We start from the raw sequence: 72,089 nt of genomic DNA, 5'->3' as shown, positions 1-72,089 counted from the left end.
AAACACCAAGTAGTTTACAGAACAAATACAGCTCCTCATCTTAAGCTGAATATTTTTAAACAAGGTTGTCATAACGTCACATTTGCCAGCACTTTGTGGCTAAGGCAGCACTGGGGAAAAATGGCTATAATGCTGTCCCAATAATGAGAACAGCTTAATGTAAACAGAGTTTTTCATCAGTGTTACACCAAGAACTGGAATAATAAATAGAGCTCGGGGGTAGCCCCACACTTCAAATAATTTGTGGAAACCAACTTCCACAAAGTCAGCCCATTTCATATTTGTGCAGTTGCTGACCATAAGGATGGCAATAACCCTTGCTGTGTCTTGGACAAGTGCCGTGCTAATCACTCCTCACATCATCTCCAGCCTCAGGAACTGAGATCACTTGACACTGCACAAGTGTCCAAACTAATGAATTTCTTCAGCTCTTAGGACAGCCCATTCAGTTTGACTGGCAGGTCAGCACAGCAACTGGCTGCCTGGGTGGCAGAGAGGAGCTTATTTCTATACCTTCTGGAAGTACCCTTACTAGGATAAAATATGGTCATTTAAGACTTTTATTTAAAGATAAAAATAATAAAAATAGATCAAACTGGGGTTCCATTCAGCAGCACTTTGAAGGTTTATAATTGAACATACAGAACTAAAGAACAGAAAGTCAACACTACTATAAAAATCAGGCTGCTAAAATTATGAATGCTTTCTCTGAAGATGTCTTATTACTAATTTATTTTCTCATGTTGACAACAGGATTCACCAGGATTAACTCTGAAATTACAGACATGACTATGGTATTTAAAACCAAAACCCCCACAAATAATAGTGCTTAGTGTAGGAAGAATCAGCAAATTCAGTAAATTTCTCTAATTTACTTACGATTTTCGCACTGGATATTGTTTCACAAGGATGTGTGTGAATTTCCTCTCCACTTAACTGCCATTCTCTAAAATAGCATAAGACAAATAATTTTCTGGTGAAATTTGGCTTCCTTTGACTGCAGCAAGGAATAGCTGCTTTGCTAGCTTTGGAATCAGTCACAGAATAACAAAAAGTCCTGTTGCAAAATCCACAGGAAGGATTTTTTTCAAGTTTTCACTCCAAGAGGATTTCCTCGTTAAGATTTCTCATCTTTGACTAGGGTAATACATTTATTCCCTGCTTGTACTGCCCAGAAAAGTATGCACAAGTATGGCAGATTTCAGGGATTTCTTGCAAAGTCATGTCCATACACATGGAGGTCATCTGTGGTTTTGCAAGAACCCACACTCCTGGTTCTTGGCAGTGCCCTACATGTTCCCAAAAGCATCATCTCTGAGAATCTCGTGTTGTTTCACAGAGAATTTGGGCAGCAAAAGTGAGACACATTTTACAAAGAAACTATATAAGTTATATTCAAAGGGAAAAAGTCCACATGACAGATGTTGTCCAAGGTTCATATTTATTCCTGACCCCACATCTAGTCTGTCTTTTCCTCCTAGTTTGCTTCTATTATGTGCTAATGACCAATTTAAACAGTGGCAATAAGTAGCAGCATCTAATAGAAACAACAGTGAGTTACAGGCTTTTGGCACATTCCAGAGACAGCTCTCAAAAGTTTGGAGAATGCAGACCCATTTGAGACCCTAGCCCAAGCACAGAAAATCCAGGAAAGTAATCCTGCCATGTGTCACTTAGGAACTAAAAATGAATATCTCAAAGAGTTTGATTCCTGGCACTTAGTAGATGGTAAATATTATTATTATTTTTAAACCAATGTTATTATTGGAAAGACATTAATAATTTGAAAATAAGATTAGTGTTGAAAAGACTTCTTTGGCTTTGGCATTTTGTAACTTTTAAATCTGGGTAGACTATTCCTGGACAAAAATTTCAGCTGGAATTTTATTTTCATTTTTTCTTTATTTACTCTGTGATCTATTCCAGTATACACAGTACAGCCTTGACTTTGCCTTGGGATATCATCTATTTTTTTTTTTAATTTAAATGGTTTCAAAGAAATAAATTTATAAAGCTTTAACCACAGAAATAAACTAGGCTCATATACCATTCTTTGAGAAGCTTATACATATTCCAGTGGCCGTGGCCATCATATTCAACAGACCCGTGGAAAGGGTGTAATAAATACCTGAATAATTCCATGGATTACCCTGTTTTGTTTACTCTGACTTCTTGGAAGTAAATGGTTTTGAAACATTTTTGTTTTGTTTTGTTTTGTTTTGTTTTGTTTTGTTTTGTTTTGCTTTGCTTTGCTTTGCTTTGATTTTTGTTTTTTAACTAAGGTGAGTTTAAGATACCAGATCAACACTTCATAGAACATGCCTATGCAGCTTTATGGTCAGTTCCTAGTTTTTACTTGAGAAGTAGCTCATTCTTGATGAGCTACACAAATAGCAATAAACTACAGAGAAACCAGAGGTAATATCAATGTGTTTCACTGGCTTTTATTCAATTTTTTAAAAATTTTTCACACAATAACTTATAAGATGTAATGGATCTGCATGGCAAAAGTAGATCAGACACTTGCAACAAAACCAAGCAGAATAGAATGTGCTATGTACATACAGGCTCACATATTATCTTTATGTAGTCTGGAATTACATAAAGAACACACAGATCTGCCATTGCCAGGATGTTCAGAAGGAAGAATTACCAGGAAGAAGCCAGTGATCCCTTTTTCTTCCAATCTTAAGGAGAGAGGAGCAGATAAACACTCTAATGAAGTGTCACAGGTCTGAAATCATGCAGAAGGTATCTTCAGTGGAGGGGCCATTCTCCCACCAACTGGAATGAGAAGAAGGCATTTGGAGAGGAGGAAGCAAATCCACTGTGTACTATCCAGCAGTCCCCACAGCCAGCTTGGCAAACTCAGAAGTGCATTGCCCTTAACAACCTTTTTCCAATACTGACTTACAATAACATACTTGGCTTGCATCAGGCCTATAATGTGCTGGGTGTGTTCTAAAAATATGACCACATGGGCCTTGCCCCAAGCAGCTCAATATCTAAGATGTCAACCCCTAGATTAAGGGAGGGGAAGAGGGATAAAACCTTTTAAAAAATAGTATCAGCTACTTTGGCATGTTATCTAACCACTATTATCTGGGAATTTCTTGCTCAGAGGCATGTTCAGTGAGAGAGAGAGCCAAGCTCCAAGCACCCAGAGGGCAGCACAATCACAGTTTGAACAGCTGCACAATCTACTGCTAGCAGCAATTCATCCTGACATCTCACAGGGACAGAAGTAATTTTGTGGGAGGCCCCTGAAGAGCTGCACTGTCTGTCCTTCTTGCCCCAATCTGACTCCAGATACTCAAGCAACATCCCCATACGGCCAGCCATGTGCACAGGCCCTTGCTGGGGAGGGGACTCTGGGTTCATCTCTCCCCTCTCCTTCAAAGATTTATGAATTGCAGCCAATGCCAAGCAGATTAAGGTCCAAAATCTCCATTCCTGTCATTCAGAAGCTGTTCACATTTATACAGCACCTCCCTATTTGTGATTAAGATGCTTTCCTGAGAAATGGAAATTTGAGCTCATCAAGACTGAGCAAGGCACTGATACCTCCCATTCAATTCTCTGCTTCATGGCCAAGGGTTGTAATACTGGAACACTACCAAAAGATAGGCAGGGCTGGCAGATGCTGTCTTTTTTCTCAGGTGCTGGGTTTGGGGAACTGTCTGTGTAGGTGGATGCCAGGTGTGCAGGTGGTCATTGGTGACTCCTTGCAGCCCCCAGGCAGGTGTCTACTTATTACTGAAGGGAGGGACTTGTAACCACTGAGCATTGCAACCTCTCTCTCCCACTGGACAATGCTGGAAATTTCTCTACCTGAATATGAAGACTGGGTTCCTCTCTAAAGTCTGACACGGAGTTCATAAGCATAAGAATACTTTATCTCGTCTATTTCTTAAATAGAGTCACAGAATCATAGATGGACTTGGATCTGAAGGGACCTTTAAAGGTCATCCAGTCCAACACCCCTCCAACGAGCAGGACCCTCTTCAACCTGATCAAGATGATCAGAGCCCTATCCAATCAAATGGAATAGAGGCTTTTTGGGATTGACTGAAGTTATTGCAAAGTGCAAGCATATACTGCAAAAAGAAAATTTCCATTCCGTTTATCCCTCAAATATATTGAGAAGTTCCTTTCCTTCTCCTGACCAACTTACAGAAAGTTTTATTGCTTTTCTCTCACAAATTATACTCTCCAGATGATGTCTCTCAAATGCTGCTCCCAGCAGTGTCTTGCAGTGGAAGGTAAGAAGTGCCCAGTGCTGACTCTCGCTGTGCAGCACTCAGGGTGGGCATCTGGTACCACGCAATGGAGCACACGCTGCTAAGTCTCTCATGATCAGAAGTTTCGTAGGCATGGGGGATGCAGTCCAAACCTGACAATTTCAGAGGCACCTGCACGATATAGCCAACTTCATAACTTCTGAATATATCTATCTAACTCACTTTTCTTCAGATCTCTCTTGATGGGAAAATCTTATTCTGCAAAGTAAATCTTGCTCAACTGTTTTTAAGGCTAGTCATTTCCAGTCTGAAGCACATGGGGAACATTTTGAGAGTTTAAAGTGTTACTTTTTTAAAGAGAACAATTTTTTAAAAACCCTCTTTTGGCCAAGAATACATGGAAATAATCTGTGGGTAGCTAGAAACGTTTTTGTTCTTACTATTGTTATTATTATTATTATTACTGAAAATCTGAGAAAATAAAACAGAAAATTAAAACAGGCCTATGCAGTAGAGAATGGTATAATATACTATATGTGGAGTTTTCAAATTTCTGGAGTCTTCTTGTCTTCAGAAACAGCAGATGAACTCCAAATATAAAACTTCAGCTTTTTAAGGAGAAAGATTAATAGAACTAAAAAAGTGATGCCTTGTAAACATGGCATAGGATGAAGTCTGTCAGTCTCCAAGTAAGTTTTTTTTTGCTTGGCCGGTAGCATGGATGACAATGAAATGCATTGTGAATATATGACCTGTAGATTTAGCTGATAGACATTCCTGAGTCTTTTTTTTCCTTACACTTTCCTAGGTTTCCATCCTCATGGGTATGGGTGTTAAATGTTCCCAATGTTATGAAATTTTACACACACTGCTGGTTAATGAATTTTAGAAGTTGTGAAGCTCAACAGTGTTGTATTCCTAGGTTCTCTTAAAAGCCTCATCTACCCCCTACAGTCAGTGATGTTGTGGTAGGGACCCAAAGGAAAACAATATGATCTCTGATGTGTGCTACTTAAAAAGAGTGTATCCATACTGGCATATTAACATGCAAATTCTATATGTGGGCCTGCCAAAAAATATAAGTGTTCCATCCAATATATATAAATACAATCTACTTCTCTGAAGAGGCATCATTTTAATCAAATGTACATTTGAAGCTTTGCTCACTAAGAATTTATACTCCTCTTTTCAGTGTTTATCTTAATATGAAACAGATTGCCAAGTTTTAATAAAAAGGCAGTTATCTTCTTTTGCTAATGGATTAAATACAGGCCATTTGAATTTCAGTGTTGCATCCAAGAGCATAGGTGGCCCAAGTGCTTTCATCCTATTTCAATGTCGAATTATAACACCACAGACAGAAACATACATTTCTGTCCATACATAAAACTCTTAGTGTTCACAGAGGGGATCAGGAGAAGGTAAAGAGTTTGTTGTTAACTTCTGTCCACATCACAGTGCAGCACCTCTTCAGAGTACCTATCAAAGAATATGTCTGCCTCTCAGAGCTGACAGTTCCTCATTATTTCAACGTCTGAAGGTTTAACAGCAAAGCAAAACGTAACTTGATGCTTGTGCTTATCAAATTTGTATTTTGACTCATACAGAACAAACCAATTTTGTGTCTGAATATCCCTACTTTGCCAGTACAGAAGAGGTGATATTATTCAATTATTTGGTGCTTTGAACATCCTAATTTGTCCATGCAGCTTGCTTTGCTGACTAAAGCAATCACGTGGCTTTAAGTGAGGTGGAAGGCTGACATGTGGAAAAAACCTGGGATGAATATGACGTGCAGGGCTTACCTTTGTTTTCATGGTGGGATTTGTGCAGATTTAAGAATCTTCCCAAAATCTGCTGTAAGAGTTTCAAGAGAAGGCTTCTGTTGAGCTGTTGTTACTTACTTTTATTTAGCACTGGAAAACTGATGAAGATTCTTTAGATACAGAAAAAAAATCCCAAACAACTGGGAGAAGGTGTCAGGCAAAAACCTGGGCTTCTGGCTGCTCTGTGGATTTGCTAATTACACATATCCCCCCCTGCACCTCTTATCTTGTCTTTTATCTGTGCTCTTCTGGGGTTCAGGTGGCAGGGTTTTGTCCCTTAATTGGGCAGGACAGTGCACTAAGCCTTCCTCACATGATTTGAGAAGCTTGCTTTCTTCCTTCCAACTTTTCCAAGCCTAGTATAAGCAGGAAAAATGCATGACCCTCCTTAAAGGTGCTGGACCTGCCATCTGGGCTGACACAAATGCACAGCCATCCATCACAGAGTGTTGTTGGGGAAAGCTTAGCTCCCTGCTGATGCACAAGAAAGCCCATATTGTTTGTGGGTTTAAATAGCTGTTTAATACATTCAAGCTTGGTTTTGCTGATGTTATTGGGATCTGTTTGTTCTTTTCAAAAAAGTTAGGGCTAACTTTCAGAAGAGTGAACTCTAACTTTGTGAAGAGCTGCAGACAAGCACATTGGGACTGTGCTGGGATCGTGTCTGGAAGCATGTTCAGGCAGTTTTCCTTGTCCGCGGGACCATGCTGTACTTTGAAAACAATTCTTTGCATGCATGTGAAAACATATTTATATGTATCAAAGGCTTTTATGACATAAGGCAAACTGAAACACTAGAAATGGAAACCTGATGGCAATTCCTTTCTATATTTCTTCTTCAAAAGCTGAAAATTTGGCAAATGGACTAAACCCCACACTTAGTAATGAGGGAACTACAGCAAATAATTACATGTGAAAATGATCCCCTGGTCATGCATGTCCATACACAATGAAAGCTGGGATTTATGTATATGTGTAGCCACTAAATGATAACACCATAAGAACTGGGGAATCACAGTGAGGGTTATTAAATAATTTTAATTTCTGGTAGAAAGTAGCAAAGTAATGCTACCATATTGTATAACTTTTTAGGACAACAACTGATGACCTAAAGAAGATTAAAACTGAATGGCTTACAGGACAAATTATTCTACACACATAGCTAACTGTAAATAGCAGATTTTTATTATCTGACCTTTGAGTTTAATACCTATGAAGTAAAACCGATTCTCAGAATAGATCACTATCCAGAAGCTCTTTTAGCAAATGAGGCTAAAAAAGAAAAAGGGTTAATTGTATCCCTTTGTTCCCCAGCTGGTGTTCACAAAGGGTTCCCATCCCGATCCATCCTCTGATGGTCTCAGGCTACTCTGAGCTGCTTTTCTCCTCTTCATCAATAGATGTCAATAGCAAGCTTCCTACTCCCAGAGACTTCAGCCATTTCAGGGCTCTCACCACAACATTAAGGAGGAAATAGTGACTCCCTCCCCAGCAAGAGTTCTGCTGTTGTGTACTTTCAGTTTGTCCTTAGAGACTCGTTCCTGATAGGATCAGGCATACTTCTATATTTCATGCTCTGAGACTCTGAAGCTGAGCCAATGTTTGTGAGCTTCTGTCATCCTATGGCACATAGAATCCCAAAATTTGATGCAGATTCAGTGAATTCAACAACATTTTGTAGATTTCCGGGAACATGACTCAGTCAGCCCTTACGTTGATGAGTGCTAAAGAAAGCACAAGCAAAGAAGATGGGCAGGGCACATGTTAATATCTTTTTTTGTTTCTCCTCTCTTTCTTTGGTTTTGGTTTTTGATTTCCACATATGCAAAGTTCTGTTCAAGAATACCAATCACATGCAAAATAACCTTGTAAACAAATTATTCCAAACATTCCCCAGCCACGTACATTGAATGTGAATGAAATTTAAATGCATTTTGCTTATCCATTCGTGTAACACCGTGGAGAATCAAAACCTGGTCATGATGCTTCTAATATCCTCTAACCAACCTTCCTTCCTTCCTTCCTTCCTTCCTTCCTTCCTTCCTTCCTTCCTTCCTTCCTTCCTTCCTTCCTTCCTTCCTTCCTTCCTTCCTTCCTTCCTTCCTTCCTTCCTTCCTTCCTTCCTTCCTTCCTTCCTTCCTTCCTTCCTTCCTTCCTTCCTTCCTTCCTTCCTTCCTTCCTTCCTTCCTTCCTTCCTTCCTTCCTTCCTTCCTTCCTTCCTTCCTTCCTTCCTTCCTTCCTTCCTTCCTTCCTTCCTTCCTTCCTTCCTTCCTTCCTTCCTTCCTTCCTTCCTTCCTTCCTTCCTTCCTCTGCAAGACAGCAATCCACAAGTGATATTGAGCATGACAAACTCCAAGAAACAGTCTGGTAGCAAACTATATCTGAATCTACTGTGTAACTTTCTTTGCCACTTTCCTCTCAGTCCCAGCTAAAAATAAAAAAACTAAGAAGGTGGTGGCAGCAGCCAAGAGGGCAGAAATGGCAGTATGCCGTGTCTCTTATATCAGCCAGGGATTTGGGTTGCGAGGACAGGCGCCTACCAGCTAAGTGCACTGCCTACATTTTCCTGCCATTCACCTGCCCAAAGAGCAGATCACAAACCATGCCAGTTGTTCACAGAGCCACCAGCAAATGTCAGCGTGCTTTGAGTGCAACAGCCAGCAGCTCTGCTGAAGCTAGCACATAGCTGTGATGGCAGGAAGTCTGTGTCATCAACTTCTTCTGAACAGCTTCTTTTTTGTTATTATGTTTTGGATGGTAAGTAGAAGAGGGGACTCCTAAGAGTTATAGAGGATTCAGCTACTGATAAACACTGAAGTAAAAAGAGTTAATGTCTGGAGATCCAAGGACCTTACATCAGAAAAACTCTGTGGCATCTCCCAGTTTCCTCAGATAAATTTGCTTTCAATGTTTTGCCTTTCAAGCCAAGAACTTTCCAAAATATTCCTGGTTTCCTTATCTTCAAGATTTCTTTACAAAGAGGCAAGGAGATGAGGTATGTAAAAGCAGTTGCAGGGGTTTATTCTAATCAGGTACTTAGAACCATACATAAATTGCTATTGTTCCCTCATTTGGTCTTGCAATGCAAAATTTGAAATTATTATCATGGTAAATCTATTACATATAATTTTCTGATGTTTCTATGTGGCAAAACAGAGCACTTCTAGAAGCCAAAGTGGGTTCTTGGAAACTGTAAACCAGAAGCTTTTATGGAAAAAAAAAAAATAAAACAAAATAAATAAAACCCACATTGGTATCTTGCCAAATGCATCCTTTCATGCAAGACACTGTCATTTCTCTGCTAGATTAGGAACTTACTAAAAGCATCAACAATTGGAACATAAGAAAGCACCTAAGAACGTGCTGGTGGTGGAATAAGAAGAAACCCTCAAGGAGAACAAGCTCAGACATGTTACAAATCCCATCTCAACACCTTGATTGTCTTATGGTGACCCTGCCTCCTTCAGGAAGGAGGATCAGAACTTCCATTTCCTATGACTTCAGGAAGTTCTTCATTTCAGTTTGATTAAGCTGATGTCTGGGTGTGCAGAGAAGGCTGCATTTGTGGTGTCTGAACAAGAGGAGATCAGGCACTGTCAGGGTGAGCTGTTCTCTGAAATGGGAAAGAATTGCCATCAAACTGGAATTCTTTATTTGCAATGAGAGTACTCAAGCTGCCACCAAGGGCTTTTGAAAGCGTGAGCTTCAGATTTCTGTTCACAGCCTGAGATCACTGAGCATCAGCTCAAAGCAATCCCTCCCCAAAAAGCCATGCAATAGCTGATTCTGCCAGACTGGCTGCCAGTCCTCAGTCACAGGTCTGATTCACTTTTGGGGGTCTACCTTGCTTTATCTGTAAAGGGGACACATTGCTCTTTAGACCCTCAATAATATAGGACTTTCCTGACTGAACTCTTGCTTGCAACTCAAAACCTGGCATTGAATCAGATGTGTTCTATATAAATACCCAGCCTTCAATTAAAATTTCCTGGAAGAAAAACTTAATCACTTCAGTTATTTCAATTGCCAATTAGGTTCCTGTCTTCCAGATTGTTTTTTTTTTTTTGAGTCATTGAAGGGTATTGTATATTTATATCTTTCTCTTGCCAGAGTTATATTCCCTGTAAGTTGCAATTAAGTGGCCCTGTAAATTCTTTCTGACAAGCTAGAGGGACAAAGCTGTAGGGAGGTCTGAGTTGACACATTTTCTGGATCTTAAATAATTATTGTTAGAACTGAGGAAGAAGTAATTACCGCAGGTAAAGTCTTTCCTTCTCTCTGTCTCTTTCCTTCTTATAATGAAAATACTAAAATCTTCACATTAGTTTGTCTACTTAAGCCAGAATGAAAAAGCAAAATAAGTTTTTCCTGCAATTGACAGCACATTCAGAAATGTTGGACAGAGAGTCTGCTGCCACAGGCAGCTTTGACGAGGAAAAGTTCAAGTACAGGTGTCACAGTGGCACAAGGTTGTGTTGTTTTTAAAACTTCCATCCCTGACTCACATGAATTCTGTCTGTCACTCCTGTTTTGCATCACACTCTTCCTTTGCAGGCACTCTGGCCAATATGTGCCCCCTGACTCGGAGATGCTCTGTAGGAATATGTTCTGCCTGCCTGCCAGCTGAGGACTCCTTATCATCACAGCCTGTCAAAGATCCCCTTGTGTTTAGCAACAGTTGCTCTTGCTGCTCTTCTTTCTGGTTGGTAGCATTGTTATCTCCTTTGCAAGAACAGCATTCATGTCTGTCATTTCAACGACTCTGAATTTCTTACTTTTGTTGGGATTGATGGCAGTGCTGCTATTCCTGTTTGTGTACACTCTCTGAGACTGACATAATGAGCCATTCTTCTGTGCTCTGTGATTGCCAGGTCAAGCTCTTTTCATACAGGGGAGAGGCTTGTAGAAAGATTGGATAAGGAATATTGCCCAATTAATGCCCTAATGTAGTTTTCCATGACGTGACTAAACAGTACATCTCAAATGTTTGACATATAAGATGATTTTATTTGAGTAAAAAATAGCAAAAGGAAAGCAGCAGGAGTTTTTACAGTGGCCCATGGAAGCATTCCTGTGGCTTTTCCAACAGCAGCATTGGAAATACTGTAGTGATTTGATGCAGAAGAAAAATCCGAAGGTGAGTTTGTTGAGCATGGAGGGAAGGATTCACACCAGTCACCCTTGGTTTTCTATGTAAAATTCAAATGGCCAAGGAAACATTTGTGAGCATCAAACTATTTTCTGATTGTAAATGATTATTCATCTAAACTTATACAAGAATTAACCAGAAACACTTGGAGAGTTTTTGGCTTGGGGAGGCGGGGAGCATTTTTACTTTTTCTAATTAAAGGTTCATTTTTCCACTGAAGTGTAAACAAGCTGACACAGATCTTGAGTCATAAATACAGGAATCTAAGTGTAGTTTGGCTAGTCCATACCAGAGGTTCATCCAGATGGGTCCTGTCTCTAAGAACATCTGTAGAAGATGTCCAGGTAAGACAGCAAGAAGAGCTGCCTTCCTTAGACCCTAGCAGGTCTTCAATAATATTTCCTCAAAATACAACCTCAGCCTCACAGTAGTTGGAGGTTAGGGAGTATTCTAATCTGGAACTGCTCTTTTGTCTACTGCTTTCAACTCAGCCACAGTTAGCATCCAGATTATTCAGTCACAAGGTGTTCCACAGCTTACCATTGACTTATGGAAGAAATAGCCCTTTTTTTCTTTCACACCCATTAGTTCCATAGAAGGTCTCATTGCTCTCTTTTGACTGTTTTTGTGTTGGGAGAGACAGTGGATATCTATTTCCTATCTATTTCTACTTGTCTTCTATAGCAGAAGCATGATTTCAGAGACCAGTACTGTATATCTTGTTAGGTGTCTCATGCTCTCCTCAGTCACTCCCTACAGAATCTGTGCCCAGCTCTTCTTTGCCAGCCTTTCCCCAGCTCTGTTACACCCTTGTGGATGCAGAGGCCAGAACTGTATGCACTGCTCCACACAGCACCCCTACAGGCTCTTTGGCAGCATGATCATAAGTAGTTTCTGCCCTCTGTTTTCAGCCAGTGCCCAACAAATATTTGTTTTTTTCACTGTTTCTGCAAATTGAGATGGTGTCTCCATGGATGTGTGTATTGTAACACAAAGATCTCATTTGTGAGAGACCGTGGCAACAGACCTTGAGACCCACCACTGGACAGGTAAAACTAGAATTGCTTTTTCTTTACTGCATTATTTTACATTTGCCTACATCAAAATATCTTCTGTTTACTCAGTTACTTTATCTTGTCAGGTCCTTCTTCAACCATGAAGAGGCCCTTGTCCTTACCACCCTAAATAACATACTATCATCAGTGTACCTTGTCACCTCATTATTCACTCCTTTTTCCATATCACTTATGAACATGTTGAACAGCACAGGCCAGAACACAGATCCTGCAGGATTTCACTCCTGACTTCTCTCCACCTTTCATTCCTAACCTTTTCTTTCCTATCTTTTAATCAGATAGAGTCATGTCAGAGTTTTGGTTCTCATCCCATCACAGCTTAGTTTTTGTAGCAGGCATTGGTGAGGAAACCTTGCTGAAAGCTTTCTGGATTTTCAAGAAGGAGAATACAGCTTCACCTTCCTAATCTGTGTGCTTCAAAGAACTAATGAAAGCTTGTAACTGCAAGCACTGAATAAGTTGAACAAAACCTCAGATTTTTTTTTAAATTGAGATCACTCTACACAAAATTCTTGCAGCAATGCCTGCTTGCTCTGCCATGCCTGCTGTGTCTACTTAGCTGACAGTGATGCTTATTCAGCCTCAGCAATATCCTTTCTACTAATCCAAACAGCATCACGAAACTGACTGTTGTTTTAAGCTGTGACATTTTTTGCTTCAGAGTTTGTTTGATTTTGTATAAGGCAATTGATAGCACAATTGACCTAAGGCCAAGAAGTGTGCGGTTTGGTTGTTTGAATGATACCTCCTGGCAAATAATCATCTTTTCTGCTCATTATTTTGGATGTAAAATACACCCTGAATAAAAATCCTCACTGAAGTCTGCTTTGAAAACGCACATACCACATTGTGAGCATGTACTAGGCTAAAATATTTTTGACATGTATATACACTCAGAAGGTTATTAAAAAATATTCAGCTTGATATTATTTGAAATGAGGGAAACATTGAGGTATGGATATCAGGAGTTTTAATCAAAATTCCATTGGGACTTCAATTTGAGATTGAAGCTATACAAAATATTTGCATCTGAAGCAAAATCCACAAATATTTGGATTTTCATCAGTTCTGCTTGGATGAAAAACTGTCAGGCACTGCAGTTTTGGCAGTCAAAAATTGCTTTTCCTAAATGTTAACTGTGTTTCCCACCCATTGCAAAAATTGCAGAAGACCCGGGGGGCTTCTAGCTCATATAAAGCTAAGTGCCAAAAAAAAGAACTTCCTCAGGGGTTCCTTGTTTCTCCTCAGGGGTAGTCTGTCACCTCCAAATCTATGCTTCGTTTTCATGGAGGAATAATTCCTTATGGCAACTTTCCATGATTCTGCCTTGGAACAGGGCAATTCCTAGCAGCCACGGATGCTGCAACTTTGTTTAAACATCTGCTTAGATTAAGAAAATATTAGCACAATACTGGGCACAATGGTCTTTCCATAAAAGGGCCTTAAAATGTCTGTGCTCACAAAGTATTGTTTTCCCTAATATGCAAGGGAGGAAACCAATGGCAGGTGTAAAATTTGAGTGTGTGTATATATATTTTTCCAAAATCCTTTGAGGAAAATGTCACGGCTTGTGTCATAGCTTCAGAGATGCAAGAACCTAATTCCTGATGATGAATGTTCTGAAACCTTATTGCATGACGGAAATACTGACTCATTCTCCTTTCTCAACTTAGAATTCTCACATATAAATCTACCAGCAAAGTCATCAACTTTTATGTTGTTTTATTAGCTCAAGATATCTTTTTTTTAATAACAATAAATTCTTTAGCAAAGAGTGTTAAGCAATTAGCAGGGGAAAATCAGCCACTTTTCCTCTTTCTGTTTTTAATCTTTCTAAGACCAACTTTGTTAATGCACACTTTATGTTTTTAGATATTTAGAAAGTACATCCAAATTATAAGTAAAGTTTAGAAATTAATTTTTAATTCTGCTGATCCCTTCAGCAAATATAAATGAACAATGATGTGAGATGTGCCCATGCTGACCATGTGCTGTGACCACTATTGCAAGATCTTTTTTCTCTTCATTGACACCTTGGGGTCTGTGACCAACTAAAATAGGAAGCATTGCTGCCTCCTGCCTGAGGAGATGACTCCTGAAAGTGCAGAGCTGTTTCCAAGATAACTATTAAGGAACTTGGAGCAGCTATGTGTGCATTAGCACCCCTCCTTCTCTGAAAACCTTCTCATTGGCACTCACATGGGAAAGGAGGGAGGGAGGGCACTGAAGGAAACCACGCCAACCTCTGTATCTGAAGAAACTTCTGGCTAGTGCATGGATGAGTTATTCTACACCAGTCTTTGCCCTGCAAATTCAGTAGAAGAATAAAGTTGTGGGGTTGTGCAGTGGATGAAAACACACAAAGAAACAAACATATAGATCCTTCCCAGATACACAGATCAAGGTAAATCCAAAGTTGTTACACTGAATTGAGCAAGATTTCATTGTTGCCAATATACAGACCTAATTCCTTTTTTTTTTTTTTTTTTTTTTCATTTAGGAGCTATTTAGCAATGTGAAGTTCTTGTGTGTGGAAATTCAAACCTCATTCTCCCTCATATTTTAACTATAAGACTATCCCGCCTACTAAAAATAAGTTGACCCCGGCCTGAGCAAAGTATTGGACTGAGTTTTGTGCTAGTAATGAAATCTTATAGCCAGTAAAGTTTTAAGTTTCATTATGAACCTTTCACTCTGTTCTAACTTCATAATTCTTTGAAAGCCTAATGCTGAATTTTTTTTTCCGTATCAGTTTATGTGTCCATGTATGTAGGTACTTATTTAAGTACTTATATAAAATAACAAGTTATATATGTAAACTTTATATATATATATAGAATATGAGGGCAAGATTGTGTGCTATTGGTATGAAATAGAAATGATGACATTACTCATGACTGATAAAGCCATGAATGCTTTTCTCAAATGAGTATGAATACAATGTTTCAGCCAAGCAGAGCTGGTACAAGATTAAGACCATTATAATTAGATACGTAAGTGGGACCTGTAACTAGAAGTTTCACTTCAGTCTAAACTGTAACAGTTACAACTGCAGCAATGTATTTATTTCAGCATAGATAAGTAAATATACAGGCCTAGTTTACTGGTGATGAGTTACATTGAGCAGAGTAACAACTATCCACTCTATGGACACTCCCATTATATTCATAACTACACAACTTTGTGTCAGTATTGTTCTATTTTATGCTAAAAAAAAAAAACAGGAAAGAGAGGGACAGTCAGCTCACACCTAATTCTTCATTATAGTAAGCCTCTTTGAGGTCTTTGACAAAGAAAAGGGATTTTAACTTTGTGAAATTACTCTGCTCTCAGGATTCTGTAAAAAGGCACAGTGTAGCAGCTCTAGTCAAGGCTTGGTTTAAAGAACAGAGGCAGCTAAATTTTGTTGCCAGTGCTCTTTTACAGTGCTGGAAGAATTAGGCCACACCTGATGTTTAAAACACTACAGTTTTAGGTTTCTGAACAGACAGTTGTGCATGTCCAGCACCAAGTGCAAAATGTTCCCAAGTGCCACTTCAGGAGGAGAAATAGGAGTAGTTCATGTTCAGCCCAGCAAAGTTTAGAGGGTGTTGCTCCAGGCACAGGTATAAATGTCACTGTGTCTAATGGATAGCACCTTGCAAAGCATTGATAGAAAAGCACTTCCTTTTCTGAAGAAACCACAGGACTTGAATGAGTGCAAGGGCAGGGCTGCTGTGTGTTATATATTATGCCTGTGTATATTCAAGGAGATCCAGAGGAGGTCAGAATCATTAGAACAGTGATTTTAAATGAAGTTCATCCCACCTGCTTACAGACATTTTTTTACATCTGAGCTGAGTTTCTGTAACTGCTTTTTATAATTCTGGGAGAGTTAGCAGTGCTTGTAGAAAGTAATTTATCCAACCTTCTTTGGGGGAAAAAGAGGGATGGAAACCTAGAAGTTTCAACTTTCTGCTATGGGCTATGAAGTAGTAACTAGACAACATGTGTTGTAACTGTGTATGAAGAACATGTATAAAACCTGTGTACATGCACACACCCTCATCTTTACAAAAGCTGGCTGCTCAGTTTGTGTTTCCCTGGCTGCTGGTAAAGCTTCCATGGTACAAAATGACAAGACCCCAGCATGGCATATTCGTGCATGCATGATATATTCACATTTCACTCTATTTCAACACTGTTCTATTCTTATTCCAACCTTGCTCCTCCCCACACCCCAACTTCTGTCCCTGGAGGTATCCTAAATGGTGCAGGAAAGATAACAACAGTGGTGAGCTGATCCTTAACCTTGCTTGTTCAGAGAATCACTTTTGTCTGTAACTTTGATCTCCAGCTTAGGCATTCTGTTAACTAAAAGGGGCAAGAGCAGCAGGAGCAAAGGTGGTTTCTGCTCATGAATCTTACTTGAGAAAAATATTCCCCTCTACTCTAACAACTTCTCCTTTTGTGCTTGCCTCTTTTTTGATTCTTAGTTAAACACAGATAAATGTTTATTTTAAATCTGAACTTTTGCAAACATCATGATAGACAATCATATCCTTATGAAAAACACAGCATGGTTCTAATTAATTTTTCAAACATCAGTATCTCAAGCCTTCAAAATATTTTTCTTTAGAAATGCAAATCATCAAAATAAAAACAAAATCTCTGTGTTCACTGAAGTCTAATTGTTTGCAAAGATTGTAAATCACCACCAGCTAGAAATCTGTTTTTTAAAAAGTCCCTTGTTTCCATTTTTGCCACTTTTTATTTGTGGGGGAAGGTATATGGAAGTAATGAACAGCATGTTAGAGAAAAAAAAAGCAACAAGGCTGACAGCTTTTTGGGCAAGTTTCAGCTCAATGTGATTTCAAGTGGCAAAAATTTAGAAACCCTCCAAAATCATAGCTGACAGGGAGAGACAAAGCAGTATCTGCTGAAATGCATTCACTTTCCCAAAATTTAGATGCTTCACATTGCAAAAATTGCAAAGTGCAGCAAAAACTTCCTGTTTTACCTTTTGGGATAAGACAGCAGTGCTGGCAGCTAATAATATACCACATCAAAAATACTTTTTTTTAATATGAAACCCTTATAACATAGCTTGGTCTTAACACCTGGTGTATAGAAACAGCCAACCCGAGAACAACAAGATCTTAAGAACATGTGGACAAAATCTGCTCATGTGCTGGCATTTTAATTATGCTTGCCCTGACCCTTTTCCCATGTTCTATAAAACAGACCAACAGTATGAGGGGGAGGAGGAACCCACCTCAGTAGCACCACCTCAGCTAAAACAGATGAGCACCACGATCAGAATACTATTAGCAAATAGAAACAAAACAAAAAATATATTGGAAATGAACAAGGAAGTTGAAGCTGATACTCAAAATAATTGTGTAAAGAGCTGTCACATAGTACCTCTTAACAGCCTCAAGGACACCTTCCTCTGGGTTTTAAGCAGGGTCACAGGCAGTGTTGCATGCTTTTATGGAGTCAGACTGTTTCTCTTCCCATCCTCCCTGCAAAAGGCGAGCAGGGTGAAATGGATTACAGGGATTACAGATGCTTGTGATCGAACACACCACTGAATCAGGGGAAGCGCCCTCCGAGGCGATGAATTCCAGCCCCCAGATTCAAACCCGAAAACAGCCTGGGTGGAATTATTCTATTTGGAGTCTGAATGGAAGAGCCAAAGTTCAACACAGGCAGGACCCTGCTGACGGCCAGGGCACCTCCCTGGGCACGAGCACTATGTGAGGAACCCTGCTAGCACATGCCAAGGACGGGTTGGCGTCACTTTTCTAACGGGGAAATTGTACTGCATGCAAAATGGTATCACATTGCAAATTCTCCAGGGAGACAGCTGGAGTTGCCAAAGTGAATGTGTTTTTTCTTAGTGCTCAAGTACTTCAATAGTCAAAGCCTAATCTTACCAGTAATAGCACTGCTTTGTCTTGTTGGCAATCTTTTCAAAAACTAATTAAAACAAACCAATAGCAAGTTCACCTGGGACAGGTTTTTGCCTCAGAGTCCTGTTATTTAACAGCTAAATGAGGTTATACAGATTTCATCTAGGAATATGAAAATCAATAACCAAAGAAACAGCACAGGGAAGGCTTATTTCCTCCAACAGTAACACTTGAGCTAGTAGTGATGATGGATGGAGCAGAGAGTGGATTTCCTGCTCCGAGCCTCCAAACAGCAAGAAAAGAAGAAGGTTAGCCAGTGATCCAAGGCAGAGCTATCCATAACACCTTGTTGAGGGCAGTAGAGAAGGAGGGGTAAATGCCTGGGCAGTGCTGGGAGGTGGTTGGGGTACCTGTAGGCTCCTCAGGGATAATCTGAGGCTCTTTCACCAGGACAGGCTGTTGCAGACTATTGCAAAGACAATGTGCTTCCAGAGAGGTGTCGCTGCAATACACAGACTTCCTTTGCCGCCTGCCTCGTGTCAGCAGGAGTGAGGCAGCACCTACTGGCCTGATCCTCAGGGAAAGCAGTTACCTGCCCTTAGCACTCCGCTGCACCTCACTGGGAGTGTGAATTCACAGCTGCTCCACTATTAACATAAAACCCATAAGCCTGAGCAGAGGAAGGAAGCTAAAGTGGCAGGGACTACGACAGATGTTGTAAAACGTTGACTTATTCATAACAGAAAGTCAGGCAATCTTTTGAAAGCCTTTTTTTTTCCCTCCCCCCCATTTTTTTAATGTGCTGACTTCAAAGCAATGAACTGTGGCATCTGTAACAGCTACCAAACCGTGCCAGTTGAAGCCAGTGGAGCACAGTCTACAGTGATAGAATGCAAGTCATGCAATTATGAGTTTGCAGTCCTGGTTTTTGAAAAAACATATGGTCTGCAGCAAGGAAGCCAGGATATTTTAAAAGAGCTCCTACAGGGTTTCAAACTTTGATTTTACAGAGGTGTGGGAAAAGAAGCAGACTCTGATATTTAAATACATGTGTTGTCGTTTTGCTTATTGAACAGAGCTGTGCTGTGCTTTTACATATGCAGGGTGTATCCTGAGTTTCTAAAACACAGACAGCAACATATAAGTATTTCACACATTTCCTCCTTTTTGTTAACATTTAGGGAAACAGGGAGCAGTATTAGACCCTTTGTGGACAGCAAGTGGCATGAACAGCTTTTTAGAAAGTCTAACATGTCAATGTGAGAAAATTCTTCTTAAATTATCATAATGAAGCTGTCCATCCAAGTATTCTTAGTCACTGACTGTATACTGAAGCACTGTTATCAATGCAAAGTGAGGATCCATGAGATCCCATCAGTACTTACAGGCATAGAACCTGGTGACAAAATTGTGTCAAACACTCTGGTTGAAACATCTGTCAGGTCAAAATGGATGATGAGTATCTGTGCTGTGTCCTTGCCTGTTCACACTGAGGGCTGCCAGAGCTGAAAGGCAAGTCTAGCCAAGCTGTGATACCATGAGCTCCAGTTTGCATGTATTGATGATTTATATGTGCAAATGCCTCTTCAGTCTCCTCATTCCCTCTCAACCATGAAGACTTCTTAGTCTAAACTCCACCTTTTAAAAGACCTGAACATCCAAATTGGGCTTCTGTGTCAGTACATGTCTCCAGGACACTTTCTTTTAGGTTTGGTACCTATATTTGCTTTAATAGAAAGAAAGCTAGTAGCTGCTCTGTGGCTTTATCTTATAGCTAGCTACCTACAGCCTTTCAAAAGCCCTTATCACACTTGGATGTTGAAAAGCTAATCCTGGACATAAAGCGAGCCTTATATAAAGCATAAAAGAATCAACACTAGGCACTGCCATAACTATGGTACAGGATGTTCCCATTTATTACATGAATTATAACTCAGTTTCCAATGCCACTTCTTTTACTGTCTGCCTTTTAAATATATTCTAAGTATCTATTGCCCAAGGCTAAGCTCCCAGGAAGTGTGGGACACCTTCTCTAGCTTTCAACACCAGAAAGTATCCCTATCACATCTGGTTTAAACCTACACCTGACACAAATCAGAGCTCTGACTAGTAACTCCTGCAACAGGTCCAGGTTATTTGACTGAGCTGCAGCTGCAGCAAAGCCCTTTGACCTCAGATACAAGGAAAGATATTAAACCTGTTCTGAAAAGTTGACTGGGTTAGCTTCAGAGTGTGAGATCTTAAGTACACATTTTCCATGAAGAGGAAAGAAACATCAGTCAGCTTTAAAAAACAGGGTTTGTTTCTTATCAACAACCAGGTGCTGGTGCTTTATGGAACTACCCAAACTCTTTACCACATGGTTGTGTAGGCTTTCACCAATCTTCTGCACTTACTACTCTCCATCTCCACAGTCAGTATCTTCCTACACACATCATACTGGTCACTCAATTCTCTCTGGCTTAGCACCAGTCATCCTCTATGAAGCTTCTGCAATCTTCTACTCCATGACCATGGTCTGAGTGATTCAGAAAAAAGCCATGCAGGAGAGGAGACGCAGCAAAGCAGTTTTCTTTTGAGAGGCTGAGGGCCCAACCACTCTGCTTTCTGTTACACACTTGCTCAGAGATCCTGATGCTGCCTCAACTTTTCTTCTGGTTTCCCTGGAATGTTTTCACCAGGGAATATTGCAACAGTTAAATGCATATTGCTTGGCTACAGGATCACTGTAGGAAGAAGGTTATGATCATGCCTGCTAACATATGAGGGATACATAAGAGTAATGCTATTTAGACTCACAGAGAATGTGCAACCATCAAGAATGGGATGGTAATTATTGAAGCATGCAGTGCAGGAGCATTTCCTAGCAGGAAGACCTATGGCTTATGAAATCATCCCTAAAAGAAAGTTATCAGCAGCCAGGTCTCAGTCAACTTAAAGCAAACAGAATATGTTATTAATGACACTGAAATGACTTCTATCTGATTTTGCCTTGGTCCCCAGGAGCCTCCAGCGTTCACATGGGTTGTACAGAACTGACAGATATTTGTAAAGTCACTCCTTTATTCATAGTGAATCACTAGTTTTAAATTGTGCTCCCATTCCAAACAACTTTTTCCTACTTCTGAACCATCAAAGCCTTAACTCATACCCCTGTGCAAGAGGCCCTCTTGCCTAATGGAGTATATTTGGATGTAGTTGGTAAGTCTCATCCTCTGCAAATTGCCGCAGAGGAGGAGTGGAAATGAATGCACTCAGAAGTGGTTAAAGTAAGTTCCAAACCATTTTGACATGTTTGGATTCTTGCATCTGGTCTTAAGGCGCTGTGCCTGCTTATACAATGGAAGTTGAAGTTTTCCATTTTGCAGCCTTGGAAAAGACCTGCAAAAGGAGTAATTTATATTTGATTCAGTGGTAAGTGAGGAACCTTCTTCACCAGCCATTATGTGCCTAGCAGAGATTTTTGCCTCTCTGGAGAATGAAGCCACTCAGATGAGGTACCTTCATGAATCCTTTTTGCATTGTATACATTTTGCATGTGTGTAGACAAACTGCATGTAGCAGATCCTGTGCTTATGCAAACTCTCAAGTAGGAGAAACCCAACAACTAGAGCAACAAAAACAACTAAAACACAGCTGCAAATTTGGTGTGCAGAAGCACACATGTAGGAGAGCAAATCAACCCCTCATGGCTCCTTTCAACTTCCTTTGAAGTCAGTAGCAAAATTCCCATTGAGTTCAATAAGAACAAGAGGCAGCCCTTGAACTAGTAAAAAATCCTCATGAGGTTTTATAAGCTCTTTATACAAAACTTTATTGTAGTTGAATATGAAATACATTTTGACCCTATATCCACACACAAGATTGTGTGGCTGGTTGAGAATAATGTGACACCTCTGCTCAGTCCAGGCTGTGACTGTCACTCAAGCCCTGGCTGTGCGGATGTCTGAGGATTCCAGGTTACCAAAGCAAGTTTTGTTTTTTACAAAGAGCCACTATAGAAAGGATGACAGCTCAAGTAGCTCATGTCCAGCTATTCAGGAGCAGGTTAGGTCAAGGCCATTTCTGGCCATCAGATGATCCAGCCTCCCTCATGACCACAGACACATGACAAATGTCCCAGCTAATTCTGCTTAGTTTTGTGGTAGTCTTGGACACAGATCATCACAGAGTATTAATACCAAGACTAGAAAACCTGGCAGAAGGAGATGGAATTGCATTAGAGCAGTTCCCTTTCACTCGTTTCTGATCATGTCCAGAGAGTGGTGATGGGCAGCTATTCCTCTGCTGGAGGGTGCTCAGCTGTGAATTCTCTAAGGGATCACTCATGTTGCTTCAGCTGTTCTACATTTGTATGAAGGCTCTGCAAATTTGTGAGACAATTTGGGAAAATTATTATGCTTGGTACTTTGTCTGGTTTCCAGCTGACTCAGAAACCATGGTCACTGGGCTTAACCAGTATTGACAGGAGTAATGTTTTAGCCAAAAGCCAGCTGGCTGAAAGTCTATCCCAAAAATATGGAAAAGATGGTGATCAGTAAATATAAACACTGTTGGCAGCAGTGGAAGCTTTGAGGTGGTGATTTATAACTCTGTTATCTCTCAGCTTGGTGGCACCCAGATTAGGAGATCCATGTAGCCCAAACAGGAGATATTCTGGGGATTCCAGGTAGCTCCATAAGACTCAGAGAAACGCCATAGTCGGCTCTAGAGGAAAGAATCCACTTCTGCACTAGTGCTGGGGTCATGAAAACAAAATGCACAAGCAAGTCAATTCAGTCCAGACTATGTAGCCTTGTACTTCAGCCCTAAAAAAAACAATTATCGGATTGATCCACAATTCATATTCTCATCTTGAAAACATGAGCATTATCTGCCTCATGGGAATTTCTCTTTAAAGCATGCAGTGGGATAGAGACCAGCAAGAAATGGCTGGTTTATGGTTGATTCAGCTACAAAAAGACAAATGTTCTGTTGTTTAAAATATTTACGTAAAAAGAAATTTTCTTGGATTTTTGAAAATTTCCTGATTAAATTATACCCAAATACTGGAAGAACTACTTCAGGAAAACAGACACTATCATGTCAGGTAGTAAAGTCCTTTGACTATCTGGAACAAAGGTGAATGTTTTGTGGAAAAGTACACATTAGTAAGCTGAATTCATTAAATGCTAGTAATTTCAGCTCAGGTTAAAACATCTGAGCCCTCAATGGGTTCAAGGGCACAGTATTAATCAACAAAGAAAGTTTCTAATCGAATTTGGCCTTGGGAAATTCTCTTATATATTCTTTCTGGGTGATGTTATTGTTTTTGGGGAGCTTATCTACTATCTTGCTGGGAACAACTATCCACTTTAATAAAGTGCCTAAAATAATGTAATAAACACACAGCTTATATCAATAGCATCGTATTTCCCCACATAGTATTTGTGTGTGGTTTAATTAGATGGAAGGATTACAGGAAAAGTTTGTGTCATAATGATTCTTTAAAGTGAAACCATAGATCAAAGTTCATAGCTGCCAAATATACAACTTTCAAAACAAGCTCAAGTGCTGCTATTAATCATGGCTGCTGGGGGATTTGATGACAAAGATTAAACTGCTGTAAAGGATACTGCTGTGCATCAGATTCTTGCAACTGTCATCAAATAGTCTGCCAGCTGTTAACAGGTCAGAAGAGTTGTCCAGCATTTACCATGGGTGGCTCTGTCACTGCAGTTGGTGAGGCTGCCTATGCCATGGTGACAACCAGTGACACCCTCCCAGACAGACTTCTGTGGGTTGTTATTTTTTACAGTGTGGCTGAAGCCTTAAGGTCTGCCTGTCGAGCAAACAAGAGAGGGAAACTGCACGACCTCAGCCTCAAAGCACTGTATCCTCACAGGAACATCCCTTGTGTGAAATATTTTCTCTCTTATTTTTTGCATGGAGCACCTTCTCCTAACTGCATGTTAAGAGTGCCCACCTGTGGAGCTGAGGTGTTGTAAATTCACTCCTAGTTTATTTCTCAGCAACCACTCTGTATAGATAAGCCCTCAGAGAGTACCTCAAGGAGCAGCTTTCATCCCATTTGCAATTACACCATCCCTCTCTCCTTCCACACTGGATCATGTAATATCCCTGTGGGAAGCTACAGCTCTCACTTACACAGAAATATAATATAAAGGAAGTATGTAAAGCATACTTTTCAGGGTGGGAGCCAACAACCTGTGACCCACCAGCCAGTGCTCCGCAGTGGGTCATGGACGGCCATTAGATGGCATGTAGAGAGTTGTTAACCTACAGACCTACAAAGTGCTGCTGTCGCTGCTCATATGAAACTGTGTGCTGGAGAAGGGGCCTTTCTGAGCTCCAGCTCTGCCGAGGCTGAAACTGGTATCACACTCCTGCACTGAGCTGGTGGTGGAACAGATGTGAATGACAGTCTGACGCAACAAGCAACTGGAGATTCAAATCCAAAACCACAGATTTGACTATAGTCTTCAAAGTTGAGGGGAATTACAGATCTGAATCCAAACTTCACAGCTGCACCCAGCTATAAAACAAACTTGTCTATATAACGGGTCTAATTCAAATTACATCTGAATATATGTCATCTCTGGGAAAGTTTGGAGACACATCTGGCTGGAAATTTTTAAGCATCTTCTCATCTTTGCTAATAGCATCTTTATAAAAACAAAAACAAAAAAACTAACCAAACAAGAATGTGAGAATGTTAAGACTTAAAATGGATGGCATTCAAACTTAGATTAAGTAGTTCAGCTTACCAAAATCTTTCATTCTACCCAACACTTCACAGATCACGCCTTAATCTAACTGTTCTGTCCTCTACTGAATGGAAGGATGTGACACTAGACAGATCATTTTTAGACATTCATGATGGTATATTTTGATGTCTAAAGCGTCCGTACTCACAGACCAGTCTTCATTTGCCTTAGGTTAAATTTTGTTTTCCAGCTCTTCTCTTTCCACAAAAAAATTTTTGTGGGACTGGAACCTTCAGTGCCATAGCCCAAAGATATTTAGTCCACTTCTCACCTTCAACAAAATATAGCAAAGTGAAGTAAACGTCTGCTTAGATAATTGCTTTCCTATTCAGTGTAAGATGCTTTTTAGTTACCACCACAAGGATAACTGGATTGCACGGGTTTGGCCTGCAATGAGTTCTCCCCAAGATCTGGTCTCTTAACACGTCTGTGGGGTCTGTTTAACTCTTGTGAGGCCACATAAGATTACTAGAATCACATAAGTGGCATTTGCTTGCATGTCCCTGTGTGACACTGACAGCACCCTGCAGGAGTATTTTGCAAGCAATCCATAGTGCTCACTGCATCAGCCAGGCCTTTATCACACACCTATAGCAACGGGGGGACGTATCAAAGGGTCTTTGCAGATGCCTCTGGAAGCACTGGTATCCATATTGCACTTCAAAGAATACAAAGACTATCTGGGAACACTCCCCTGAATTTGGACCCATTTTTCTGCTTTTCTGGTTCCTGCCATCTTACATTTAAACATGGCATCTGGTTTTCTTCTTACTGAGAATCATATACCAAGTTTAGTAACCAGGAAAGGGTGGGGAAGTGTTTTTCTTTGGGTTACTGAAAAACGTTGCCTGAGGAATGGAAACACTGCTGTGATTGTGATACAACCTCTATTTTTATTACTTTTCTCTGTAAAATACAATAAAAAACATTGTGGGGAAATATATAGTCAATTATCTGCAGTGGAAAGGATACACCATCCATCAGCAAGGCTTCTGGGGGATGAAGCAACGAGTTGCAGCCTTGTCTTGTCTTTCAGTCTATGGCTCAAAAACTGCAGAACCATAAATTTAAAAACAAAATACGAGAATGTGAAATGCAAAAACCAGTTATCCATCTGAAAAACATCACAAATGGCCAGAAAAATGGCCAAGACCATTATGACTACAGCTGCTGCACGGCTAAAGCTCTCCAGAACAGAAATGGGGATGTCTTAGGGTCTGGAAATGTGGTATCTATAAAGTTAAAGTCAGTGGCAACATAACAACTGACCACAGCGGGTCCAGGCTTCCTCCAATGTGCTCTAAATTTATTCTCGGCTCTCTACTATAATAAAACCAGTGGTATGCAAATGAACATAAGGGCATGGAATAGTCAAAGTGGCAGCAACATTGACAAAGGCCAAGTCTGTGCTGGGTTATGCTTAACATTCAGGTAGACCAAGGATTTTCACATCACACTTTATCCTTCCTTTGATGTCAGCTCTCAGTTTAGGCTACAGCCTCCTGTGCACTGAGATATGCTTAGATAGAGCTATACGTTGTGGGTGCCACCACAGCACCTGTGACATTCCAGAAGTGTGTGGTGGCACTGCAGGCTCCATTTGTGTGATGTCCATGTCTCCTGCCACTCCCTGCTGTAAAACTGGAGCCCAGGTGCTTGTCTTGAAACCTGGGTGCTACCTCCAACATTTAGAAAGGCCTCAAAGAAAAGAAATGGAAATGCATCCATCTCATGGAAGCTTAATGTTCATTCTGCAGTAATGGAAGATGTGAGATATTGACTATTTAATTGCCAATAAATCTCTGAAAGTGATACACAAATGAAATTCAGGTGAGTATTTCTATATGCCCACAGTATTTGACCAGATTTACTGATGCTTCTTCAAAACATTTATTTTATGGACTTCAAATTCTAAAATTGAGGCAGAAGATTCAGATTTTCATTTTGCTGTAATTGCTCTGTTTGGGCACCAGCTATCTGAAATGGTTTTATGGACAATTCAACACTGCTTTTCAAGACTAATTGGTGAATACATAGGATTTCAAGAGTAAGTGGTAACTGAAAAGGACTTCTTATTTTTTTGGGGTAACAAACACCTTTTCAGGGTTTGAACACAGCAGCACTGACAAGAAGCATTTAAAGCAACTTGAATTCTCTAGAAATGTTATTTCCTAAGGATGTAAGTCATCACCTCTTACAAGTGTGTGTCCCCTTGTCAAGTCAGTGTTTTGAATCAGCCATGTAACTGAGGAATATAATGGAATATAAGGCAGAGAATGAATTTTCCTATAGTTTGACATATCTACAACATATCTAACTGTGTTAGATACAAGGCAAAATATTGAATCTTGAGGATCCCATTAATGAAGAGCTCAACTAACGAATTAATAGTTTTTGTCATCTGAAGTGCAGAGTCAGCCCCAAAAAAGCACTAGTTCATTATGAGTTGCAACATTTTTAAACACACTTCTATACAGATTAATTACATATATTATCTTTACAAAAAATATACCCACATAACTTATGAGCTACTTCTGAGGACGATTTATATTTTTTTCTGTTGAACTCCTAAGGTACAGGCTTACTAGTATTAATGACAACAATGTCCATGACTTTCAAGTTGCTCCAGTTGTCTCCCTGCTGAAGCAGAAATGAGCCCTCCTAAAGTCTGATGGTGTTATTAGGGAAAAAAAAAAATAGACTGTTCTTTTATTAAAAACAGAAGCTTTCATTCTCCCTGGAGGTCTGATATTTATGATCGAGCATTTCATGCCTACTTCTCTTGTCCTAATTCTGGTCATTTGCAACAATGGTGGTGTTAAGTGACTATGAAACCCTAGTCTCTGAAATAATCAGATTTTCAGGCCCTGTGCCCTACGTCACATGGAATCATTTATTGCAGTACAATAGGAAATAAGGCCACTATGCCTAATAGTATTTCTGGAGGGAGAAATGCTGCTCACTGCTGAGTAACAGTATACCCAGATGATTATTGGTTGTAAATTCTGCCTTCAAAATCAATGGCTTCTTGCATTTAGAACTAGCAGAACCAAAGGGCAAATTACCAAAGAAATACAGAGAAAGAAAAACTGCAGAGTACCAAGCTCCCACTCAAGAAACTGGTCACATGGAAGAGCTCACTTCTCAGATCCAGTTGATATAGGGCAGCTGAACTGGTCTTGGCAGCTGGGATGACATGGGCTGTGAGAAGTACTACAGTTCCATCACTGGCTAAAGACCCTGGCAAGCAGCTCAGTCCTTTTCCCCACATAAAAACCTCACAGCTCTGCTTTCAGCCGAGTATCTCCTTATACACAGCATCTGCTGAGAAGATTGTTTTGCATAGAAATAACGAGATAAGTCCAACTGCAAGTGGTTAAAGAATTGTGGACTTGTTGGAGCTTGTTGTATTAAGTCTCTGAAATTCAGGGCTTACCTTCGAGTCACTGCCTTTGGTCTTGTTGAAACTATAGTGAAAAAAATAGGCCCAAGCCTCTCAGTTTTCCAAATGTAGTAAAAAGTGTTTGAATACACACTTTAATATATTTTCTGTGGCATTTTTGTAAAATACAGATATATAATTATAGATATAATGCATATATAGCATTTACTGTATTGATAAAAAGCTAGTCTTTTCACAATGACAAACCAGTATTTACAATGATTCAAATTTTAAGGAAAAAATAAAACAATATTGTGTGGTTATATGATAAGAATAATTTGAGGAAAAATAAGAGACCAGTTCTAAAAAATTCCCAGACAATAAAATACATAGTCTTGACAGGAGCACCACCATGAACATCCGTGCACAACCTCTGGTTTTTTTCCTCTCCTTATAGGAACATGCATGATTTAGGTCTTCCACATTTCTACCTAGCTCTTAAGTTTATATGGCTACTTATGCTTTTTCAAGTACAGATTAATTGTACCATCTTTCCACTTATGTCTTTTTCCAGCTGCAAAATTTCAAAGTTTTGGCTAGAGCAGGAATAACTATACACAAGTTACTTCTTAATTTAAACCAATAAAGCTACAACAATTTGCATAGTTGAAAATTTTTCCATCTTCTACACACCTTAGAAGCATTTCACAAACCATTGGCATCAGTTTGAATAGCATTTTTAGCATTGCAGGTCTTCTCTAGGAAGTTTGCCACAAAGGACACTGCACTCCCAAGACCAGCGACAGAGCTGAAATACACGAATGCTCTTTGTTATCCTCATATATGAACACTCCCCAGCCATTCATCTGTAACACACTGTCCACAGCACAGCAAATGTAAAGATGATCTTCATCTTCAATGTACTGTCACCCTTTCCTCAGGGGAAGAGAAGTGCTATTATCACATTTTTCAGAAGAAAAAAATCTGATAGAGACTGCGTGAACTTAAACTTTCTAAGTGACCTTTCTGAGAAAATCTAAGACAACAGAGAAGCAAACCCACATCACCTCAATTGCATCATCTTTTCTTTCTAACTTTGGTTGAGAACTTTACACAGATCTTTAACAGAAACAAATACATAACCAATAGAAATAAAGCATTCTTCAGGCACAGGCTTAAAGATTGCTGTTCTATTCCCAGATAAGAGGAGGTAGCAAGAGGGCTGTTTCTGCATGTATTATCGCCATCCCACTGAAGAAATATTAGCTAAAATGAGTTTCTTCGAAGTGAGAATGTGTAAGGCAAAGTGCTGGTTTTGCACATTTGACATTTGGTGAGAAGGAAAGAACTATTTGCCTGAAAAGATATAGAAACACTTCAGACACATGAAAATTCACCTTTGCCAAAAAACCCAACAAACATAAACCTGAAAGACCTTAATCTCCTTCAATGCTGACTGGGGAAGCATTTTCAACTACATCTGTACCCACTTTACAATGCCTTTACATCACCTGCACAATATACATGAGGATCAGCACACTGTTGAAGACGACCTGTTCTCCCAAGCACTAAAATTTGTTTCACAACCTCTGTGGTTCAGCTCTGACAGACAGGCAGCTGAGAGGCAGCTTTTGCAGAAGGACTGATACACACCTGGGCTGTGCAGGTGCAGATGAGGGCAGAAATTTCACCACGGTATCTCCCTGTGTCCTGGTCACTCTGGAGAATCTGGTCAGGAGCAGATGGTGATCTACATTCTTACCATTTAGAAATTCCTTTTAAGTGCCATTTAGAAACCAGAAGTGGGAATGAAGGAAACCTCTCCAATTCCAGGACAAAACAAGAGCAACAGGAAGGCAGCTATGACAATGCTCTGCTTCCAGAAATACTTTTGGGCAAACTGGGTCATCTGCCTAATTGATATAGGTGATGTATTTTTGAAATACTGAGGATGCAGGACCTTTCGCCCTTATTTAAAAAAAAAAACAGCCAAGCAAACACAAAGAACAAAACCAAACCCAAAACACATCACACACGCAAAACAAGTAAAACCAATAATGGAATTTCTCATCCTGCTCATTTTTTTTTCCTAAATCAAACTGCATTTTCCTTTAAAAAAGTAAAAATACAAAAACAAAGATACATTAGAATATCCTACTGTCCAGTAAATGTCTTATAGGCAATATTTATGGAGGAAAAAATGCATCAAGCCCTACCTTTGACCAAAATTAAGCACTCCAATGTTCATTTCATACAAAGGAATGCTGCTTCTAGTGCTGTTGGTTTGAATTATTCCTGTCACCACAATTTGAATACATATTATCTGTCTTCAAATATATAATCATAAATCTAGACTAATGCTGAAAAAAACAAATCCTATTGAGAATGCTGTGCTGTTGATAAGCTAAAAACAGCATATAATGAAAAGGCAAACTAATCTTTCTGTTTACTTTGTAAATAATCCATTATCTAAACTTCTATTTTAGGCTAGGTGCTTGATGCTTAACACTAAGAAGTCCAAATACCCTTCGTATCCCTTATAACAGAGAAGAAACTTGTAAAATGCCTTATTTGCATCAGCTTATTGTATGAGTATTTTAAAGAAACTCACTAGTACTATAGGAAATGTAAGTGGGCTTTTTTGTGTTGTTTAATACTCCAAGTGTCACTTCATTCTTTAAAGGGGTTAGAACAGAGGAGGGGGAAAGGGGAGGAAGTCTTACTTAATTTGTTGCATATGTCCCAATGTGTTATACAACTAAGTGTATTATACCAGAAAACTAAAGCAGTCTGCACTGCAGCAAACTCTGTGTAACTCAAAATGGGAGAACAATCTGGCCACAAGCAAGTCAAAATTTCAGTGAAACTTCCTCTCATATTATATATACACACACTTTACAAGCTACATCGAGTGTCCTTTCATATTCCAAAAGAAATACATTGTAGACACCAAACATACTGTACTTTTACTTAAAGGCTTCATCAAACCATATGTGCAGACACTTGAGAAGATGAGAGTGTCAAGCTTCCTAGGGTCCTAGAGTCAAAGAAATTCTGCTGCCCCCCACTGCTAAGTAAGTGCACTCCTTCCACGGGGGGCAACATCTGCCGATCCGTCATGGTTCCACTTGGCGAGGACCCCAAGAAACTTCCTTGGGAAGAAACGATTTTCTCAGGACTGGCAGCCAGTTTAGGGGATGTGGAAAAGTTATATCCATAGAGCGCACAGGGACTGTGCAGTCTAAACGTGTTGTAGGAGCCTTGGTGGGGTTGATTAGTGGTAAAGGCATTGCTGGATGGGGAAGGCATGATGTACTGGAGCTGTGGAGACATCCCTGAAATCTGCATGGATAAGCCAGTCTGCGGGCAGCTGAATGCATCCCCATCGTTGCCACTCATGGACATATTCACAGTTGTGCTGCTGGACACACCGACATAGGAGGGAGTCCTTGGGGGCGCAAAGGTCTCACTGGTCTGGTTTGTGAGCCGGTTGTAGGTTTCAGCCAAGGAGGTGCTGTATCTGTTCAGGGTCAAGCCTGAGCGGGCACAAGCTGTGTAGTCAGCTGGAGCAAGGGTACACAGCTGGCTAGTGTTGGGACTGAGGTGGAAGGCTGGAGATGAGCAAGGGGAACCCGGTAAAAGGTGAGGGTGGGTAGATGGCACTCCACTGCCAGATCCCTGGAGTAAAGTAGAGGAACCTGCATTTCCTGGAAGAGAATATCACAGTGTAAGAAGCACATTGGGAAGGGTCCACTTCCCGGGTGAAAAATCAAGACCTTTGTCTTTTATAATAACCCTTGAGATGAAATCCAACTCAATTAATTAAAAACTTTTACATACATGTGCAAGAGAATGTGTGAGTAAACCACATGCATATTTCTAAAGAAACAACTTAACCAAGAAAGAGAACTCAAGTTACATTTTTACAACCATCACTCAGTACTTAGAGCTCCTGCCCAAAAGGTTAACTGCTTCTTATATGACATGGAAGGAAATTGCATGGCAATTAAAATGTAGACAAGTGAGTACCACATCACAGGAAGCCTTCTTCAAAATGATGATTTTTGGCTTGTCTATACTCTTGCTATAGTCCAGCATGTGCTCCAAGCACTCTGTGCCTGACTGTCACTACCAGAGCAACAGCTGAGGAAGCAGCTCCTTAGCTGAGAAGACAGAAGCTCTCACAGATAACAGCCCCAGAAAAGTTTCCAGCTTCAGAACAAAACTTCAGAAGAAAAAAGTTCTGACTTCAAACCAAAAAATTCTGAGAACAACCAAACAAATTCAGAACAACTTCAGGAAAAGTGTAAGCTAAATACTGCGAATAGCTGCTTCATTTATTGAATGCACAGGAGTGCAGCAAACTGTTTGCAAATTGTTCATTTCCTGATATCAGAACTTTTTATATTACAAATACCAGTGCTGAATGCTCCTGAAAACACACGGCTTGCTATGGTGAAGCTTTTTCTTGGGACTGAAAGTTTCCCAGCTGCAAGGAACAATTCCTTTTCTTAAAAGATTGCATCTTCCTGAAAACTCAGTTTAAAAAAATTAACTGGGGCCTTTTACAATCTCCCAGGCAGAAGATGCTTAATAAGGAAGACCTTCTGTTTATGAATCACATTAACAATCAAACAGCTTGATGCTGCAAAGAGAGAAGTGCTGTCAATAAGTTAAGAGATTATCATAATAGGTGAGCTAGTAAAAAAAAATATATATTATTAATGAATACTGCCTGCTGCTGCTTCTCTGTTAACAGGACACCACAAGCATAAGGCACCATTAGACACAGCCACATTACAGAAATCCTGGTATAAGACACATTTATCTTTTAATGTCCATCAATGCCTCCAGTACTTGAAGATGGGCACTTTTAACGTCAACAACCAGGACAAATTTCAAATTGAGTCTTTCACAAAGTCTCTATGTCCAAGGTATAGATGACTAAAGATTTTGCAAGGATCCCAGTTTCCGTCCTCAGAATATCAAGAGTAACTTCAACAATCTCCTTAACCTCAGGCAACATCAGAAAAGAAAGTGAGAAGTTCACGGCAGCAGGTCCCCTGCTCTCAAACAATGCTCCTCCATACAGACAGCCAATAAAGCTGGTCTGTCTCCTAAAAGGATTAACTGCATCGTCAGTTGCCTTTCAGTCTTACACAGTCTGACAAGGTATTTCAGGTCTCAGTCTATCTTCTCATTAAATGCCTGTTTGAGACTGTCCCTCACCCCCATGTTACTCCCAAAACTCTGCCAGCGCTCATCCAATGTATCTGTGACTTGGCACAAAACCTCTTTTAGTTGCCCATATCAAGAACTGATACTCAAGATTTCTCAGAGGAGTGAACTAAGAAGTCGACAAAAGTGATTTCTCTGAATTTCTCTATGCTCTGGATTTTTGTTCTGAAGATGTTTAACAACTTTGTATCAATACATTATCAAGGAAAGAGATTGGATGTTTGTAAATTTGGTGACAGAAAATGTGAAAAATTGGAACAAATATGTCTGATTTAGCTGGTAAAAGGCTGAGAGGTTTTCTATGTGCATTGGCATACTCTGTAAATAAAATAATTCAGAAAAGAGTACAGAGATTCCATTCTGTGTCCAAATGGGCCATTTAAATATTTTTCTCATTCATGACACTACCTGCACAATGGGGAAAGTGGAAACAAAGAAGTTTGCAACAAACAGTGAGGAGCAGGAAAAAGCAAAATGGAGAGGAGATCCATTTCTTTAAGCTCTAGGATGCAGATAAAATATGTTGGCCCATTTACTGAACAATGTAAAGGTCTTTAAGAATCAAGAAGAAAACAAATTAAGCTTTCTCCTATTTACTCATTACTTAAGAGAGCATTTATTCTCTCATTACTTTTTCTCCTGAAAACACAAGTAGTTTGGATGCAGTTTGGATGTGTACAACAGAAGTAATCTGTAAGTGATCTCTACCTTTTGTATGTAGCCAGAGCATAACCAAGGAATAGGTTATTCAATCCTTAAGTAACTGGCATTCTCCTCCACATGTGATCTGATTTTTCTTTACAATCTAACATTTTTATTGCCAGGGTGGTTGAGTTAGCATTGGTTTTCTAACTTAGAGTAACTCTGATGATGGCTGCACTGTGGTTAGTTGGTTGTTTCTGTCTTGTGAGTGCCACACTTACCTAGACTTTTTTAAGGTATGATGGGCAAAGCTTCACCTTTCATTTTTGTTTTGGAAGAACACAAAGACACTCGTTACCTTGTTTGGGTATCCCAGGTATGTCTTCAAATGTAAGTGTCCTCAGTGAAGGTCTCCAGAAGGCATAAGACTCTACCAGAGCTTCCAGTCCCATTCTATTTAGAACAAAAGAATCACAGTGTTATGAAAGCAAGCTGTATTTTGCCACATGTCTCTGGATACTCTACCTCAGAAACATATAAAAACATATAAAAATTGTAACATTTCAGGATTATTTTCAGCTTGATTTTGCTTTTTAAAAAAGAGCCTTACAGCCTATCCATGAGACCATTGAGACTTGCAACCACTGGGTTGACAGCACAAAAAGTGTTTTCCAATTCCACAAGCCTGGCTCTCTATTCCAGTGTTTTGGGCCTTTTGGGTGGGCTGTTAGAGTGGGAAGACTTGGCTAAAATTATTTTAAGTGCTTTGTGTTTAAAATTTTTGAATTTAAGTTAAAGTTTTAAGGGTTTAAATGTTTAAAATTTTAACTGCCAGAGGAATAATCTGCTATTTCTTCCCAGAAAAAAAAGATGATCCACCAACAACTTCTATTAAAACAGGATTTCCAGTCACTACTCATGCGCTGGAAAATCTCACTTAGAACATGAGCAAAGCATGGATGTGCAGCTGTTTTACTACTAAACTCATGTATAAAACAACGTTGTTTTGCTAAGCAAAATGCCTTTAGAAACTGAAAGTCTTCCCTCATTTTTTTGCAACAGCGTCCCAAGAAAACATAAGTAACTGTGTAGACAATGGTGGCAGACACTATTTAGAAGAATCTCTGTTTCCTGAAGGTAAAGGTCCATTTGTTTTCTGACAGTTATTTATGAAAAATGCACCTCAGAGGTATATAAACTTAGAAGTATAATTTTGGCTTGTTATTTTTGACTTCTGGGCCGCAGACGCCTGTGTCAGCATCAGGCACCCACCAAACACAAGGGCTTGCCTTTGAGCAGCAGTACTTTGTAAACTTGAATTATGCAAATAGCCCAATTTGAAGCAACCAGCATGTTCTGATACTACTCCTTCCAGCAGGAACACAAATGTCTGTCAGGAAACATTTATAAAGCATTTATTAGCTGAACATGGACTAAAAAGATAGCCTTAATTTTCTGCAGTAATGGTGAATTTTCATTTCTAGTTAAAGTGGAGATAAAAGCCACCTCCTGGAGGAGTGTAGCCAAGGCGATAATTTATACAAGATGCCTTCGAACAATTTCCACATTTTATCACCAGCCTAATTTGCGCTATCAAATGCCCAAGTTCATTTAACAAAACAGTTATGTTTTTCCCAAAGTATTTAAAGGGAGAAATTCTGGTCCTTTCCTGAGTAAAAGTTTTTACAGGGTCAAACTTAAGACCCAACTGAAGAATGAAACTATTCTCAGCACATAAATTCTGTTGCACTTTGCAAATGCACAGGGAATGTTTTTAAAGGGTGAAGCTACTGATTTCTGTAAAATAGCCTGTGGGACTGAACGGGAATGACCTAGAAGGGCTTATTTTTAATTAAAGAGAATTACTGCATGTCGCAATGCAGAGTAAGATAGCTGCAATAAAGCAATATTGAAAAGTCAGGTATAATTTTACCACAGTGTATTTTTTAACTTATTGCAGACTAAAATGCCTCAACGCTAAACACATCAGCTAGAACAATGAGGATAACAGAAAAATAACATTTAATTTCAGTATTTAGTAACAGAGTACTGAGTATACCAATAGAAATTTTCCTTGACAATTAAATTTCTGAGCTGAATTCCCAACCACACTTAGCCAGTAATGCAGACTATAAAAGAAAACAGTGATACTGACTTCAGATAAACGATGTCAATTTGCAACAAACAAGAATTTGCAGAGTCAATTCTGTAACGAGCACACTTGTAGAATAAAAGCACTAAGACCTCATCTAAAGCCTGCTTCAAAACATTTTAGAGATGCTGACTCTTCCTTCAGGACTCGCCTTCTTAATCCACTTCCATAAAAAAAATCAAAATCAATCAAAATATCCAGTTTTCTTCTAATGCCTGAACCAGACTATTCCTAGTAGCCAAAAAAAAAACAAAAAAAAACCCTCTCTGGATATACCCAGTCCCATAACTGTATTTGTGTGGTTGCAGATGCAGTACTCTTACATCATTCTCAGATAACTCCAGAGCTGTCCTGCCGCATTAAAACCCATTCAAAACTGGTTTCTGAACAATTCTTTCCTTTCTGTCTAAAAGGCTATCTTTTCTTCTTTCGTATAACATTATGGAAGAAATTCTAAGTCCACTTAAATTTGCATGTTTCAGAGGATCAGGGTTTCACACCTTTTAGGAAATTCCATAGTACTTATTTCATAGTTCTGCAAATAGCAAGCATATTAGTTTATTAATAGCAAGCAGAGACACTGCCTGTGAGAGAGAGAGCTTTCAAACAGGGCACGTATGGAAACCCTTTTCTTCCTAAAGGACACACAGTATGTTTTGCTTCTTCAGCCACTGCATTTAAATGGAAGCTACTGTTCACTTAATTTCTAACCACAAGGCTACAAAAGAGGGCAAAACTCCATTTATGTCAGTGGCCACAGAACATGAATACTTATTTCTTGCTTGAAGACAAAATCTGAGACATACTGAAAAGATACTTACAGTGAATGCCTCTTTACAACTACTTCATCCTTCCTATAAGTATTCATTTTCCAAAAACTACTCTCATTTGCTGTCCAGTTTCAGGTTTTATGTAACTCAGGTGTAAACACAAAATAGGCTTTAATGCTGTAGCTTCTGCTAACAGAGAAGCTCAATAAAGCAACCATAGAAAAGAAACTCTCTGATCATTCCTACCAGCACAGTCTGCTCCCTTCTCTGCAAGGCCTGGTCATAAATATAGCAGCTGCAGACACCAAACACAATGTGGTCGCTGGAACTGATGTATACTATACACCACAATGAAATATTGCTCTTTTTTTTAGCTGAAATGGTTTAACATACAATTCAAAACAGGCTTAAGTAGCTTGCATTAAACAGTCGTTGGATAAAATACCTCATCGGCACTGGCAGCCCAGCCCAGACCTAAATCTCCACTTTGAACTACTCAGGTTTCCCACTGCTATTTTGAAAGATTCACGGATCAAGAGAAAACAAGCAATTAATTAGTCCATCTGCAACAGAAGAGGTGGAAACCAGTCTCATTTCAAGGTCTCGAATAACCTGCTAGAAAAGGTATTCACCTAGGAAGTGGATTTAAAACTTCTTAGACTAAACAGGCCCACTTCCTAGGCAAGTTACTAAAGGTTACTGCACAAACCAGTTTCTCCCCCTTAAGGAGGAAACAAGCCATAAATCTATGCTATATGCCACTTACATGCAAGAGAACCTGCACCTGTAGTTTGACAATGGTATATCTGCAACTTGTGTCTCCAGCCAGGAGAAAGAGGAGATTTCTAGCACAGCCTGAAATCATGGAGCTGAGTATACATTAAGTCCATTTGCAGCCTTCATGATGTGTCACTGCTTCCAGGGAAAGGAAACTTGAGTACATGAGACGAGCCAAGTGCCAGTCTGCTCTTGACCCAGATGGTCACAGGTGTAGCAATGGGAACTCACCACAGAGAACATTACTGGGAAGTCTCAGTGGTCCCTCAAGGAGTCTGAGTTCTCAAATTAGTTTGTCTGTAAGTATAGGTCTGTAAGAACAGCTTTCACAAGCTGACTCTGTGAGCAGGAACAAGCCCAGTTCCTTCCCAACACCTACCTGTTACGGCCCGAGTCTCTAAAGCCTTTGGCGAATGGATTCCTATCAATCTTCAGACGAGTTATCTGTGAATATGATTAAGAGAAATTGTTACCTGTAAACTCAGATAAGTAGCACAGAAAACAACTCTCCTGACAGAAAAAAAGCTGACAGAGGAAACATCTTCATATTTATATGGTTTTAGATGGTTGTCCTGAAAAAATAAAAGACCAAATAAAGCCCAATCTTCTGATCATTCTTTTTGCACATCCCTGGAGATGCTAATAGGTGTTTAAAGCTGCTAATTCCAGTTGGAATTACTGAGAAAAAACGTCAGGCAAATGCCCTTCTTCATTTAAGAGACTATATTGTCTAACTGCAATAAAATTTAAATTAAATTTTATTTCTGTACTGGTCAAAAAAGAAATGTGTAAAGAGAGATTATCTCTAGGTTATTATCCTCCATGAAAAAAATCCCAAACCAAACCAACCAACCAACCAACAACCCAACGAAACACACCACAACCCAAATAACTGTAATTTATTTTAATGCATGGGAAAGTCACCAAATACTTATATTTCAGTATTTACATGGCTCTCCTGCTCTTCTCTTTGTAAAGTTATCCATGCATATGTAGTTTCAAAAAATACAGCTGCAATAATTTATATGGAATTAATAAGATGTCACAACACTAGCTATGGTGTCATTATGTATGCCAATACTTAGATGAGAGGTAGGAAGAGCCGAGTGATACAACCTGCAGTTTACTTTTGACTTTGAATCCGTGTGGACCCAGATAAATTGCCCTTAATAATATAAGCTGAATGCAGTTAATATAAACAACTGCAACTTTCTTCAGAACTCAGCTTCTCTGTTAAGGTCCTGGGAGTATTAAAAGCACTGGAGTCAGGAGCAAAAGTGCTTTAAAAATTCTCTCCAGACACATATCTACATTTAAAGGTATAGAAACACCTTTAAAAACTAGACTGCTCTTTGCCTTGTTCTTCAACTCTGTGTTTATAATCAAGACACCATTAAGCATGCTAATTAGACTGTGTGATCTCCATAATAAGAAAGATTTTTTACATGCAGCATCTCTGAAGGTTCAGCTATAGCCTCCAGGCACTACAGCAATACAAACAGTGAAAACTACTTGTAATAAAAAAAAGAGTTAAGATAATTCTGCTTGAATAAGTGATATAATGAAACTATCTGCTTTTCTCCTATCTCTTACATCTCTGGTCTGCTCTGAAAAGGCTGTAAAGTGCTAATCAGAAAGCCCAAATTACCTGTTGATTTTGGTATGCTGTGACAGTAGTGAAAACTGTCTCTGGAAAGGAGAAGGCTTTCACCCCTTCTCCTGAAGGGATGGGCTTGACAGGGGACAGATCATCACCACAGTCTTTTCTGATGACATGCACACGAGGCTGGTATTTATGCATAGAGTGAAGGATAATCTACATGGTCACGAAAGAAAAAAGATAACACTTGTTAGAAAGGACACCCTGCTGTTTCAGGACTAATAACTTTTTGGAACAGATTATGGTATGTGTTTACCATGCCACTTACTGGAAATAAAATGTTTTCTTTAACCTCTGGAGGTTCTTGTTACAGTAGTCTAATCCCTGTGCATTTATATTATTGCCAACCCTAAGCATTTAAAAATTACGACTCAGGAGCTCCCAATTCAGAGACTGGCTCAATTGAAACAGGCTCAAAAAAGGAAAGAAAGAAGGAAAAAAAAAAAAAAAGATAAATCAGGAGTGAAGTCCAGGTCCCACCGAAATGATGAAAGTTTTGTCACTTTTTTCCACTGAAGTCTGGATTTGACCTAACAGGATTAACAGCAGCAGGAATTTGCCTTTTGTTTTTGGAACCTTTAGGATATGTATTGGAACAATTTTTTCCTTATATCCCAAAGGCTGGAAACAAGTCTTGGTTGGAACACAAGCTGAGACTCTCACACTCTGAAGAAGCATAAACTTAAGAGTAAAATCATAACAAAACCCAGAATTCTGAAGTGTTAGTGCTAATCAATTTATAAAACAGACAACGTTTTCAATTAAAAAACCCCTCCCAGAATACAAAAAACTCAATCAAAAATAAATAATAAAAGCAAAGTGGATTAACTTATACTGCATAAAATTAAACACACAAATATCTCTTGATACTGCACCCCAATTTTAAAGGAGAATTAAAATACAGAATTTTTCCTCTATTTTACACCACTTCAGCTAACCACTATTAAAATAGAAGATTTCAAGAAGAAAAAAAATTGAAGTTCAACTATTATTGTTGGAAGCCCTAAGAAATTAGTAACTTGATAAATAAATAGTCCTATGGCTATTGGCCTATGGAACCACTAATCAACATTCTAGGGAAGCTTTTTAATTTCTTGCTCCTTGAGCAGGCTCAGAATATGTGTGTGCTCAAGCACTCAACAGAGCCCTTATGTCAGACACCATGGAAGTCCATTCACCCAAATTGCATAGAGGACATCACATTCATTTGGATAAACTAGAGTTTGGCTGGTTTAATACACTTGGTCCTGGCCAGATTACATGACTGTTTTGGTAAGGCAAGTTTCTGGATAATCAAGCCTTTGAGTAAGGTTTTGACAATGACATTGGAGGCCCAAATTAATTTGGTCAGGGAGAGCCCTATGGATGTTCTCATATAAAGTCTCTTTCAAGTTTCTGAAATCTTGAACAGAGCAAGATTTTTTGGTCGTGCAAAAGTATTTTCTCTTTTACAATACTCCTTTCAGTTCTCCAACAGCAAAGATCTACAAAATGAAAATGCAGAGAGGACAGCACGTTCCTCACCCCATTTTCCTGTGAACACCCAGTGGTACCAGGGGAGATACTGGTGCAACAGAAAAAGAAATTATCAAGAAAAGATGTTGCACAGTTCGAATCCACTGCTATTCTGTGCCTTGCCATTTGTCTGGGTGCCACTGAGCGTGCCACATTCTCTCCCACATGGATTACTTGACCCCATCAGCTCTGTGGTGCAAACCACTGCTGGCCCACACATCACCGATAACCCTGGCAGCTACAAAGAGCTCTGCTCACACATCAGAACAAGTGAAATCAAAGCAGCACAAAGATGAACACCTCCCACTTCTTATCTGGGTGGCTATTACAGCCAAACTGATCCGTGTCATCTCCGAAGAGCAACCTGTCTGGCCTCTGTCGTGTACTGAAATTTCCTGCATTGACACACTGTTTTGGCAATTAGCAAATCGATAGCAATATTTTTTTTCTTGATTTTGTATCATGTCTTCTAATAATGGGATTTTTGTTAGTGATCTGAAGGACTCTGAACTCTAAATAATCTGCAAAGCCCTTGTGAATTAAAGAGCAACATATGAAGACAGGACATAAAACGAGAGGGAAATGCAACATCCACTCCAAAAACAGTCTAGCTCTATTATTCAAAGCATCACCTAAAGCTACTGTGAAGAAAAAGCTAAGGAAAAGGAGATTCCGGCATTTCATTTCACAGTGCTTGCACATTCAGAAGCACCAAGGGGATCTAACAGTTAATCTGCAGAAACAGCAACTTTCCTTTCATGCCCTTCAAATCCAACACCAAAAAACCCCAACTGGAAGTCTCACTGTGTTCCCAAATATGAACTGACATTACATTCAACTCACAGCTGAAGAGCCTGCCCCTCTCTACAAAGTCCTCACAGAACAAGGTCAAAACACTTCATGCAGGAATAAACCTCTCTCACAAAGAGTAAAATTATACTATATAGCTGTCAAGAAACCATGATCAGGCAGATGACACTGCAGCAAGGAGCCCACAGGTAGGAGGCAGAGCAAAGACCACCAGAGCACCTGCAGACAGACACACAGAGCTGGGATTACCTCTGCAATGGCTTTTGAGAGCTGCTGCCACGATGAGGTCTCAGAGCTGACCCTGAGCATGAGCACCACCATGGCACAACCATCTCAGCCAGAACAAATGAGAGCCAAATGCTCCTTCATAGGGGAGACGCCAATCCTCCAGCAACTTGGCATTGCAAAGACAATACAGACACCTCCCCACTATTAACAGGGTCTTTGCTGCTGCTTTTGCCAAAAATTCTCCTTATCCTCCCTCCAAAGCGCAAGCACTCAGGCTCTCTGCAGATAGAGAAGTGTGTGGGGCTGAGGAGTATGGATTCCCTCTGTACTAAGACAAAAACTGCAAGTGCAAATAGTGATGTTTCACAGCTTTTCATTGTGACAAGAACATATAACTGCCCACTGACTGTAAGCAGAGCTCGCTACTTGGAGCCAAGTCTGGGCAGAGTTACAGTCTGCCTCTGCTTCCAGCCTCGCCCCACTTTTAAATGGGGAAAAAATCCCACCCCAACCACCAAGGAACAATTAACACACTAACAGCCTCATTTTCACTAAAAGTTAAAAGATGCTTCTCTGCATCAAAAAATACTCAGTTGAAAAGCATGGAAAATAGCATAAAAAATATTGACTTTTCCCCTCCACTGAAATTCAGTTTAGAAACTGCATTGAAATAGAAAAATCAGCCAGCTCTAACCAGCCGGAGGGAGAAACTGCTTTTACAATGCAGCGCTCACTCCACAGTTGAGAGAGGGATGAGAGGCATTTACAAAGAGCATCCAGACCATGCACTTTCCAGGGACAACTGCAAAACCCAGGTTTACTTTTCCTTAGCATCACAACTTAGATGAAACACACAAAACCCACAGTGTGTGTCTTAATGACTCCGTAAGAACACAGCATTTCCAAAGCAGGGAATTCACCCTGGAAATCCTTTTGAGATCAGAAACACACAAGAAAAACATGCCTGTACAAATTTTGCTTCATCTCCGCAGACTGCAAGTGGAACTCATGTATCAGAGTGTCCTTTGTGCAGATACATACTTCAAAATCTCTGAGCTGAGCAGCACTATAAAATTGCATAGTCACAAACTCCCACTTGAAAGGCTGATGAAAACAGCAGCAGGCAGTACAGAATCTGGAAGGTGCTCGAGCAGTGACTCTTAGAGATGGCTGATCTCCTTTCACAGACTGCTAATCCCAGGGCAACGCAATGCAAGGCGAATGAACTGGCTGCCACCAGCTACTACCACAACACAAATACTTCATAGGAATTCTACCTTAGTGCCTATTTGCAAATCCTGTCTCTATTCCCACGGACATGGGCCACTTCTCTCAGAGATTCTGAGAGTTAATACTCCAGAATAGGTAAAAGGGCTCTAGATTAATATCATGCATCTTCCTACCTCAACGCCTGCACAATTGAAACCTACCCCCGGGATTTTAACACAAAAACTCTACAAAAAGCTTTGATGAGCACAGGAAGCATAAAGGAACAATTTCAACAAAGATTATATTGCCAGAACCCGAAAGCAGGGAAAGCACTCCCAAAGAACAACAGCTAAAGCCCAATGCTGCTTGGTGGAAACCCCATCGAGGTTTCTCTGAACCACTCTGCCTACACACCAGAGGGAAAAACAATACTTTCTAATAATCTAAAATACACCCCGTGCCCCATACAGGAGTGGGAGAGTCAGAACTTCTGATATAAGAACAAATATTGGAGGGACACTACAGCCTTGACTCATAGCTCTTCTAATTCGCCATCCGTCCCCTGCTACCCTCCTGACAAAAAATGGTTTCTTCCCGCTTATGAGAAACAATTGGTTTTTATATTCATCACAAAATATGATTATTCGTTTTCCATTATTGCTAGAGGCATTCAGAGGCTACATAGCTTTTTCAATACAGCATTCCACACTACCATAGCTTTAAAAGAAAAAATGTACCCATTGGAAGAGACACTTTTCTGCTTTCTGCTTTTGCCTTTTCTGGTAATTATGAATGACATGTTTGCAATTTCCCAGATTTGAGAAATATGAAATTATTTTACAGTAATCCTTCTTTTGTCCTTTTATTTTAATACTTAAATTTCCATTTTGGGGAGGAGGGGTACTGAATCAGTTCAATGTGTGTCAAATAACTGGACTTGAGCTTTGCTTCCCTCATTTTCAAGCCAAAATACTTAGCTAAAGACCAGAAAATTTATATCTCCCCATATTATAAATAACGGCGTGATGTGTACACTACACAGGTTTCAGTTCAGAGTAAAAACAAAGCTAAAATCTGGGATGGAAAAATACAGTAACACAATTCTCCACATAGCTGAGATTTTATCACAGGGTAGTTTGCAACTGCAAGTGCACAGGTGGACCACAGTACCCACAGATCGTCCCTCTGCACCCACCCAGTACAAAAACCAGCTCATTGCCGGAAAAACAACACTTTATCCATCTGCATCTGCTTCACTTTCAGAGCCCTTACAATAGACTAAGGATTCAGGGAAAACAACTCCCACTTGAGAGGAGTCACAAATACATGAATGCTGGGGAAACTAAAGGAACATCATGTGCCAATCTTAACTCAAATGGATACTGCCAAATCTGACTCCATAACTGTAATTCTGGAAAAGAGCAATAGAAAACCTCTTTTGTACTATCCTAAGAAAAGCACTGCTAACTTAAGAGATGTGACTACCCCACATTTCTTTTAAGGAAGAACAAAATAAAATAATGAAAATTATTGCACAAATGGAAGTCTTTTTATCCTTGTTATCACATTTGGTAGCCACACTCCTGTATTCCTGCCTCCGTTAATCGCATTTGCAAACACAAATAAGGGGGAAAAATTTCAGACTACCTGTTAGCAAAACACCTGGCTCAATGTCACAGAGTTACAACCATACTGAAAGCTGAGTGTGGTAACTTTATGCTCTCTGCCAGGTATATTTTCTTTCACTCCTTTCATTGAAGGAGAAAGTATCCTGGTTAATAAATTGGGTTACGCTAAGGACAATGGAATCCACATCCTGCCTCAAAACTTTCCTCTAACATCTTAAAACTCTACCTCTTAGAACCTGATGCTCCTTCTGAAAGGATGCCAACATTTGCCATTTATTACAGGGGTTTGTAAAATCAAAGACTTCATCCTAACTAAAAAAATCCTCATTTTTAAATTATTTCTTAAGGTGTCAAGTAAAACTATTTTAGGGATTGCTGGAATGATACTGGCTTACATCTGCCATGTTTCAACAGTTTTGAAGAGAAAAGGAAATATTAACATAACACATTTTGTCACATTAGATAATGTCATAACTAAACAATTTAGAACTTGCAAACAGAACACTCATACTGCATACGTCTTCGCCAGCTTTTTCAGAAGTAATGAGCCTCAGCTGTGAAAGGGTCTTGCTTCATAAGGTATGTAATAAATCATCATCGGAGCAAACCCAGCTCCCATGTTGTTCGTTTTTGACTGCAATTATTAACACCTCACGGGATTTCACACAAACGTTTGGGTTAAGAAAATACTTAAGAGTATTTTTATTCACGTGAAGTTATTGCACACTATTAATGTTTCTCCTAGCCACTTGTGAATTTAAGCATCCTTTTCGATCGTAGCAGAAGTTGCGAGTAACGCGCTCGGTGGGAAATACTCAGAGCAATTCTGCCCATCTGAATTAGGCAATTTAGCCTTGTAAAGTCTTACTTTGCAGGAGGAGTTCTCTATTTGAGGGGGGAGTAAAACAGCAGGCTCTAATAAGCAGTTAATTATCGGAGCAGAAAGTAAGAAGCTTTTAGATCTGGACAGCAAAGTTCCAAAACAACTCTGAAAAGTCAAGCCTAAATCTGGCACCCCGAAATTGTACATCAGAGCCTCTCAGGGCTGAGCAATGTGCCTACACATAATGCCACTGAAAACCAAGTACTCACATGCCCTTGATCATCGAGCTCGTTGTTGGTAAGCTTCAGCTTGTCAAAGCTGATCACTTGTCTCATCCACGTCTCCCCCGAGGCGGGCGAGTCAGGGTGAATATAAACACGAGGCGGCACCGGGGAGTCAGCATTACCAGCCACCATCCACTTGGAACTATGATAAACATACCTGTACAAAGAAAACAAATACCTTTAGCCACAAGCACCAACACAATTTATTAGACCCATTCAGCATTAATAAATTATGGCCCGTGCTTACAGCAAAAACCCATCAATTAACAAAACATGAAAGGACACAATTTTGCATGAATAAATAATTTTTTTTTTTTTTTTTATTTCAAAACACGGTCCTGGCACCTGCAAAAATAAGGTTAAAATCCATGCTCTGATCTGACCTTACTTTTCCTAAAATCAGTCAGTCTCAACACTAGGTTTCAAAATGAGCTTTAAGATGGTGTCAGTTCATTGATTACTACAGCTCTGCTCTGAAAAGGCATCAGCAAACAGGGAAGAATCTGGTCCTTCTTTTATCAAATTGAGTAGTAATTCCATATTTGGAATCATGTTGACTCTAATATAAGACTATAAATAAAGCTATTGAAGGGAAAGAACATTATGATTGGGAAAAAGAATGAAAGTATGTGAAACTATGCTCTTGATATTTCGGTAGACCATATTAATAGGCTTGAATAATATTGCAAAAAGGTTAAAAAATGAAAACACAGAGTCTGTATTTCATTTGATAGGCCAATGCTGACGAGGTGATTTTAGAACAAAAAATGTGCCTGCTTTGGTTGAAAACCTATTTTGAAGGCAGACACTTCACAAAGCAGTTTTTAAAGTATTAACTGAAAGTTATTTTTTTCAAGTACAGTAAAAATCCAGGGATTCAGCTGTAGTTTAAAATTAAAATAAGAACGATTTTATCAAATCATATCTTTGCACAATTCAGTTCCTTATTAGCAAAAGACAAGCAACATAGTCAGACCAGAAAACAAAATGATCCAAGGCAGGTATCGCTCCATACAATTCTGATCAAGCTGCATAGCTAAGATCTAGAACGGCGGTGAAAATTCTCTCCTGGAGACAAATTCTCCACCCCAGATCACTGTTGTAACATTTTTCATTTATTTTATATTTCTTAGTTTATACTAAATATGTTTTTCCTAGAAAAGTAAATAAAGTTATAAATACACATAAATAAAAATTTAGTGACAAATACCCATTTCAAGCTACAGATTAAGTTTACAAATATTTATAAGGTCAAATTTTGCTAGAAATCCAGACCTAGATGTAATTTTCTTAATTTCCATTAGTTTTGCTATCTGCTCTATCTGCTCTGTGAGCTAAAGATTAGGCTCCATGTGACTGCTGTCATGTCTATGAAATTTAAAGATCTGCAAGGCAGTGTGTGAAGCTGCATGAACAGCCAGTCAGCAGTAAAAAGCACAGAATAGAATGAGAAGAGGCATCAAGTAAAACATGTAAAACATTAATATTTAGCCGAAAGCTTAAAGGCATGGTTGCTAATACACGAATACAAAAAAAAATTTCAAGTTTGTCAGGTAAGAAAATACCGCTCTTCATAAAACTCTTGTTAAGTAAGTTGAGTTATCCAGGCACCATGTATCACACTGTGATGGACAGTGCAGGTCAGTATGACTATTATTATTTTAAATGAAATGAGGTTTAAACAACTGCTTTTCATTTTTAGTAGTAACATTTTAATTAATTTTGAATTATTAGCTTGCTTTTTCTATGAATTTATTAATTGTTCAGACCTTTCAGGAATTATATGTTTATATTGTTAAGTAAATGCACACACACAGAACACAAAGGGAAAAGTAAAAAGCTTCCATTTGAACTGCACTGGTACAAAGAAAGAGAAGCATTTTTTCTTCTATAATAGAGACAGGAAAGACTCCCCTGACTGTATATGCTGGGCACTGTCAGCCTGGTATCTGATGCTCCTTGTTGAAAAACTCAAAATGTAAATGGTCCTAAGAAAGGTCTTATATACCACACGAGAAAATGACAAAACAGCAGTCAATGAGGTAAGTACAGGAAAAACACAGGGCAGCATTTGCTTAGAAAACAAGGCAGCATTCCTGCAGAACCAACCTTTTAATCTTGGTCTGAAATATTCCTAGTTCTAGAATTAAATCTGCAGCGGTTTTCCCTACATTATAGTAAGTATAGGTTAAAACAATCAAACCCTCAATTGGTAAAGACCTGATCCTGTCTCCTCTGAACTACTCTGGCCAGGCTTCCCCCCTGGCTACTCTGGAGCATGAGATTGCATCTGTAAAGCAAGATCTTGGAAACTGCTTCAACTCACAACAGGAACTGCTGCGGGCCCAATCTTCCAAACATTTCTACAGGACCTGCGACTTCTGCAGAGCCCAACCAGATCCCTCAAAACACAACTACCCTCGAAACAGTGAGAGTTTCAGCACAAAATTTCTACTGCTAAATGTTCAAAGAGCAACCTCTTTTGTTCCTCACTTCATTCTCCAGACAATAATGTCATTAATTCTTTAAATAACAGTAATTAGAAACATTACCTTTTTTGAGTCTAAGCAACCAAATATCTCAGTGATAAACAGCTTTTAAATTAAATTATATAAGCAATTTGAAGCATGACTTACAAGATAGCTTATAAGTATTTAAATCAGATATTCATGCTATTAATGTTATTAATTAAAGTTAGTATCATTTGGCACTAAAAAAGTACGTTTTCATATTTATTTGTTAATAGCAAATAATTCCCACTGACAGGACGAGGGAAAAAATATAACATTTTGTGACTGCACTAGAACTGCACTCTGAAAGCCAAACCTGAGCATCTGCCCACAGTACATACTCAGTGTGAGACAAATGTATTATAAAGAGCTTCAACACAAATTTTAGTTGTTTTTGCATACTTGGTACAATATGGTCCTTCAAAATACACTAGGATGAAAATAAGAACCTTTAAGGAGATTTAAACATGATCTTCTGCTAATTTATGTTGTGTTAATATTTTCTTCCAGCAACCTTATAGCTTACATCATATGTTTTTTGCCTAAAAGTCACCATACCTGTATCTTTTGTTATCCACTGGCACAATATCCATAGCAATATAATACTGCTGATGTGGGTCTAAACCTGAGATCTTCACTCTCATTGCAGGAAACATCCGCCTGAACATTGGAAAGAGAGAGGTCATTTTTAATCCGAAACAGACTCGGGAATGGTTGTTTAGGAAAAGTAACCTCTTCGTGGGATTTTTCTCGTTCTTCCTTTTAGCCTACAGAGTCCTTTTGGACGATTATAGTTACATAGCCATGAAATGGCCCATTCGATATGTCAAAACAGATTTCTAAAGTGCATTTACTCGAACAATGCTTCGTATGTTTGGGGATACGCTTTGGGAGTACAGCTATTACCACATCATTTCAACTTTATTGTTAGACAGTAAATCATTTGGGTTTGAGACTTTACTTTAGCAGTACACACATTTAAAGCCCATTTGAGATATTAGTAAGAAATGTATTCCTGGAGATGTGCAAACACCACCTCCACCCAGGAAGCCCAAGGCTTACAGAAAGGCAGATTGCCACTAAAGTTTCAACTGACAGCACAAAATGGTGTATCGTTGCTGTAGCAGCGAATTAGAAAGCTAAATCCACGGTGATACAATTATAACACCGCAAGGATGCAGTTATAAAAGCCAATGTGCCATGCTCTAACCCAACAATATGGTCTTTATTGACACGGGACTTCCTGTCTGCAACTTACTAAAGGTGAAGTGCGAGAGCTACTCTGTCTTTGAAAGGTATAGTAAAACTTCTTTATTGAAAGCAGAAACGAATCTATGAGCAAATTTCTGAAAAAAAATAATATAAAAGCTACGAAAAATCAAACGTTCAAGATTTAGGTCCTTCTGTAGAGAAACGGATTAATTAACCAATGAGGTGGCTTTAACATAAAACTGCCCTCAGCTCTTAGCTTGGCATGCTTTTTATCAGAAACTTCATTCTTGAAAAAAAAAAAAAAGGAAAAAAAAAGAAAGAAACGTCCTGACTGCAAGCTAATAAAATACTCTTCTGCATTTTATAAACCTGAAAGTTATTCCACTTTACTCGGTATTTGCTGCTGTGCTAAAATATATATACACATATATTAAAAAACAATCTATTAAAAGTAGTTACTGGAAACAAAAATCCTATCTCCGCCATTTCTGAATAAGCAGGAGGGTAAAGACATGACTATGGCTAACTAGTTTTTGCTGTTATTTCAGTGCACCTGTAAGATAAAACAGAAACTCCCCGACTGGACTCTCTTAAGACAAATGCAGCTTTGTGCTGTTTAAGACTGCGTTTCAATCATTAATAAAACCTCTCTGAAAATGCGGACGGTAGCATATGGATTCAATAAAATATGTTTTTGTAATTTCTAATAAGTTCAAATACTTTTATACTTCCCAGGTTTTTACCATGTGTATCCCCTGGAAAGGGGAAAAGCTTCCCCCCAGAAGGGCACGGCGCTCCCAGACCTCGCCCTAATGAACAGGAAACCCGAAGCGCCACATGCTCCCGTGCCCATCTAACATTATCGCCATCTACCTGCCTCGTAAATCTGGAGGGTTCCCCCGGTTTTGGCCCGCTTTGAAGTGCCCGCCCGCCCCGGGATCGCGCGGGTGGCGGCCCCGCCGTGCCCGTTACCTTCCCGCCTTGGTGATGATCATCTCGGTGCCGATCTCGTGGAAGCGCTTCCAGAGCTCGGCGCCCTGCAGGTCCACCCGCGGCGCCTGCGGCGTGGGCAGCGGCGAGCCGGGCCGGGAGCCCTTTGGGGAGCCGCCGGGGGAGGCGGGCGGGGAGGCCGCCAGGAAGCCCTCCTCGCAGCCGCCTGCGGAAAGAGCGGAGGAAGCGAGAGCGGCCGGGGCAGCGCGGATCGCGATCGAGGGCTCCCTCAGCCCCGGCCGACTAGCCAGCCCGGCCCGGCCCGCGGCCCCGGCTCCGGGGAGTGGGGCGACCCGAGCGCCGGCACCGCGGCAGCACGGCCGGGCTGCAGGAACGAGCTGCCCCAGCGCCGCACCGCGCCCCGGCCGAGGCGGGGGCAGGCAGCCCGACCGGGGTGCGAGGCCGAAGGCGCATTTCGTTCGGCCACGGGCTTCTGCCCCGCAGCGTGAAACTGCGCTCCCCTCCACTCACAGCAAATTACACACAGACCAATATGAAGGTGCTGTGTGCGTGTCTATATACGTATATATAAATATATATAAGTATATATATAAATATATATATATATGCACACATAATTATATACATAGTTGCATTTGCACTTTTAGCAGCACACATACAAATGTGTGCCGTATAAGCGCTTTTGCCTTTCCTCGGAAGCAGGGCTCGGGACAGCCTCCGCCGTCGCTCCACCGCGCTGCGGCACCGACAGCCCCCCGGCAGCCGGCCTGCCCCGTCCGGCGTCCGAGGAGCGCCGCGAATGCTCAGCGCCAGGCCAGCGGGAAGGGTGGTGGGTGCCCACGCAGGGTGGAGAGGCAGAAGGGATAACGGGAAATCAAAGCGCCGGTCGCGGGGGGAAAGGGGATCCCGAGCCCGGCGGAGGAGCGGGGCTGCGGGCAGCGGCGGGGCGCGGAGCTCGGGGCGGCACTCACCGGCGGGGGCGCGGGCGGCGCAGCCCAGGTCCATGTCGCCGCAGGTTCTGCCGGCGGCAGCGGCGGGAGAGCTCTTGGCGCAGCAGCCGCTGCCGCCTTCGTCCTCCGCCGCTTCGTCCTCGCCGCCCAGCTTCCGTCGCTTGGGCTGCCGCGGCGGCGGCTGCTGCTGCTGTTGCTTCTCGGCCCCGATGAGAGCCTCCACGGAGAAGGCGTGAGCCTTGAGGCTCATGGTGGTGCCTGGCGAGGACCGCCGCTTGTCGGCCATGCCCGCCACCCTACAGCCCGTGCATCCAGGCGCCCCGCGGCCGCCAGCACCGGCACCCGGCCCGCCGCGCCGGCCGCCCTCCCGTCCTCCCGACCGCGCAGGCAAGGGGCTGGGGCTTTTCCTCGCCTTTCTTTTTAAATCCGAGTTATCAGCCAAGTTTTTTTTTGGGGGTTGTTTTTTTTTTTTTTTGGGGTTTTTTTGGGAGGGGGGATTGTTTTGGGTTTTTTTAAAGTGGAAAAAAAATCTATTCCTTTCTGCAGATGCGTTCCTTCTCTCCCCCTCCTCCTCCTCCTCCACGTTCTGCCCCGTCTGATGGGCCAGGCAGGGCTGACATGGGTAACAAACGCTCTGCGGACACAAATTAGGGCTTGTAATTGAAATTTGTTGCCTTGATCTGTCAGCACTTCCAGGCAGGAGACCTGTGGGAAGAACTCGCTCATTAGTGTCACTGCGGCGGCGGGGGCCGGGCGGAGCCGCGGGGCGGGGGCGGCGCGGCTCGGCCGCCCGCAGCCCAATCAGCGCCCCCCGGCCCCGCCGCCCCGGCCCCGCCGCCCTTCCAGGGGGCCCCGCCGCCGCGGCCGGGGGGAGCGCCCCGCCGTCCCCGCGCCCGCCTCCGCCCAGGCCCGAGCAGCCCCGCGCCCCCGGCCCGCGGCTGATGCACCCTCAGTGAACGCTAAAGGGACGCCCCCGCCCCCAGCCGCATCTCCCCCCGAAGCGCAGAGGGAAGGGGGGGCTCCCCTGGAGCGCAGCGCTTCGGCCGGGAAAACCGTTCGGACGTTAAAAAATGACGTTGTGCCCTGTTTTGCTGTAAGGAATTAGGAATTATTGCTGTTACTGTTGCGCTTGGAGGTTCATCGCGTTGTTATTCAAACTCTGGCTGCAGTGAAGGTTCCAGGGTAGCATCCACAACCTCCAGTAAACCCAGCCCATTAGAGTTGAGGCTGCAATAAAACGAGAATTAAACCGAACCTTGTATGAACATCGATGCATCCAGCCGCAGTAATATTTCGTAATAATCATATTCAGGTGCATAAAATAGTTACAGGGGAAAATCCTCTTTTGTATCTTTCCAGTGAGTAAAACTATTAAAGTTTTGGAACCAGATATTCTTTCCTCTGCATATCCAGGGAAATGAAAAAGCTAGTGAGATTTTTGTTGTGTGTGCTTTTGTGCTGTTTTTTGGTGGTTTTTTTTTTTGTTTTTTTTTTTTTTTTTCTGGTTGGGACATTTTTCCCTTTTTTTTTTTTTTTATCCTCAGAACTAAATGGAGTGACGTGATCCCTTGAAAGAAATAGAATAGAAACCCTACTGCTGTACAAAATCAATGGGGCAAATTTCATTGTTTAGGGGACTAAGGTCTCAAACTCATTCTGGTTTGGGCAACGGAGAGAAGGAAATTCGTGATGTGGTTCGCCTGTGTCACAGCCTTGGAGGTCCTGCTCGGGCCGTCGAGTGGCACAGCTGAGATTTCTGATCGTAATCTGAAACGGAAATAGCTGCCATTTAGGAGACGTAACCGTTTCCACTATCGCATTTTACCTACCTGTAAAATGCAAATTTATCGCTAATTTCAATAGCTGTTTCGTCAGAGACTGTGAGGAATGGGCTGATTAATAAATAAACCCTAGAGATAAATTATCCCTTCGAATAAGGTTATCAGTGTTAAAATTGTAAAAGTACTTTCCAGACGTGAAAAATTAGGTATGTGACAAAAAGATAATTAATTAAAGAAAAAAAATAGAACAGAAACGAAACCGCCGTAGGAGTACTAACTCTCTCCACATTGGAAGAGATGGCAACTTGTCTGAGAAAAGTTCTTCGCTACGAAAAAGATTGCCCTGCAGTTGCTGTCGCTCTGAATTGATAGGAGAGCAGAAAATGCTTAATGCCTGTCACCGACGAACAGTGCTGTGGAGTTAGTTTATCTTTACATTAAATCTGGGACATATTAACTGTTCCGTGGTCTAAAGTCTGTCTGCTCTGCCTTTCCAGCCGTGATTGAATCTGAAGGAAATCAGATGTGCGAGAGTGATCGAAACGTGCTAAGCTAGAGGATCTTGCAGGACTTTAAACGCCGTCGCGGTGGAGATGAGATGGATGGAGGAGAGGAAGGAAGGAAATGGATGCTATCTGTCCGAGGGCGCTCCCGCAGCCTCCTCGCCCGCCCGCCCATCTCCGACGGTACCTTCCGCCGCCCCGCTCTGTGCTCCCGCCACCCGCGGCCGCCGGGTCGCACACACCACCGCCACCGGTGCGATGGCCCCGGCGAGGCCCGCGGGAGCAGGTACCGACCCCCGCCGCCGCGGCCCGGGAGGAGGAGGGCGCGCTCCGTGGCGGCGGGGCCCGGGTGCGAACGACGGGGGACGCGAGGGCTTTTAGTGTGAGGCTGAGCTACTGGAGAAACTCGGCGCGGGCGGGTGCGGAGTGCCGAGCCAACCCTGAGCGGCCGCCGAGACCTGCCGGCGCAGGGGCGAGTTGCCCCGCTCCTCCGCCGGGCTCTCCGCGGGGCAGCGCCGGCGGAGGGCGGCTGCGGCGCGCAGGCAGGCACGGGGACGAAGCGGCGGTGGTGCCGCGGAGGTCCAGTAGAAGTAGAAGCCTCTGGGCACGGGGTTGTTGATCCTGCCCGCTTTTTTATTCTTTTCCCTCCCTCCAGAGCCAGCCGCCGCGCGTTCCCGCAGAGGAGACCCCGACCCCTTGCTCTGCACCGCTCCGCACCCCTCCACGCAGCGCAGCGGGGTGCGCGCAGCCTGCCGCTCTACGGCGGATGGACAGATCGCCCGGATTGTTTTTATTTTTAGAGGAATGCCCCTTGTTTTTTATTTTTTTTTTTTACTCCTCCCTAGATTTCTGTAGGCTGCTATGTGGCATGTTGTTTTCATTTCTTGACTTTTTGAAATAACTGTTTGGATTTAAATTTATCGAACAACCTGTTATCCATATGTCTGTCCGATTAATTTTTTATGGGATGATGAAAGAGAGGAGAATCTATATATATAGTGATCTGCTAATGGAATAATATATATATCCAAAACACCTTTCTGGGGTTACTTTTATTTCCGGACTTTAAAATGCAGTCTGGGTTTTTAAGCAATTCGTGAGGCAGAGCTTATTTGATGTAGAAGAGTCACATATTTAGACCTCAGTGAAAAAAACTATATTGTTTTCCACCAGAAAGATATTTTCCTGTGCTCCCTCTGAATATCTTGAGGGACATTTACAGGAAGGTTATGGCCATGTTCTGCCATTCACAGTGTGATTTTTGCAGATCTTTTCTAACACTGAAGCCGGGCGCCACCAGAGAGTGAAATATCCACAGGGTCCTTTCCCCTTCAAAGACATGGTTTTCTGTAACTACCCAGCAGGGATCCATAGAAGCGGTCACTAAGGAGAACATATTTATATCATTATCCTCTTCTTCCCTCCGCCCCCCAAGTGAGCCTAATCGCTTCACCCTAAGGAGACGTGGAGCGTAAAACTGACAGCAAGGAGCTGACGGCGGCTAGTCAGTCAAACATTATCAACTGCAGAAAAAATTATGGGCGCTGGTGAGAAAGTAGTCTATAAACCCTATTTCTGTACATCCCAAGCGCACCTTCGCCCCCGTCTCTCTCCCTTGCCCTTGCTTGCGGCTGAGCGTGTGTCGGGGGCCAATTAGCACTTCCAGCTCTTCTATAACGGGTTGAACAGCAAGCCTAGAGCGACTGTCTCAGGGATACAGTTGATCCTCAGAAGGGTTGAGAGAAGGTTAAGCGTGGCTTAAATTTAAAAGAGGCAGGAAAGTCCCTTGGAGCCCACATCCCACTCCACCTGGGATCCTCCGGCCGGGCTGCTTTCCCCGCTGCCAGGTGGGCTGCAGCCCGACGGAAGAGGTGGCACTAGGGAGCCGGCAGGAAAGGTCGTCCGGAGCGGCGGCGGGGCTCTTTATTGGTTTCCGATGAGAATGGCCCGGTCCCTGCTCCCACTTGTGCGTGTCACCTTCCTGGGGCGCAAAACGAGCGCGGCTCACAGCGCTGGGCGCAGGCGATCCCGGCTGATCCCACGCCGGGCCCAGGCTCGCGGTGCCCCGGTGGCCGTGGGCAACCCCCTGCTATTCGTCCCAGGGCCTGTCCCGAGCAAACACCGCCTCGTGTGTGCCCGACGGGCTTTAGTTTTGCGGCCGAGCCGGAACGAGAGGGAGAGGGGTCGGTTTCCCGACACTTGAGACTCCCCGGGTTCAAACCACATAACTCGACTGACGGCTCCCAAAACAAGCGGATGACGAGGCCGCTCTGAACCCAGCCTCCAGGACCACAGAGCATGCAGCATCCCGTTCGGTGCTCCTAGCTCAGGAGCCGAGAAGAGGGAACAGGGCCGGGGAAGAGGGGAAGCCCCCGCGCTCTCATGGCCAGGGGACAGTGCCCTTTGTCACCTGGAGTGACCCAGCTTCAGCCTGAGCCGCGGGGAGCCTCTTTGCGGTTGTCGCCGGTCGCGCCGAAGCCAAGCCCAACCTGCCAGCAGCGTGGCCACGGCAGCCCTCAAACAGCGAGTGGGGTTAGGGGAGGGCTTATCGATACGGCGTGGCAAGTTTTGGTCCCGCTTCGGCACGGCGGGACCGAAGGAGGGCGAACTGGACCGGGCCAGCCCGCCGCAGCCGCCGACGGGGCGCGCAGTCCGCGGTCACCCCCCGCGCCGCGGACACCGGCCTTTCCCCGTGCCCCCACCGAGCCCCTCGGCCCGGCTGTCCTCACCGGCCGCTACCCCCGCAGCCTCAGGTCTCGTTTTAAAACTTAGGGGGGAAAAAAAAATAATAGTGGCTCCCCTGCTGCGGTGTATAAATAAGATCCGCGCACGGAAATAAACGCTCAGCCAACCGACCGGCTTTCCAGACGGGTGAAAATGCTGAGGAACTGCATTACAGCATTGAAAACACAGTTTAAAGGCATCCGTGTTAAAATTATAAACATTCTGGTGATTGCGTTTTATAGCGCTTATATTACTATCTTAATTCCTAATTGAACAGCCACGAGTATGAATAACTTTTAAGGAAATCTCCGGTCTTTAATATGCTGCTCCCACTTATATTTATTGTTCGTTTCAGACAAACGATTTTTTTAAATAGCCATTTCATTACTTCAGTCACAAAATAAGCATTTGCAAACGCTAAATGAGGGTTGAAGAAACCTCTGGCTTTACTTTTTAATCTTTTTTTTTTTTTTTTTTTTAATAAATTTAACTTATCTTTTCATTATTGTCTCAGGAAAAAAATGAAAATATGTATTTAAAAAAATCAGGTAGCTTTAAATCACTGTATTTAGGGTAGAGTCACTAATTGGAAATATTTATGTTTGCGAAGGTGGGATTTCAGCAGTAAAAAGATACAGTATATCACCTTTTTATCATAACGTAGCTCTACGAGAACATTTATATCATACCACTGTAAGAAATGATGTGTAGTCAAACAACATTTTTTAAGCAGGGTTTTTGTCTTTTTATGGCAACCCTCGGTCTTTAGTCAGGGCTAGTTCTCATATTACATGAAATGTACTTTAAGAAGTACTACCTGCTCCAGCTGTCCAGGAAAAACTGAATTATGGAACTAGGAAACATATGGCAGTTGCATATTGCACGAGTAAGGTACATATGAAAGTTATAAATTTCTTTTTTAAGTAACCATTGTAAACGCATTTTTATAGGTTTCACAGTATGTATTACATCTGTAATTTTAATTTTTGCAATATACCTTTTTAAAGATATCTATGTTTTCTGTACTCTGGGAAAGGAAATGCAAAGCGACGTTTACACGTTAAAAAAAAAATGCTGCAAGCAAAACAAACAAGACAGGTAAATAAAAGGGAAAGCGGAGCTTCCTCACAATGGAAAGGACACTATGCCATCTATTGGCAAAGCAGTTATTTACAAAGCCAAGGGTACCCAAGCGAGTATTTTCGGTTCTTTCAATATTGTGGAATGTCCCAGTTGCAGCTTTCCTGTATTGCAACAAATATATAAAGACATTTCCACGGAGGTCCAGGGAAATAAGAAAAAAATAATAAAAAGAAAATTAAAAAAAAAAGAAAAAGAAAAAAAAAAGAAAGAAAAAAGAGGAAAATTTAAAAAAAAAAAAAAAAAGGAAGGAAGGAAGCAAGACAGTTCGTGAATTTATACCTCACAAATTAGGTCATTAACTCACAGGGGATTTTGCAGCTAATTGCGAACTCCCTTCTTGGAGCGCCAGGGTAGGAGAGATCTCACTTTTTCGATTGCTTTATTACTGAACCGTGTCAAAGAAGGCTTGCCTTTTTTTCTTGTCTTTTTTATTTCCCCTGCGTTTTTAATGCAAGGTTACTTAAGGACTTTATGGCCACGACACGGCCCAGCAGGCTACTTCGGAAGCTGACCTTATAGCCTCTGCTCAGTCCGAACGCTATGCGGGTGTGACTGCAGGACCGGGCCTCCTTCTCCGCGCCTCGCAGGGCTCCCCCGAAACACGAGGCTGAGCTGCGAGGCGCCCTAAGGCTCTGACACTGGCGAGGGGCAGCGGCGGGGGCAGGAGGAGCGCGGAGCAGCCCCCGCTCCGCCGGCCGCCGCCGGATCCCGCGGGCAGCGCTTGCTCTCGGCGACAGAAAAGCTTATCCGTAGGAGAGAGCTACTAGTGCTTTTCCTGTTTCCAAGGAGGAGAAGGAGAAGATGATATTTCCCCATCAGATATAAATAAACCGAAATAATCGGACAGATGTGAAGGGAAGAGTCAATTTTTCCTGTTCCAAGCGTAGACCAGTTTCTGAACGAAAGTCCCTGCCTCTCCGTCTTCAACTGGCTTTCTTCCTTCTTCCCTCACTTGCTAAGGACTTGACTTTTTCCCTGCCATGACTAGCCCACTACTGCTCGGTGGGAAACACGAGAGCCCTTTGTTTTAACTTTCAACGTTGTAATCTCTCTTTCCCTGTCCCGCAGAACTCAGTTTGGCCCTTCTCTCCTAGATGTGTGCCTGGCGGGGGAGGGGCAGTGGGAGAGAAATTCCTGGGAGCACCTGTATTTCTCAGCTCGAAAGGTTAATCTTTCCCCACACAGAAAAAGAAAAAAAGAATCCCTAAAATAAAAAAGCACAATCCCCTCCGTCTAAAACCAGACCCCAGAGGACAGGAAAATATAAAATCCAGACCCTGCACTCATATCCTTTTACTGCTCTTCTCGGTGTGAACGTGTGAGTAGATGGTGTTTTACAAAGTTGTCTGAATTTCATGAAAGGCCGTTCCTGTGTTTATATGCGAGGGGAATTGCACTGTCTCGCTGACTGAAACGCGCCTTCGCCGACTGGTCTTTACCCGAGCAGTGGGACGCGGCGCAGGGAGCCCGAAGGCTTCGCCTCGCAGCCTCACGCCCGGATTTTCGGATCAGCCCCGCGCGTCTCTCGCTGCCGAGGGAGCGCAAACACGCGCGCTCTGGGGGCAGCACTCGTTTTCTGCTTTTTTTTCCCCTCCCCGACAAACATCCCCGAAGCCCAGGCGAGCCGCGGGCTGGCGGCGGCCCACGTGTGGGGACGGTGATGGGGCACCGCGCACTCCGGGACCCGCCGCGGCTCCCCGCAGTCCCGTGTCCGCGCTGGAGCATCACCACGGCCCGCAGCCGCCCTCACTCGTGCTCGCTTTTTGGGGACAGTCTGCCTGGCAACGGGACACCAAAGAAGCGGCGGGCGGGCGCGTTATCGAGGAGCTGTTGGAGAAAGAGGCAGGCGGGTAGGCTTTAGGGTTAGAAAGGCATCGATGAAGGAGAAAACTGAGCTTCATCTGGGCAGCGATTTTTGAAGAAGGCATCAAACAGCCTTCTCTGCCGTGCAGCCCACACACGCCACCGTCGCTCGGTGCAGCGAGGTGCCGGCCGAGCCCCTGAGCATGGCCCGATTCACCCTGTCACCTGAATGAAGGGATTTGGCTCGTCAAAATTAAATTCCCCCGCAATTAGCCAGAATGCGTTCAGAGTAACATCCAGGAGATCATTTCCCCCGAGTTATCTATCAAGTGTTGCATACAAGATATATCTTTTCAATATATTGTTCTTTCGATGATGTGCTGAAAGAGAGACAGTTATTTAAAACTATGCGAGCACTGTGCTCGCAATTACCCGAGGAGAGGGGCGAGGATGAGGCGCCAGTGGGGAACTCAAGAAAAGCGGGGCTTTAAAATCGCTGTCCTCTAAAGTTTGGGTGAGTAAAGTCCCTTGGCGCCTTTTTAGCAATAAAGAAATGCCTGTGTGTATATCCGTGCACATATACATAATAATACAAATCTATATGTATGTCAAAATACAGATATACACATACATGTATGTCAATTGCACTATTCTATATTAAATGTAGACATGCCTTGCGGTCCAGATTCATTCAGTCATTCATGTCTGTAGATAAATTCAATTATTTCCTTTAGTGTTTTCTTTTTTCACTTTATTCTTTTTTTCTTCCTTTTCCTCCTTTTTTTCTTTTCTTCCCTTCTCCTTCTTTCTCTTTTCCCAGTGGAAAGTGCACAGTAAGTGTGAAATATACATCATCGCAAGAGGAATTTGTCTTGAAAAGTCCTCTCAGCCCCCTGGTGTTCAAAGACTAAAGGATGATTATTGATTATTGCACTATATCAGAGCTCGCATTAAACTCCAGGGGAACGAAATCGACCGGCTGTGAGGTACCCGGGGTACCCGCGGCTCTCCGGGGCCGGGGCTCCGTGGGGCCGCTGCGCTCCCCGCCGCACTCCGCACCCGCGGGTGCCGGGAGGAGCCGCGGTGTCACCCGACGGCTCAAAGCCGCTTGGGCACGGCCCGTGCCCGCCCGCGGAACCCAGCGCAGCTGCTCCGCTCTCCCCAGCCCCTCGCCCTCCGTTTCCTCTCGTCCAGGTCCCGCAGCAAAGCGCCCGTCGCGTCCCGCAGCAGCGCGGCTGTGCCGTCGGTTCTCCGTCTGGGAGAACCCGTGCTGCAGAGACGGGCCTGAGATGTGTAGGTGTGTATATACAAATAAGCACACACACATAGAGAGGGCTTCGGCTGGGTGCAAGAGGCCATGTATTTAAAACGATGAGCTCTCGGACATGCTTGGCTGTTCTTACCACACTCATGTACCTTGAAATCCATTACCTGTTCCACGGAAAGTTTCACTGAAGGGGCTGAAAGGAATGCTGAGGTGTGGGACGGAGGCTGAGAAACACAGTGGCAGGAGAGCACAGCGGCAGCCTCAGTGCCAGGGTGTGGTGCGGGATCGACAGAACGGCCTCAGCATCCCACTACAAGCACCCCGCTCCAGGGGATGTGAGGGGGTATGCCACATCCCTGTCCCCTGCCTGACCACAACTGCGTGGGTACTGGGGTTCTCCCAGGGCTGTAGGTACCCCTGGCCTTTACTGCCCGAGATGCTACTCGAGATAGGCGCAAATTTCTCGCATGCCTTGGAAAGGGTGAGGAATTAACTGGCGACTGCAAGCTCTCCAGAGTCATTGCTTCTTTGCCCAATGCAAAACAGAGAGAGCATCTTTTGTCCTTACAAATTGACCGGCAGTAAGAAAAGATAGTGCTGAACGTGCTCTATTCATCTGGATCGTGTGATGGTGCTGTTTAGGGAGGGGGGTTGTGGACGGCAAATAGAAGAGGAGCTTTGGAAAGCACCGTGACCTTGGACATTAATTTACAGCAAATTTTGTCTTGTATATAAACAGAAGATCAAGTACATTGTGGAAAACTTCAGAATGATTTTAAATTTTATTCTTTTTCTCTTCCTTTGGGCTGCAGACACTTGAATTCATGACAATCAAGAGGATTTTCTTTATGAATAAGAACATCAACAACCCCATTGTGTCCTGTCACAGTATCCTGGTATTTCTACATCCTCTCTGAGGTTCACTTTGAGGCTTGGAGGAATGTGATCTGGGAATTAGGTTTTGGACCATTTTGTTTCCATTTTGCAAATGCAAAGATGCTACAGTGAAACACACAGTGGTTTCTATTTCTTCCTCTCTGTAGGCATGTTTAACTCTCATTGACACTGATGTGAGTTATGCACATGTCTAAAGAGGAGAAGGGAGTCTTAGATCTTTTTCTCATCGTTTACATGAGATCAAAAGAAATCAAATAGAGTTAATGAAGGGCCAGATGGTGCTTTATTTGTGTTCTGGAAGAGCACAGTACAAGAGAATGGGAAAGAATATCTATAGTTGAACCTGGCAAAGAGGAGGAAAACTACTATCTCGTTTAATGGGCGCTGAAGCAAGTATGCCATATCTTCAGAAGTGGGAAAGGTTTGCTTGTTTTTTCTCCCTCAGTAGATTTTGGATGCAGGGCTAGGGTTGTTTTTGGAAGGCGCCGATTGAAGGGATTCCAGACTCTGAAATCATTCACATTTTGTCTTTTTTGGAAACACTAGTTTCTTTGGACCAGGCAATTCTTCAGGTTTTGCTTTTAAGCCGTAGGATATGGGTGCTCCTCTAGTCCATGGAAAATGTGTAATCTAAGCTGCTATGAGGAGGCAGGGCTGCAGAAGTAGAAGAGCCTTTGATTTGGATCCTCACTGTGAGCAAGAGTTTGGCAAGAGAGACACAGGATGCAGTAAACTTTACCAATTGTGCACACAGAGCAACTCATATCCCAGAGGATGCAGACAGGGCTGGGGCCATCCTGTGCTGTGCCTCTGTGCCATCTCTTAGCCTTTGCACCTGGCTGCTGGGTTTGTAGCTCAAGCTGCCCCCAGGATCTTGAGGGAGTTGATTGTAGCACTAGGCATAACTAATGACAAATTACCCTCATTGATGGTAGGATTATCTGAAAAGAGATGAAAAGCTTGTTTCCTCTGTAGACCTTACACTGATCCTTGCAGGCTCTTTCTGATACAGAATACCCCAAAGGGTCCTAAATGGTAAATATGAGGGAAAACATAAGTTTTACAGAGGATTACCCTGCCTGTGCTGATCTTGTAGGGATGAGTCTGTGGGGGCAGTAGAGGCCATCTTATTACTTGTTCTGTGTACATCCCATCATTGTTTTAATGCATGTCACACCTAAGAAGGATAACTTAGCACCAGACCACAGATTTCTCAATAGCCTGGTATCATGTGTTGGCCTTGCATGATATTGCAATGCCAGTTGACCAAAAAAAGTCACTTTTGTGTTGCTCCCCAAGGCTTCTTTTGTTGACAAAGTAACTCTCTGGATTTTGAAGTCTTTGCAGTTGAACTGAAGGCCTGGAGGCTTTCCTGTTTTAAAAGCAATGGGAAGAGATGCAACTAACATCTGTACATTTGTTTAAGGATGCCAGAAGTTTTTTGTGTTTATGCTTTCTTCTCAGAAAATTGTATCAAGACTTCTTTAATAGCAGTACAGACGCATCTACTCTTTGCCCCCTGGTACAAACCTAACACTACAGCTCCAGCTGACATTATTTCCACCTGCTTTAAATGTGTTCATGTGCCTCTAATCCTGTGTGCAGCTTCACATTTGTACCCATTTCCTGTATTTTATAGGCACATGTGGTATGTCGAGGTTTGGAAATGTAAGCCCTTATTTTGTGCTGCTAGTTTTTTAACATTCATTTTCCCTGGCTGTACTCCTTGCTTAAGAAAAAATCCAAAACAAAACAAAACAAACAAACAAAAAATTCCCAAAAATACAACAAAACAAAAAGCACCAAAAAATTTTTTTCCCTGTTGAGGTTTAAACAAAACTTTGAGAACTTCCTTGCTAGTTTATATATCTAGCACTTTTATTGAGTGAGTGTGCAGTAATTTGGTGGGTTTACTAAGTAACTTGACAGTTAATGGGATACATCTGCAATAGATTCCGAAATAACTGGCTGCTTAGAAATGGAAAAGACTAGAATTTTCACTCCTTTCTGTTCTTGTAAGAAATTCCTATCTGCTCCAGCTCCAAAGAAGTCAAGATTCAATTAAAGATCCATGTATGCTAAGAGCTGCTACCAACAATAATAAAACTAATTAGAGTTGACTCTTCCAAACTTTCTACTATATTAGAAAAATATTATGGATTTTAATCTAAAGTATTTAAGAAGCCAAATTAAAAACACGCAAAACCATGCATACACCTGGATCTACACGGTGGCTTTACGAGGCTTGAGAGCGTAAAAAGCCCCTCAGCCATGAAAGAAAGAGCCCAGGCTTCATTTTCCACAGACAAATCGGCTGCTTCGCGTCAGTGACCCGTACTTGTGTGCGTACTCTCTCCTGTGCAAAGGAGAAGTAGAGCAATGTCAGTAATCCTTCAGCTGGTGCACCGTGGCCCAGAAGGGTTGGGAACCCTTTGGTGTTAGGGAATGTAGACTCAGTCAATTAGGGATGGAAATGTCTAAGAGGAAAACCCTAACCAGCAATCCCATATCCCTGGGAAAATTTCTGCATTTCCTAGACTGACTTCTTCATGACACAACAGCCAAAAGCTATTCCACCCTTTACAGTAAGGTTGATTTTTAGGGATAGCCCTCGCTACAGGGAAGCCCACGGTAGTGTGAATCTGTAGGAATGATGGGGGAGGAAAACCAAACATTCATTTGGAGTTACAAAGTTTGAGTGGATGTATCTAGTATCCTATGGTTCTAAAGGGAATAAAGAAGAGGAAAAAAATGAAGGAAACTGAGCAGAGCTCTCCTACACCTGAGTAATTTTCACTACGAGGGGGTTAGTTGATCTAATATCTTCACTACATTGTAATTAACTTTCATTTACCAAATTTTAGATGGCTTCACATAGCTATTTCATGTTAATGGAGATGAAGGGTTTTGATAAACAGCTGAAATGTCACAATGCCCTTCATGACACTGATGTGTCTAGACCTGCAATACGTACATCACTTTTCACTTCCTGGGGTTAAAAAGTTGGTAAAAGGAAGACCCTGCTCAGATTCCTTCTGCAGTTTGTGAACAAATTCCCTATACTGCTTTGCCAAATGTTGTTTAAAGCCATGACATGTGTCTGTTTATTCATTAGAATTCAAAAGAAGAGTAGAAACATAGTGCTAATGTTTATGTTCCAGTTAAGGAATTCATCTGTGTTGTCTCACTTTAAACTATTCTCCTCACAGAAAATATAAGTCCAAAGCTGATTTATCAGGTTTAAATTTAAGAAAACTATATTGTCAGAACAACCACACATTCCTTTTTGCACTACTTTTGAAATCTGTTTCCTATTACCATCTCTGCATCAGACAAATACAACCAAGTTATTTACAGGCTGTGAAAGATACTAAATCTTTTCCGAGTAATATTACACTGGATCACAAATTCTCACTTTTAATAATAATTGACAACAAAGTAAAGAGAAGGATATTCACAATTAGTAACAACAGCACATAATGCTCTCCCAGTGCCTTGTATCTCTAAGACCCAATGCAGATGTAAGCTGCTGAAGTCTCATTAACATTTACTTTGGAAGGATGTTAAGTATTGTTATCTCCTGTTTACAGATGGTGAAAGAGGCTCAGTACGATTGTGACTTGCCTAAAAAAACTTAGAACAGTTTAATTGCAGAAGCAAGACCAGAGCTCTCAAGCTCTTGGCTCCTACTTGTGTGAGAGAGCGAAACACATTTTTAAGAGCATCCTGTGACTTAGGAATCCCAGTTCCAGCACACACCGGGGCTTGAGCGGCGCTGGGGCAGTGCAGCTCCTCAGGGGCGCTTTGGGCTCCCGGCTCCCATTAACTTTGAGTGATTTTGGAGCTCTTGAAAACTCCTTTCAGTCCATGGAGGGAAATGCACAACACCTGTGATTCATAGAAGCGGCGCATGGAGGGGCAGAGCAAAGGCTGGGAGCGACAGCCAGCCCCACGTGCAGCTCAGCCGCGATTCAGAAGCCGGAGGGCCGAGTGCTGAGCCTGTGTTCCAGGGCTGAGGAGCCGGGGGAGCCGGCAGCGTGCTGCCAGCTCTTCTCACTGACATGATTTTCTCGGGAGCAGAGCCAGGAAAGATCTAAAGACAGAACTGCAGCCCTCTAATAAATTTCAGCTTTGCCTTTGGGAGGAAGCCCTCCTTGCCTGGCCCCTTGTGCCTTGCCCCTACACCTTCAGGAGAAGGGAGCAGCTCAGGTGGATGCACATCCCTGGACTTTCTTCCTGGCTAGCCCCTGCTGTGAATAGGAAAACTGGGAGCAGGAAGATGGGCAGAGAGCAGTGGAAATCCCTGCAGAAGCAGATGTAACAGCAATGTATTTGTGTGTGATGGGAATGCACGAGTGAGGAACCACAGTGCAGCTAGGGAAGCAGCCCCTCGGGCTGGAAATGCAAAGTGAGATAGAGCTGGGCAGCAGGGGCAGGCAGACCTGGGGCAGGTGGAAAGGGGCAGGAAGCAGCATCTCTGTTTGTTAGATGCAGAAGTGCACTGGTGCAAGGCATGCAGGTTGTCAATGAAGCAAAGGCCAGGAGAAGCCATCAGCATTCTAATGCCCAAAGACCTGTGACAACTATTTGTGTCGGGATTGGGATTTGGATTTGGATTGGGACTGGGATTGGAACTGGCTGTGCAGCTCTCACCCACCTGCATGCAGCCTTGTACTACATGCACATCACAGCCTTTGGAGATGGGAAAGTGAAAGGATTTCAGGCTCAAAGTCATCCCACATACATGTAGGTATCTGGCAGTGTCTGTGTCTCGCTGTTACCCAATTTGTTAACTTTTTCCTCTGGCAATACCAGTGTACAACTGACTGGAAGCCTGGAATAAGTAGTTAGAGCTGAGAACGAAAATTTCTTCATCCTCAGCAAAGAGACTGGATGTTGCATGAAGCTGATTGTTGCTTCCTCAAAACACTGCTAAGAAGGGAAAGAAAACCTTGGATGAGGGGAAGGATGCTGAGGCACGTGCAGGGAGCTGGGTGAACGCCAGCTCTGGAGAAGGCAGAGCGTCCCTGCAGCCTCAGAGGGGGTGCAGCCCTCCCTTGACAGCCAGATACTAAGCCTTGATTTTCATGGCAAGGTTTTAGACTTGCTTCCTTGGCTATGAGTTTTGGCCTTAGACAATGCTCAAAGGGATGCAGAAACCATTTTCAGTATAGTCTCAAATTTGCATCTATGTTTAGAAGTGCTCAACAGCTTCATCACATTAAAGCATTTTAGGAAGGTGTATAGCTAAGCAAATACTCACTGCTAAGAAGATCTTGAGGTAATTCTGAGTAAGGAAGAAAGGCGTCCCTTATGTGGGAAAGACTACCAGGCCAGAGGACCAACTTTCTAGGCCAAACCCCATTAAATTCAAGGGAAAAATAACTTTTAGATGGCCTTGTGCCTACACTTAGAAATTTAATTGAATCTGGAGTAGGCTTTATAGACTGAGAGACTCACAGCATGAGATAAATTGTTCACTGCAGTGATGGCAAATGCAAGCAGTGAACTGGCCAGCTGGTTCTATCAGGGGTATAAAGAAAATCTAGGCAGGATAAATCAGGCAAAATATCTAGATGGTGGAATATCACTCCAGGGGCCAGGATGGGGAAAGGTTAAGGGTCTCTGAGGAAAAAATTTGCTTTTTAATGTCCTTTTTGCTTGAACATGGTAATGTCCCAGATGCCTATTCTTTACATAATTCTGTTTGAACAAGATGAAGGGGGTACCAGAGCTTTGCCAGCTTCATGTAGCTCATTGCAAAATCCTTGAAAATACTGTTTAAAAATATTTATGCAGCAAAAAAAAAAAAAAAGTATTTCACACATTTTGAATCAGAAGCCAGGTTTTAAAATAAACCAATCTGTCCTCAGAAATTAAAAGAAGAAGAAATAAAGATCAAAATTCACAGTTGGTGTAAATTGCCAGATTTTCAGTGAAGTCAATGCAGGGCTGCCAATCTAAACTAACAGAGAAACCAGTCCAGAAACCATGAATGTGATTTTAAAAGTCTTCAAAACAGAGTTTCCAAAACATTACGTGGCTGCAGAGTACCTTGCAGAATGATAAAGCATGGGGCCAGTCTCCAGGTACCCTAGGACAGAGAATAAATGGCAGCACTAGGGCTGAGGTATGGTAAATCCATTAACACACAGTTTTTAAAGAGTACCAATAAATAGCATGTGTCAATCAATAATTGTTTCTCCATTAAAAAATCTGGCACAATAACTAGAGTTTTCTCATGCTAAAATAGTTAAATATTTAACCAAATCCGCTAAAGCTAATTGAATACTTTTTTTTTTTTAAACATGCTTGACATAAATGAATGAACAAATGGGCTGTGGGCTCCCATGTCTCTCCAGAAGATCACTTAGCTGAGCCATGGAAAACTTCTTTCAGACAGGCTCTGTTTGGCGACATCTCCCCTGTAACACTTTCTCAGGGCACTGTACAATTTTTAAAGGTATGTCTGAGAGCCAGAAGTTGGGAGCAGGTACATCTCCTCTCCCTTTTGGATGTGAAAGGGTGATCTTGGAATCCTGGGAGGGAACATAAGCCACTTGTTGGTCACCCTAAGCCATTAAAAGTATGTCTTTCAGAGAAACTATGACTAGATTATGTCTGTTGAAAAACACACTGATGTTGATGCACAGGTTAGATATTCTCATAATTATTCTGCAAGGGCCTCCATTATGACCCCCCTGTCTTACCCTCTGCTTTATGTTACATCCTATTACTTTTCTTTCCAGCAGACTTCTCGAGGTTGTGAAAAGGAGGGTGAAAATCTGCCCTCAGCACAAAAGATTGGATGTTTGAAGACAGGCATGGCTGGTCTCCTCCAGCTCAATACCTCCACCTCCCCCTCAGGCACAGCAGTCAGTGATGCTGCCATGGCACAGCTGACACTTTGGCCAAAACCCACGGCTGTGTTCAATGTGCAACCTGATGGGATCTCATTCCAGGCCTCTGGGTGTTACTATAATATTAGCATTACTGTCCCACAATAATAACAAGAGTACATGTTTTCTGAGAATTTCCAGAGGGCTGGGAAAGGCAGTCAGTGTTGGAAAGGAAACACAAAGCTTTTTGGCTGAAAGTTGCCCAGTGAAGTTCCAGGCAGGCTCCTCAGACCAGGGGCCAGGTCCCTCAGGTGACAGAACCTGGCATAGCCTTGCTGTGTTGATCAGGTCAATCCTGATGCATGAGGATTAAACAAGAACTGACTGTGCTGAATTTTCTTTTTGTTTACTCCAGTGGTTGCCACCAGGCAGCCCAGAGAGGCTTTGCAGGCCCCTCTGAGGGCATGGGAAAATCAGTGTGTTTAGCTTTCCTGGGCTCAGCTGGAAGTGTGGACCTTGAGGTTAGCCTTACATCACCGGAGGTGGGCTCATAAGCCTACCCTCTGACTTCTGCCAGAGCTAAATTTAAATCCTTGATGGCTGAAATGAGTTCTGTGGCAACACAGTGATGGGTATGAAAGGGAATGAGAGAGAAAAAAACTGAAAACATTCCCCAACAACATAGAAACAAAAACAGGGAGAAAGAGAACACAGCTCACAGCTATGACATTCTAAAACTGACAAAACAAGACTTATTTGCAGTCAGCAGTTCAGAAAGTGGCCTGGAAGGGCACCAAAGGCTTTGTGCCCTTGCTCTCAGCTGGGGAGTGTCCACCTGCCTTTGGTGAGGAGCTTGCACCAGCCACAGCTGCCTGACTGAGGAGCAAATTACTTTTTCAAGCCTCTGAACTCTTCAGAGAAGCAAAAAATTTGCTCTTACGTGTATGTGAGTCGCCTAGAAGAGGCAGGTTCCAGTCACTAACAGAGGTCTCTAAGCACCAGCAAGACAGCTAATACTGAAGACCTGTTCTCTAGGTCAAGGTCTAACATGGCCATTCTGTCCTGGCCAACAGCAACTCCTATCCTATTTCTGCATGAGAGGGTTGAGCCTCCTAAGTTCTACAGGAAAACATCCAGGGGGAAAGATTTGTGTATTTGCCATGAAAAAAACACCAATTCTTGTATTAGATGAACTTGGACTGCTTTATGTTACAGAAATAAATGCATCCCCATGGAAAAAGCGTGCAAATATTTGCATTATTTGTATGGCATTCAACTATCTGACTACATGTGCACTGTATATTTAATGCATGCTTTGCAGTAATATGTTTGTTGCATAATATTGGATAAAATCAGTAATCAGGTGCACAGTATAAAACTCAGCCTTCTAATTTGCCATCATCATTTTATGTTTATCGTTGTTTCAGAGGGGAGGTAAAAAAGAGGCAAAAAAAAAAGGGGGGAAAAAGAGAAAAAAGACAAAAGATAAAGAGAAAAGGACAGCTCTTCTGCCAAAGTAAATCAACTGACTCATGGATTAAATGTTTCTTCAGAAACATGTAAAGACAGGGAGTAATGTTCTCCTTTTTCTTGGAGAAAGTTTTAGGACACGAATTCTGTTTCTTGAAGTGTATATATTGTTTGTTCTTTGGCAGCAGTCCTCTCAAAAATGTTGCTGGTGTTGCAAAACTGTAACTATAGGTCCAACTCTGGACACACAAAAATTTATAAACTACAGGTTGGGTCACATGCAAAAGAGCCAGTTGGATTCATAAATAGCACGAGCTATTGTCCAATGCTGGATTCACAAATAGTCTGGGAATCATAGGTCTGGTGGACAGGTAGATTCAGCATTTAACAGTACCTAGAAACTATAATGTGTCATTTCCCATTTTTAACAAAAGGAGAGTACCTATAATATTATAGAAAATGAGAATAAAGCTAGATAATTTCTCTATAATGTTCTTTCACTCACCCATTATTTTTCTTTTCCTGTCATTTCTTACCTTCTAGGAACAAATAACAGAAGAGACACAATAAATGGAAAGCTAACTCTGAAAAGCATTCCCAGGAATCTTGCCCTAAATACTGAAAAATAAAGAAGGAAGTTATGAAACTGGAAAAAAAATTGGAATATGAGTATTATTGTAGAACAGTTAACATTTTGTTATTACATTTATTTTGGACATACTTTAAATTATAAAATACCTGAATAGTAAGCTTTCAATTGAACAGTTATTTTCTGATTTGATTTAATTTCTCATTTTCTTACCATTGTTATTATCATATAGATGCAATACTTATTCTTCAAATTTGTCTGTTACTATTAGTGTTATTTGTAATTCTGTTTTATTATTGTGACTGAAATGTTCTAAGACTCATTAAAATCATTGTGATATTGATTTTATTACACAATTTTATTGTGTTACATTTGGTTCAGGATACAAATGCTATTAATTTGTGAGGGTATTTCTATACAGTCATCCCATCCACTTCATGAAATCTGTATTTCTAAGCAGTTTCAGAATTTTTTCCTGATAATTCTTTACAGTCGCTGCTCTGACTAACAAAAAGACTTTGATAACATACTATGAGACAAATCTCACAAAGCAAAAGGAATGAGTTTAACTGATTTTGGTGGAGATATTACAAACGTCATCATGATTGAATGAATCTTCTAACAGGAACCAGCTGATTTTATAGACAAAAGTCCTGATCCTCACTTTGATAAATCTCTTCTTATTTGAATGAAGATTGCAGTATTGGACCCACATGGAACTTGGTCAGAGGCCAATAATGTGCTGTGAATGGAAACATTAGTTTGTGATTAGAAATCTGACTCTATTGTTGTGCAGATTTACTCTAGCTATTGTCCTATTAGAGTGAAAAAGGGCAAGTGAGGTAAAAACCCTTTTCCCCCAATAAGAATTGCTTTTTATTCATGCTCACAAGACACTTATTCGCTTGTTTATTGCAATGGGCTGTTGTACATGAATGGCTGTATGCCTCATTTGCACCAAGATGGGAGCAATCTGAAAGTGCACATCCTACTCCTATAAACTCCCCAGGAAGGCTGGGAATCTGGCTCAGATACTGTCATCAAAATGTGCTTGTGCATGGCAATGCACGGTAGGTGCTCCAAAAGTATTCTCATGATCTCTGCATGGAGATGAAGCTCAGCTGGAAGATGGTAGGACTTCCACTCTTGTGACTCAAAAGGTCCTTCTCAGTCACAGGGTGACTTAGCAGAATTCTGGGTCAAGCTTGAAGAGGACAAAATGCAATTAAATACTATCCTGAGAGTTATAGGTCAAGTATTAAACATTGTGCAAGACTGTTAGCCCAAAAGCATTCTCTTGGAGAAATAGCTCCACTCATTACATTAATGAGGAAACGTGAGTTTTTCAGTTATTTGTCTCCCATGGAACCAAAACTAGG

The 72,089-nt window shown here is 41.8% G+C and overlaps 1 protein-coding gene across 1 annotated transcript; it reads right to left on the bottom strand.

Annotated features, from left to right (window-relative positions):
• Positions 1 to 29,510: 29,510 nt before the first annotated feature.
• TBX18 (T-box transcription factor 18) lies at positions 29,511 to 51,980 on the bottom strand. Its single transcript, XM_014877776.2, has 8 exons — positions 51,404 to 51,980; positions 50,766 to 51,249; positions 49,140 to 49,241; positions 46,057 to 46,228; positions 39,563 to 39,730; positions 38,294 to 38,358; positions 34,574 to 34,668; positions 29,511 to 32,042 (listed from the first exon to the last, which is right to left on the bottom strand). The coding sequence occupies exons 1-8, from the start codon at positions 51,978 to 51,980 to the stop codon at positions 31,318 to 31,320; spliced, it is 2,388 nt and encodes a 795-aa protein (XP_014733262.1). The 3' UTR covers positions 29,511 to 31,317.
• Positions 51,981 to 72,089: the final 20,109 nt, after the last annotated feature.

This window comes from Sturnus vulgaris, chromosome 3 (genome assembly GCF_052056855.1).
Source record: "Sturnus vulgaris isolate bStuVul1 chromosome 3, bStuVul1.hap1, whole genome shotgun sequence".
Lineage (NCBI taxonomy): Eukaryota > Metazoa > Chordata > Aves > Passeriformes > Sturnidae > Sturnus > Sturnus vulgaris.
This window is presented reverse-complemented; position numbering and strand designations above follow the sequence as displayed.

Coding starts and splice junctions, on each gene's coding strand:
- TBX18 (XM_014877776.2), bottom strand. CDS start 51,980: ATGGCCGACAAGCGGCGGTCCTCGCCAGGCACCACCATGAGCCTCAAG. Junction 49,242..50,765: donor ATCATCACCAAGGCGGGAAG/GTAACGGGCACG, acceptor TCCAATGTTCAG/GCGGATGTTTCCTGCAATGA. Junction 38,359..39,562: donor CAGCATACCAAAATCAACAG/GTAATTTGGGCT, acceptor TCATATTCACAG/ATAACTCGTCTGAAGATTGA.